The following is a 72089-nucleotide window of genomic DNA, read 5'->3' as shown; positions in this document are numbered from 1 at the left end:
ATCCATAGCTTTAATTCTTTTTCTTCGTTTTATATATATATATATAGCTTTTCTTAAAAGAAGACATTTTAATTTCGAAAACGATTTGGTGACCCCATGAGGAGCTCTACAATAAAAACAAAACAATTCTTCCCAACCACTTTATGGCTACATATGCACTAAAACAAATCAATCTTATCCACTAAAACAAATCAATCTTATCCTTGATTTTGAACGTTTTTATTGTGGTTAGGACCCATAACAACTTAGGGTTTGAAACTCATGATAAAGCCTAAGGATAGAATTTGATGCAACTGTGTTGAATAAAAGTCTTAGAATCCAATGTGTTGTCGTGTAAATGTCTTGTATTCTATTGCGTTTAGCAGAGCTGTGAGGTGTAAGGGGTAATTGTGTAATTTTTTTATTAAGGATTTTTTAGTTTTTGAGGAGTTTTATATGTTTTGGTAACTCTAAGTTATATAAATAGAGATCTCTAAGATTGTAAATCTTATGAGAAAATAGTGATTGTTCTTGATTTGTTCGGTGGACATAGGCACACTGTCAAACCACGTAAATCCATATGTTTTATTACGATTGTGTATCTTTGTTATTTCGTTCTTTCACATGCGTGTCACTTGAAATACGAATTGACTATTTCTATTGGCTCAAAAAAGTTGACGTTTTATTCTCGATAATGTCTCATGGCACATATTTTTGTACCCAACCACCCTCAAAACATGCATTTTCAAACTATCTCCGTGTAGGTTTATAAACAAAAATGTTTCAAATTGTTTAGTGTCCTCCTTTTTACGCCACCTTTCTAATCCCAACCCCAAATAAAGGAGTCGGTATGAAAATTTACTATTTTTATCATCAATCTTGATAAGATATTTCATTATATTTATGCTATGATGTGACTAGAAGAAATGCACGACAACAAAGGTTAACTAGGCATATCAGAAAATGACATGTTGCAATGACGACCAATTCCAATGAGAAATGGTAAGGGTTCTTACGTCTGGCATAAAGAATTTGAGTCAAAAATTTCATTCTAAAGGCATAGAATTCCTTTCGCGACTTGAAATGATACATATAAACTCTGGTGCACAAGAAAAGTTGGATGTAGAAATGATATAGCTGTAAGAGTAGATTTAGATATTGTTATAATAGTAGATGGAGATTTAAAGGATAAAATTATATTTTATGAAAATTATAAAATTAAAAATAAACACATTTAATAAAATTAGGAGAAGGTCCAATAGATGATAAATAATAAACTAATGAAATTGTAGACTAGGACGATTTAATTATATTCAACGAAGGCCGATCAAAATTTCACTTAAAAGAATTAGTTAGGTTGGAGGTCCTAAAAGAACAAGAGGAAGAACTAAAAGTAAGTATGTCAATGGGTATGTCTCATCGAGCGAAACTGGCTCAGAACTAAACTCGTTGGAACCAATAGAAATTGAAAACAAAAACCATTTAAAGAGAAATTTTTTGACGATTCCAATTCTGGTTTCATTGATTTGAGAATCGGAATCTAAATCAATAGGTATATGAATCGGAATCGAGAAAAATATAATGATGCTGATTTTGGTTCTCATAGTAATAGAATCAATCGATCCATTGATACCCCTACCTAACAGAAAGAAAGTGGATGGATGGTACCAAAAGAATAACAATAATAATAACTTATTTTCAATGTCATAAGAGAGATTATACTGACATACCAACTTTTACTTACAACACACCAATCATTATACAATTAAGGGTAAATTATACTTTGACTCCTTGTAATGTGGCATAATTCCATTTTGACCCCCTAACATTTTGATACTTGCACTTACCTACCTTGTAGTTATCTAAGGGTTCACTTTGCCCCTTCTATCAAATTGTGGTCAACCAAACAATTTTATAATGACCATTTTACCTTTTTTTAATTTTTTTTTAATTTTTAATTTTAAATGTTATTCTTTTTTATAAATAAAAATATGCCTATGAAAAAATGAGTTTAATAAATGCTTAGGGAGGGGCAGTTTAATAATTGTTTTGAAATTTATTTTTTCTAATAAAAAATAATATAAAATTAAAAGGGAAAATAACATCTAAATTTTAACCTTATCAATGAAGGGGGAGGTAAGTGAAATTATCAAAATATTAAGAGTCAAAATGAAATTATGCCAAACTATAGGGGTCAAATTTTAATTTACCCTACAATTAATGATTATTACATATAATGTGGTGTGTTATAAATAAAAATTGATGGGTTAATAGAAGCTCTTTAAGATAAATCTTTGCTTTAGGCATGGCAAAATAGAGGAATCAAAGTTGTTTAAACTCCAAATATTTTGGATGAGACTTTGTTGTCACCATGGTGGTGGTCGTTGATTTATCATATAAGATCAATAATATTTTAGAACAAAGAGAGAGGGAGAGAAAGAGAGAGTCAATATAGACTATTAACAAATAAAAATGTCAAATCAAATTTTAAAAGCTATTTGTGTGCTTCTTTTATCATAATTTTCTTATGCGAGACAATTCAGTTGCATCGAACATGTATTGTTAGTGTGTCAATTGGTTGGTAGAGAATTTGTCTTAATTTTAAGGTTGAAGTCATTGCAAATCCATTACAAGGAACTAATCTTAACAAGTGTAAACACATGAAAATTAGGAGGAAACATTGCAAATAATAATAAATAAATAAAATCCTGACAATATGACCCGCCAAGTAATATACTCAATCAATTCCCCGATGTGGAAAAGTTTTAGAGCCATAGATCTACATGTCTCAGGATACATGGGTCGCACGAGATACACTTTTTTTATCATGGAGAAGTGCAACTCTTTATTTCAAAGTGTATAAATCTATGCTTCTCGAATTTGTCACGTCAAAGAGTCGATTGAGTACATCACTTGGCGAGTCATATTATCATAACTCAAAGAAACAAATAGGAAGAAGAGAAGTCGTCCACCACCAACTCTATCCCACAAGAAAAAGTCACAAACCAACCAACCAACCAAGAAAAACCAGTCTTTACTGTAAGACCAATGCATCATATCTGATGTACAACTTAACCCAAGATAGTCCAATCCATCGATCTTAATCAACAATCAAATAAATGGTTGGAGATAAAGGATTAAATAGCAAACAGCCTTTCTATATCATTTGTAGATGTTAGCTTTTGATATCGAATATCTTTCACCTATTCTTTAACTACTCAAATTTATACAATAATTGAAATGTTGACTAAATATTCTGAAACACAACCGCATATTTCTCACTCATTTCCGCCTTTTCCGGCCCACCCACACGAGGTCTTTTAAAGCGTGTTTTATTAGACCAATACATAGTCTCCACGTGGCAATTCATGATGAGTTGACTAAGTAAAAGTCTCAAGGAAAGAGTAGCTTAGCTGGCAATCCTAAAGACGGCGATCTGATACAAGGTCAAGGGATTCCATTTTTTTTTTTAAATCTAAAAAAAAAATATGAGACCTTTATTGCAAGATAAACGTGTCCGTACATTAAAGAAACGTGGCCACGTAGTTTACTATTCCTATAAAGCTATATAGTTTGTAAGGAGTTAATGCGTTGTAAGTGAAACTTGGTGTGGTAATAGAATTTCTCTAAATAAATATTACCGGATAGCTCGGACCCACTTCCCAGTCCCAACTCCAAATAACAACCATCTCATGATTTTGCCCACCACCTCCCTACCTATTTTATAGGTAAGGGGTAGTTTGGTAATTATATTGAAACTATTGATTTTATATTTTAAAATAGGATAATGCTGAATGTACTCCGATTGGATATTCTGATGTGGTGGTGCACATGTTATCACAATGCTTTATGTACTTGTATCTCGATGAAAACCATCTATGGTTATGTGTGCACCACCACATCAAAATGTACGATTGATGTACATTTTAATGTTACTCCCACACGACTCTTTAAAATGAGATGAGGTTATATGGATTAAAAGACCATCTATTTCTATGGATCACATATTAACGTGACGCTCAAATACACCGTCGACTACCACATGTATGTAGAGCATAAAATTTTATGAATTTTCTAAAAAAAACATAACCTATTAGATTTAAAGTTTAAATCTAGGAAGTCAATGTCTATCCCTTTTTAAACTCAAGATTTGACGTCAAAAAATATTAGTTGGGGGGGAATTTTTTATTTTTTCAAACACAATCTAAACCACAAACAAGAGGCTGATTTGTCATTTGGACAGTGGGGCAGTTCATGTAGTCCAAATGTGAATCTCGTTCCATGCTCTACATGGTCCCTTTTTCTATATAGCCTTTTCCTTTTTAAATTTGACAATCTCAAAAGAAAATTGTGACAGAAGTATGTTCTGGAGAATGTTTACGAATAATCATATTTCATTTTACTAAGTATCACAAAACTTAACCTAATATTTTTTCATACTTATTATTATTATTAGGGTAAATTACTATTTCGAAATCAACTTTTGATGAATTTACGATTCCAACTCACTGTTCATTTTAACCTACAAAATCGCCACTTTAAACATGTAAAATAGTCACTTTAAAACTACCGAATTCATTGCATGTTTACGTTTTGGTAATTAAAAAGAATAGTGAGCTAGAATCATAAATTCGTCAAAAATAGATCACATTTCATAAATATCTCTTATTATTATTGTAGAGGGTAGAATTGGTATTCCATCAGGACCCCTATATGTGTTTTGATGAAGGCATGAGTTGGAGAGTAGAGAAGCAACCGTTGAAGGTGAGTGGTACTCGGAACAGGTCAATAATGCAGTCCTGCCCAGTAGAAGGGCAAAGCAGAGATTGAAGTTTCCCTGTTGGTAGGGTAGAGTAAATCAATATATTCATGCAATCCCATATCATGTGTATTAAGCCCCGAGACTTTAAGAGAGATCCCAACAATCCAGGGACATAATAACTGAGATTCTAATTCGATTTAAGATCCCTGTGATCATGGGGGAACCCATGATCAAATCATGAATTAAGGGGAAATCTTGATCCCTAGGAGGTCCTATATATTTGAGGAAGGATCAAGAGCTAGGGATCTTTTTGGGTTCCCCCTGGAATGGACTGAATATCTATTAATTCTTTTTGCAATTCTAATTGATCTTCAGAGGGTTATAATCATGTACCACACCAATGCAATCAAAGAGGAGATGGAGCCCCTTTTCAGAGCAGCAAAGTTGAGTAACTTGAGGTAATACTCAAATCTTCCTCTTCAATTATTATTATGGTAATTTAGTGTTCCCCCATTGTGAAATGGACGATGTTAGTGTCCCCCTGGAAAATGTAAGTATGATGTCTACCCCCATTGACTTTCATAAACTTGGTCAAACCGTTAACAAAAATAATAATCACTTAACAAAGATGGTAAATTGTCAAAAACACCCTTATGTGTTGAAATTACAAAAATGTTCTTCAATCAAAGCAACTCAAATATGTTCGATCTAATCATTCTAAAGACAATAACCTTGATAATCCTAATCGTTTTCAACCAATTTCCCATCAATCTAAACTTAAACTTTATTATTTTGAAGCCTAGTATCATTATTTCTAATTATTTCTCATCATTTTAAACTCAATTTCATATTTTTCAATCTAATATTAATGTGTTCATCCCAATCTCATCATTTTTATCTCATCCCAAAAGCATTCTTTGACCTAATGCTTAAAATGTCCACATAAAAAATACTGAAACAAAAAAAGTAGAGAAAATTTTAAAAAAATCAAGAGAAAATTGAAGTAGTAATACATCTTCCTGTGAATATATATGTTAATTCTACTCCACCTTCCCGCATAGTAAAAAAAATACAAACATGATTTTTTTCTTAATTTTTTTCACGGAAACTTATGCCTTGAGGACAAAATGGTTAAAAGAGTTCACATGAGAGTTGAAATCTTCACTCATTCCATAAAACATGACATCTTTAACTTGATTAACTAAAATCTATTTAAAAATCGAAATCGGATTCAAAGATGTTAAATGGCAGGGTTTCACTCTTTCAAAGATGAAGTTGAGTTTTATTTTAATCCAATGGTGTGAAATATTTAATCCAACGGGTTGGGATTTGATTTTTTATTTTTTCAATTAAAACAATGACATTTTCGTAATTTAAATGCTATAATGGTAGTTTGGGTATTCAAATCATAGATCATCAATAGAACAAACGTTGATAATTGTTAGACCAGGTCAACGAAAGTTCAAGGGGGTAGACCTCATCTTGCATTTCATGGGAGGTGGGCAAGGGTAACCCTCAATACCTTTCTTCATTTTTTTTAAAAGGTGATCTAATAATGTAGTTGCCAGTGCCTAAGAAAATATGGAACTTTTGGTCCGCCACTAATGGCTATCAAACTAAGGCTACGTTTGTTTATGATAACAGATAGTTTTTGACCATTTGATGTGAGAAATTTTGTTAGAGATCAGGTTGTCCATCAAAATCTTCTTTTCAAATCCATGATAAATTTGGGGATAAAAATTAATCAATGCAGCAAAATTTATTTTGTTTCTATCAAATATGAAAAACTATACGTAGTACCTTTGAAAATGCCATGTGGGACACTTTGGACTTGGTGGAACACTTCCAAACTATCTCTTGATAAACAAAATATTAGGTTGATTTATTATATAGGAGATAGATTTGACTATAAAAAGTGATTAAATCAATAACAATTGTAGATTCACATTTTGATTCAACTTAAAATTTTCTTGATCTCATTTTGAAAATGATTTTCTATTGATACTAATTATTTCCCATGATTGCATTTCGATATAATGAACTCAATATGGATTTTAATACATTAATGAAACTAGTTTGAAATAAATTCAAAACTTTTGCCTTCTTTTAATACCTTTGTGTGGTTCTCACATTGCCTTTACTACATTACATGTCCCTTTGTTTATATTGAGGCCCATCTACTCATCATGTCGTGCATTTTAGTGGGACATGTATTTGTGTTGTTTTGCACTTTAGATTTGAGATTTTAATTGTTGGATTTATCTCAATACTTCCCCACGATTGCTTTTCGATAATCAACTCAATATGGATTTTGAGACAATAATGAAGCTAGTTTGACATAAATTCTAAACTTTTGCCTTCTTTTGATACCTTTGTGTAGTTCGTACATTACTTTTACTATTTCACATGTCCCCTTGTTTATATCAAGGTCCATCTACTCATTATGTCGTGCATTTTATTGGGACATGCGTTTGTTGTTGTTTTGCACTTTGGATTTGAGATTTTAATTGTCGGATTTATCTCAATACTTCCAATTAAATCATCTTAAAATCAGGGTAAAAAGTTTATTCCACAAACCCGATGGTCAAATTGTAGAGATTCCTTGAGAGATTAAACCATCTCTTGGACTCATAGATTTTTCATGATTCCCTAATGATCAATCAATCCTTAAAAAAAAGTTCAAATCTAATGTAACATAGTCATTAATCAAGCTTTTTTTTTTTTTTTTTTCTTTCTATCTATAGGAATCACAAAATCATGAATTCTTGCTCTAGTTATGTGTAGCTTTCTATACGCTTTGCACACGCTTGCATCAAAGGCTTGCGACACAAAAATTGATAGGAGTGGAGGCTTGCAATAGAATGTTGTGTCAATTTGGGTTGATGTTACGTTAATTTCAATGTCTTCTAACTAATCTTTGTGTGTCTTTGGATGGTCATAAGAAGCATTAGTGATCACATACTAATTTAAGTAAGATAGTATTTAGCTAGAAAAAAAAAAGGATGACTTTTAGATTTTATACATACGTACTCTCCACGTTATGGTCAATATTAGAGATATGCCTTATGTTTTCAAACTTTTGAACTACCCCGTTAAAAAGCCTTTTTCTATCTATAGGAACAACAAAATCATGAATTTGTACCTTTCTGTGCATTTTGTACACATTTGCATTGAATATTAATATTGTTAATTAAGGACCGGATTTGGATTTTATATTGAGATTCATTTAAAATCCGATCCAACAAGGGTATGAAACTTACAAGATCGATTTTGGGACCGTTCTGACCTTAATCAGATTAGTCCTAAATCGACCTTGATCCGATCCAGACCCAATCCCTTGTCAGTTCTACTTCAAACCTCAAGATCAAGATAGAAATTTAGAAGAAGTATAAAAATGAATTTTTGGATAAAAAATCTAAGGTTTTACATGACATTGAAGACGAGAATGAATACATTAAAATAATTTATCCTGTCGATGATGGATTTTTAGGGTAAAATTTTCTTTAATCTAAAAGTCCACTCGTCTTCAACCATCAAATCTCAAGAACAAGATGGACATTTTAGAAGAAAAAAAAATTAAGTATTTTTTTTTATTTTATAAATTGTTGATAACGAGGGAATAAAGAAGAGATTGAGTCAATTTAAATGAGGTTACACTTGAAGATGACAAATTGTTTGAAAGAAAAATGGAGGGATTTTGACCTAAGAAAAATCAAGGTGTATCTCTAATGTTGATTAAAAATTAAGATGAAAAGTCACCTACTAAATCCCATTATTATATATACTTCTAGATTGACAAGGGTCTCTATTGTTCAGGGTGTGCATTACATCATTTGTTGATGTGGACTTCATGTATCAGGGATTTCCTCACAATGAACCAACAAAAGGTAGTTGTGGGGGTATTTTTGTCATATTAAAACAAAATATAATCCCACTTCGCCCTATGACTCCTGTCTGACTTCCAAATGCACAACCCACATCAACCAAATAATCAAAGTTCCTACCTCTGCACCACCGTAGTCCGTAGTGGGTTCACCCGCATCTTATACGCCAATAAAAAGTCTCCACGTGGTAAAGTTTCCGTAGTCGGTTCACCCTCACCAATAAAAGGTCTCCACGTGGTAAAGTTTTGGTGAGTTTGACCTAATTGGCATAGGCCCCACAAAACAGCTATAAGTTAGGCAGTCCATATTGCCTGGTAGTTGGTGAGACAGTGACCCTATGGTGTTGGTTCTTCAAGCATGGGATCTGTCTTCACTTTCTATGGCTTAGCTCGGTTTCGGCTTAGGCTAGGCTTTTAATTGACTGATTAGTTGCACCATTAGGCATAGGTTGCTTCGAACAAATAGTTTTTGGTAGCTGGAATATTCGATTGACTCACCAATACGTATAGATACAGATGTAAGGTATATTCCAAAAATGATTCATGAAAAAATATATGATCCAAGTCATGTAAACACGAAATCCAATTGTTGCAATATATATTTGGGACAAGGAAAATGCTAAAGTGACTTCTTACAATACTGTGTTCAATATTGTGTTGACGTGGAGGTGTGCACAAAATCATATGTGCTTTCTTGAAGATACGACTGAAAAGCATCTATGATTCCATGCACACCTCCACGCCAGTTCAGTGTAAAATATTGTGTCTTGAGCAATCACTCTAGCATTGTTCTTAGATTAAATATCCTCGTGTATGCGTGTATATATATATTAGGAATACCTCATGAAAACTCTCAAAAGTTGAGAAATCTTCAGATTTGGAGAGTTCATTTGCTACTGCTAAGTTGAATTTTTTTCCCCACCTTCCTTACTATGTTTTTTTATGATTTTAAAGGTGATTTTAATGCAAAAGGGGTTTTTCTACTGGAATCTTGTCAACCTAAAAGGGAAGGGTGTTTGAGTCCCAACAGTGACCCGTTTCAAAATTTGAAGGAACCCTCCTTGATTCAAGACACGTGACATTTTGAATTTATTTCACACCCTTACAATTCCATCAAATTTTGAAATGCCTCCTTAGAAATGCCATGTGTAATTCAATGGAGAGAAGTCCTTCAAAATTTTGAAGCGAGCTGTCCACTTCAAAGTTTTTTCCTGGGTGTTTTGGGTTAATAATGGGTAGAAACAAGTGATATTTCAAAGATAGTTTTTAGAGGTCCTACCAGTGGTGGATGGATTTTCAATGGGAAGAAGTGGTTTCTAAGAGTTTATGATCTACGATCTACTTCTAGGGTTACACATAGGAGGATGGGCTCCTAACTATAGTCACACAAAAAATGACATTTTTTCTCTCTTGAAATTTTTTAATTAAAAGAGTGTTGAATATCTGATTTAGGCATGTCGCAACTCACTCAACTTACCTGACATGACAGGCTTGGAAATCGTAGATGTGCTCTTCTTGGGATACAGAACCACGGTTCCCCATAAAAAAGTGCAGTTTTATATTCCAAGGAGAGCACATCTATGATTTATGAGCCTGTCATGTCAAGTAAGTCGATTGAGTATGCCACATGCCTAAGTAAGATTATCGCGACTCAAATTAAAAACACAATCCTTCTAGTGAATACAACTAGCCAAAGATGTGATTTTCAACAATCACAAAAATTCAAAGACGATTTTTTAAATCTTTTAGTAATATTTTTTAAATGAATTTTTTTGTGAGCTTATGATCAATTTTTGTGACAGCAAGTTTATTTGCGATGATTCAAGAATGATATTTAATGTCAGATAATAATGTATAATGCATGATCTCGTGATACATGAATATAGTTTAATGTGATATTCAATAATAAATGCTTATTATGGTGGTTAATTTTTTTTCAATAATGCGTTATTTTTTTCAAAAGATGTAAGATATGCTAATGATTAGACCTTTTTTAGCAGCATGGTGCGGACAATTATGTATGAAAACATGCTATATAGATATTCAATAATGCCTTTCTTTTTGGCTAAAAAATATAAGATATTTTTACTTTGGCCAAAAACCCAACCTCCAACATGTGTGTTATGAGAATAGGTATAAATCTCAACTGTTGGATTTTGTATTTAACTGGTGGGGATTATATGTTTTCTCATGAGTCATTCTTCATGAGTCTTTTAGGAACATTTCTATTATTTTTCTACAAATATGGTGGATGCGAAAAGTAAGTAAATTATTTTATGTGCTCATTATTAGTCTTTTAGTAGCATTTCAATGATTTTTATCTACAGAGTTTATCAAAATAGATAGAAAGATCTATTAACCACTATATTAAATAATAATAATAAAAAGGCAATGTCGCACTCTCTAAAGTCTAATCCATTAAAAATGAAGCACTGGTCGGGTAATTTGTGCCCATCTAAAGAATGGTCACTTTCTTTGGTCAATGTTATTAAATTATCAATTACTTGGTTGGATGATGTCTTCTTCTCTTCTTTAATTTATTTTTTTCCAACTTATTTTCATAGATAATGAGATACATTGATGTGCTTGCTAATTTAAAAGTAGTTGGGTTGCCTCCCGAAAATTTTGACCATGACCCAGTCAATGAAAAGTTGAATGAAGCATGAATGTTTGGCTCAGGACACTTCATAGACCTATAAACCAATAATAATAATAACAATAATCTGATTTGTGAATTATTGTCATTAGATGTAATTATTTTTTATTTCTATTACAAAAGGTGTGTCTAGTGGAAATAATGGAGAAATAATGTTTGTCTATATAAAATCTTTTGTGAAAAAGTTTGGAATTTGATAGCTAGAATGATTTTTGGGCTTAGATCTATATAGAAGTGGATCAAATATTAGTGGGTTAGACATGTAGTGTCTGGTGACATGTAAAAGGATGCGACTACAGTACAACTTTTATGAGTACTCAAGATCCAGCACTTTAATGGTGAACGTCAGAGATCTAATAGGCAACCCATTATTTTAAAAATTAAGGTGGGCTTATTTAAAATATATAAATAAAAATAAAAATAAAAATAAAAATAAAAAACAAAACTAAGGAGGTGTCTTGAGATAATATCGAGTTTTTTTTTTTAATTTTTTGACCTCAGCATTTCTAGACAATCCGAAATACTTAATGTTTCAAGATTAATTATTTCATTCCCATCTTGACCACAATAAAAAGATTTGGAGTGGTTAGGGTCCAATAAAATGGTGGCACTACCCACTCTACGTGCAACTTGTGTACAAAAGATTTTGTCCAAAAGAGACTTCTTCTTATGAGACTTTCTTGCATTCTTTCAGATTTTTTGGCTTAAATATTTCTTTTAAATGAGATTATAATCGCCCTTCATTATATATACCCAAACCATCTTAGCCAAGATTTTCTAATTTTTCCTCATCTTAAATCTTCATCATTTTTTTACACTAAATTTATTAATATGATGTTTTTGTGTTACGATCCACAAGTTTTCTCCACTTTTCATCATCTCTTTAGTATATTCAATTCGTTAAGTTAACTCCTTTATTTTTGGAGAGAATAAATTGTTGAGTCAGTTCCTGGTTTTCAGGAGAAGTTGTTGAGTTAGTAACTCACTATTTTTATTGAGGAGAAGAGTAGGAATCAATTGAGTCATTTACTCTATAAATGTTGAACCTCTTGCAGAGAAGAGGTAGAAAAGAATAACTTAGTTAATTGAATTTCTATTTAGTTAATTCAATTTCTGTTGAATTATTAATACAATAGCAGCAGTTCCTATCATTTTGGCATTAGAGCATTGATCTTGTGACCATGGCAACAACCACACCACCACCTAGGTGTGCAAATCCAATTCCCAATTAAACCATTGAGTTCAGAGAAGAAATTGAAACCAAGAAGAGAGAAATCGTCGATTTAAGCGCTAAAAATGGTAGAACTCACAAAAATTGCTATCTCAATCGAGACCAATTTTAACAAAATTTTCAACACCCCAAACCTCCTTCACAAGTTGATCATCCTCTTCAAATGCCCAAACAACCTCCACTCCAAAATCAACTTACCTTCAACGGCTTCCAATGACAACAAACCCCTACAGTTGGATTTCCCTACTTTCGATGGCACTAACCCGGAGGACTAGGTTTTCTGAGCACAATAATTCCAAAGTCTCAATGGTGTTCTTGAAGAACATATGGTGGACTTAGCAACAACTCATTTACTTGGTGATACCATTCTTTGGTACCAGTGGCTGTCGAAAACTAAGGGACGACCAACTTGGACAAAATTCAGCAGAACTTTGTCATTTCGGTTTGGTTAGATAGAAGATGATGATCCTGAAGGGTCGTTAGCTAAACCAAACCACTATTGTCAGAGACTACCAGGCCAAATTTGAACGACTTGCAAATCGAAGTCTCATTTTACCTGAGCCCTTTCTTATCTATTGTTTTATTTCTGACCTACATGAGGATATTCGAACTAGTATGAAGTTGATGAATCCTCCCACATTGATACATACATACACAATAGCCAAACAATAAGAAGAGGCCACCAAAACTATAGTTTGTGTTGTATCTAAATGATAACCCAATAGGATGCCCTTCAACCGAACATCATATCCTCAAACACCACCACCTCCCAAACCCACCATCTAAGTGGAAAAATCCTAATCTTTCCATTTTAGTCACCATTCCATCAGGAGTCCGACGCTTTAGTGTTGCCGAGCAACAAGAAAGAAGAGCCAAAAACCTTTATTTCAATTGGGACGAGCAGTACTGCCCTGGTCATCGATGTAAAATGTCCCAACTACTGCTTTTGGAGGCTGATGATAGTGTTGCCCCCATTGAAACATCTAAATGTGAGAATGAAAAAGAACCACCCATGAACATCTCTCTTCATGCCTTGTGTGGTACCAAAAGTCTAGACACGATTTGCCTCTTGGGATAAATCACACGACACTCATTAATGGTTTTGGTTGATTACGGTGCAACCCACAACTTCATCCATCCCAAGATTGCAAAATGTTGTGGATTGAAGATAATACACTCAGAACCCATATTTGTTACAGCGGCCAATGGTTCTCAGGAATAGAATCTTGGACGTTGCAATCATGAGATGTTAACATTGCAAGGACATACATTTTATCCATATTTTTTCTTACTACTAGTATGTGGTTATGATGCTGTGCTTTGAGCTGAATGGTTACGGTCACTTGAAATTATCTCTTGGGACTTCAACCAAATAAATATGATGTTCTATCAAAACAAGCAACAAATCCTTCTGACTTGACTAAACCCTTATGTTAGTACAGTTAAAGACTTAAGTGAGTTTCACCAACTTGTGTTACAATAAAGGTTGGGGTCTTATGTCCATCTCATGAACCTTCAACTTACCCCCACAACAAATTCATGATCCCAAGGTGTCTTCCTTGTTTCAACATTATGCAACTATATTTGAACAATAACGGGGGTTACCTCCAATTAGAAGGCAAAACCACCAAATACCATTATTATCGAGTAGTACACCACCAAATGTATGACTGTATCGATACCCACATTTTAAAAAAATGAAGTTGAAAAATTAGTTCAAGATATGTGTAACTTAGGTATTATTTGGCTTAGAACAAGTCCATTTTCATCTCTTGTTCTTTTAGTTAAAAAGAAATATGGAAATTGGCTGTGTATGAATTACCATGCTCTTAATAAAATCACAGTAAAAGATAAATATCCGATACCAATTATCGACAAACTATTAGATGAGTTGCATGGAGTTGTGGTGTTCTCAAAGCTTGATTGGTGATCTAGCTACCATCAGATAAGGGTGACTAAAGCTGATATCCCAAGAATTGTTTTTCGTACTAATGAAGGTCATTATGAGTTTCGTGTAATGCCTTTTAGACTATCCAATGCACCGACAACATTTCAAGGCTTTATGAATGAGATTTTTCCACCCTTTCTTCATTGATTTGTGTTGGTATTTTTTGATGACATCCTCATCTACAACAAAAATTTGAAGGAGCATTTAGATCATCTCAAACAAGTATTTCAATCATTACATAAGCATCAATTATTTGTGAAAAAAGAAAAATGAACTTTTGCACAATCGTCAGTGGAGTACCTTGGCCATATAGTCAAAGGAGTACAGGTGGACCCTTCAAGGTACTACGAGGATTTTTTGGGACTTACTGGGTACTATAGAAAGTTTGTCAAGGATTATGGCAAGATCGCTATACCCTTAACTCATGCTACGAGAAGATTCATTCAGTTGATCACTCGAGGCGAAAATAACTTTTGAAACTCTTAAAGAAGCTTTATCCACCACTCTAGCATTAGCATTGTCAACTTTCTCGAAGGAGTTTATCATTGAATGTGATGCGTCAGGTGCTAGTATTAGTGCGATATTCACACAAAAATGACAACCATTCACTACGTGAAAACTAGAAAATTCGACAAAAAAAATTGACGGGCCAAGACCCGTGAATTTTAGAAACTGAATTTTGACAGTCTAGGACTATCGAAATTTTAGATATTCCTAGATTTGACAGCTTAGAACTGTCGAATTTCTCCCATCCTTCATTAATTTGATAATTTCGGCCCGTAAAAAAAAAATGACAATGAAAAATTTGACGCCCATTCGACCCATTTGTCTATTGAATTATATGAAATTTGACGGCCTAGGACCGTCAAATTTGGGTTTTTTTTGCATTGTGATTGGCTTATCTTAGTAAAATTTTGACCGACAAACACATGAAGCTTTTGATCTATGGCAAGAAAATGCTTGCAATAGTATTTGCCAACTTAATTAAGGCATATAATTTATAGTCTTTGTTTAAAATTTAACCTAAACCTATGTATTTCAAGAGAACGTAACTTTGTAAATATGATTTTGAAACGAAAAAATGCAAAAATTACTGAACTAGCAATAATTTATTTGGTCATAGTTGACGAAGAATAAAACAATTAAAAGAAAGAAAAAAAGAGGAGTGCAACATTTTTTTAATTAATTTTGGAGTGTAATCATCCAAATGGAATGCAAAGGGGAATTTTTAAGAGATGGAGTGCAATAAGTAATGGTTGGTGTGCAACTAGTCAGCTCCTTATTATTATTACTAGTAAATAAGAAATTCCTTTTAAATATTGGGTAAAATTGAAATCCATTTTGATAATAGTAATGAGATTTTAAACCAGGATTGTCTCATTGGCAATTTCAGACCGATAAACCAGGGTTGTGAGTTCGATACCCAGTATGAGCATTAATTCCTTATGGGTCACTTCCAATGGTGTAACCTCACTTACCTGGTGCGTGTGATGTGAGCGTTGCATGTCCCTCGGGACTAGTCCCTGGACAAGACCATGGTATATAGACTGAGTAAAGCTCAAATATAGGTTCGGTCTACTGTCTATAGTGATACTTGGTTATCAAGAAAAAAAAATACTAATGAGATTTTAATGGTTATTTTTCCTTTAAGGCTTTTCTACTATTCAATGAGTGAGACAAAAAGAAAAATAATGATACCCTCGAGATTAATTTCTGCTTGGAAATCCCTAGGTCGTATATTTTCATCTGAACCGTTGGTCGAATGAAAAATTTTATATTTCATATTAGTAGAAGAAGCATTGTAAATCATATATAATCTTCATTATTATCAATGACGGCAGCTTCCCTACTTTATATGTTCCATCATTTTTTTCAATCATTTTATGAGTCATAGTAGCACCTTAGCCTAAACTTTATATATTAAAAATCTGAAGTAGATTTAATAAATTAAAAATAATAAATGTTATATGGCATCCACGACAGTTTAGTTATACTTAATTTCCCCTGAAGTGATGTTTCAACACAAGCAACTAAAAAATAATATATAATAAGTTATTAAAAAAAAAAACTTAATAAATACTATATTATTATTTTCACCTGAATCATAAACCATTACTTGGGGATCAATATATCATGAGTTTTCTAAACTCACCATGGAGGCGATGAAATTTGGGTACGTAAATTACTAAAAGAAACTCTGTATTATTTCAATTACTAAATCAATTATGTTTTTAATATCTATGAAAATAATAATACACATGACTTTGTAATTAACATTTTATAAAGCAATTAGTATAGATAACCAGATGAATTTTCCTTTATACCATTGAGTTGAATGTATGTTCCCCAGAAAGATAAATAAGTAACTGAGTACAGGTAACCATTTTTGTAAAAAATAATATACAGAACCATTTTAGTAAATATCAAAATACTTTTTTGATAATTTTTACAAAATAATTTCCCATTTTCATAATAACCACTCCAGAAATTCCTGATTTATATGACCTAAAACCACCCATTTATTTTTGTTGCTGAACTTGTGGTTTGGGAAACAAACCCAATACTTATTTTCAAACTATAAACCCATATTCCTTCATGTCTACCTCCTTATGCTTAATCTCATTCTTAGGACATTGTTGCATAATATTGCAAATATTTTGCTAAATCATAGAACTTTCCACATATTTAAACTACAGACAAAACAATCTACTACTATTGCCCTCACAATTTTTTTTTTCACTTTTAGTTGTCCTCACAAAAAAATTTCTACTCTTGATTGTCCCCACATGGGTAAAATCCTGGATCCGCCCTTGGCTCTTGAAGTCTAATCCTCTCCAAATTCTAGGGTATTCTTACACCACAAACTCCCTAATGCCCAAATAGATTCTAGTATAATCTCGAGGGTTTTTTTTTTTGAGGAGGAGGGGGGTGAGCCCATGCACACCTTTTTTGTCTGTTGAGCTTTATTTTTAAAGAATGACCTAAGATGATGTCATGTGTCATTTTGGGATCAAGATGTAGGCAGCTTGATCCATGGTTTTAAAACTCGATCGAAATCAAGAATCGCTCAAATCATCTCGATATCAGACATAGACGAGACGAATAGACAAATTAATTTTTCGAACGAGTTTTAAAATCTCACATTCATTTTTTTCATTTTTAAATGAGACGTCTCAAACATATTGGAAAACTCATCCGAGATGACTCGATATCTGACATAGATGAGACAAAACTTGAAATTGAGTTTTAAAATCATGGTGTGATCCCAATGATTCAAGAAAGTCTTACTGGGCGATACAGTACTCGAATACTCGACAGTCAAAATCTCCCACCATAGCTTTACTCGAGGACGAGTCCACTCGAGATTAGTGGATCAAGCCGAGTCTCGAAAAATCAAGGGACAATCAATTTCGTGGATTTGTTTCTATCCCGTGGAGGTAAATAAGGAAAGATGGATAACTTCAAACCAGGAAGGTTGCTAACACGGATAAAGGTCAAATCAGGGAACAAAATCAAACAAAGATTCCCGATCATGATTTTCCCACCACATATGCACTTTGCATCTTGTGGAACTTCAACTTAGATAAATAATAGACAATACTGTCACGAGGTTTGTTCCAATCCATTAATAGATTCGTCTTCGTACATAAAAATTAGATTTGTTTTTTCTCAAAAGTCAGCCGTTCTATTGCAATTTTAATTTCCATAAAAAAATAACTGTCTTCACGTCCAGCATTTTCTCTTTGTTTCTCAATTTCTTTTTAGTTGAAATTCCACTTTGTATCCACTTTTTATTGTGATTTGTGAAGCCGATAGTACTGGTCAACAAAAGTTAATGTAAATCAAGTCATACTTCTCAAAAATATTTTTATAATTTTATTAATATTATGTAAAATTCTAATTAGATTTTCTAAGATATTTATATTTCTCGCTTTTAGTGAAAAGGTGTTATTAGTAATTATGAATTTTTTTTCATAGTGGAATCGATGTGATTTGTGGACGTACCTCAATGTACAGGGAATCACGTAAAATCTTTATTTTTCTTTGTATGATTGCATCTTGTGTGTTTTTTTTTTCTTATTTTGATTGTACCTGTTATCTTACACTCTTTTCAATACTAGCGATGATTTAAACACTTGTACTATTGTCTATTCTATGGTCGATCTTCAAATTATTTTTCACTGCGTCCAATCACTTTTGATAATAGTTGCTTTCCATATCCTCAAAATAATCAAATAGACAATCAAACTATTAAGTCCCAATATTTTCCTTATACAAGAAATATTATAAGCATAAGAAATTTTTGGACTTCGATTTTGATTTGTTTGATCATCAATGCCACTGGTTTATCATAAGATCTTTCTCCATTTAATAACACTAGCTGTGAAGATATTTCTTTTAGTGTTAATAGAAAATAATAATATAGGATCTCCAGCATAAGCATGGCATCCGAAAATCCACAAATAAATAAATAAATAAATATTGGATAAGTATCTTAATTGATTTAGTAATTGGTAAAGTTTTTGGGTGATGGTACCTTCGACGTCGGTTCAACTCTCACTAGCATTCAATAATGATACGGATAATAAATTTTTAAACGAGATGATCCACTTTAAGCTCCAACTCTAATTAGGTACCCAGATGGAACCTATTGTTTTAGTTCGATTTTAGACCCAACTTTGATCGGGTATAGGGTGTTTTCATTTCAGTCGGGATTGGAAGAGGTGTCAAGGGGTACCCATTTAATCAAAATCGAATTGGAATTAGAACTAAAAACCCCGATTCCAATTCCCTTTTTATTGGAATTGACTAGAACCGAGTAAGAAATGGAATTGAACCGATAGAAAACGAAAAAAGGGGCCTTGTGGATCCAAAACTCAACCTATCCCCATTGAACTCTTGTATAAAATTTTTTATATAGCTAGGTGGGTAGCCTATTTAATGGGATAATGTTGAAGTAACATTAAAATGTATACCGATGGTACATTCTAATGTAGTGGTGGACACATAACCGTAGATGTTTTTCATTGAGATACGAGTAACAAGTGAAAATCATCTATGGTTATGTGTGCACCACCACATCAGGATGTCAAAATCGATCTATATTTCAATGTTATTCCAGCACGACTTTTTTTAGTGAGAGAATTATCGGGCAAACCTTGTAGACATAAGAATGTTCTAGTTTGAACATCAATGCTACGTGGTTTGGAGTCGCCACCACTCTTTTTTGGAGATGGGTGTGAATGGGCACCCGAATCGATTCTTTTGAAAATAATTTTTTCATGGCATTGTAGTGACTCTCAATCATGAAAAAGGTATGGTCTACCTAAGATCTAGATAAGGAGATTCGGTTATAGAATGGGGAAGGTTTTAAGCACCCCATTCTCTCCACCTAAGGTGGTTACCTTGAGATTTAGCCACTTTTTGAAAAGATTAACATAACAAAATTGCATGAAATGCATGGAGTGAGTGGGTGTACATGGTGTGTATGTACCTCTTTGAAAGAGGATTTGATATTAGTGTTGACATAAGAAGTATCTTATGGGAGAAGATATTATATGGAGTCAACACACCTTTGCATGAGTTGAGATGTTGGTTTATGATTTTAGAGGAGTTCCATAAATGAAGTTATCTTCGATCTATAATCTTAATGCATGCATGCTTAGCTAAAAATTTAGTGTTTTAACCCCATCAAGAGAGTTACACATTTCTTCATCATAGCCAAACATGTGTGATGTGTATGCATAGTGTACATTATGATGTATGATATGAGAATGGGTTAAAAAGGGCTTCAATCTTCATCTTTTCTACCAAATCGCCTCAAACATTCCATGTCCAAGGTTGATGTTCAATCTACTTGAAATGAAGGAGGGTTTTCCATCATATCCTAAAGGTTTCTAAAAAGAAAAAGAGAGGGATAGAAGAATAAGATGCAAGTTAAAAAATAAATAACAACTACTATACCCACCTTGTCCCTTTGGAGGTCTTGAATGAACTTGAACTTGAGCTTGAGAGTTGAAGCATGTAGTTGAGGGTTGAGTGATGAGAGATGAGTAGAAATTTTGGTAGAGTTTTAGGTTGAAAGATGGGGGCTTGAGAGCATAAATTGTTATTAGAAAATGAGAGTATTTATAGAGTTTTTGGAGAACTTTTGGAGATAAAGTGATCCAATCCTAAAAATAATGAGAATGGACATAAGATTTAGGTTATTTCTTTTTGGATTTTTCATTTGTATGGGGGTAAAGATGGCATTTGTGAAGAAACCCTAAAAGCATTCTTTGGTCCTTGATTTTTTGGTAAATAGAGGTGAGAGAACAAAAACACTTTTAGGGGGGTGAATAAGAGAGTGACATGTGTAAAGGTAGAGTGGTAGGTAAAAAGTAGACCTTGGTTCATTTGTAAATAACTCATAAAACAAGGGTGGAAGTGTATTTTTAAAATGGACTAATGGGAGAACAAAAGTACTTTTGGGAGGGTGAATGAGAGAATGACATGTGTAAAGGTGAAGTGGTAGGTGAAAAGTAGTCCTTAGTTCATTTGTAAATAACTCATAAAGCAAGGGTGGAAGTGTATTTTTGAAATGGACCAATGGGAGAACTCCATGTATGTACTTAAAGATTCTCACTTTTTGAAGGCATAATGGGAAGTTATCTCACCTTTTATGGATTATTACCAAAGACCAAATAATCTTTTTGGTTTGACTAAACTTTTTGAGAAGGGCATTCTTAAGTTTTCACAAAAGAAAAGTTGACCCTCCAATTAGATGATGCATTGAGTATTGGGGGCTTATGAGGTATCAACATGTGTCATCTTGTGAAGGGGTGAGAGAATGTACTTGGAGTGGGCTTGGTGTTGAGCTTGGATTTGGGTTAGGATATGGACTTGGATTTGGGCTTAGAATGGACTTGGCTTTGGATTTAGGATATGGATTTGGGTTTTGGACTTAGAATAAACTTGGCTTTGGATTTAGGATATGGACTTGGGTTAGGTTGGAAGAGGAAATGGACTTTGGTTATGGTATGGGTGATGGAGCGGTGAATGAAGAATGGTTACGGGTTAGGGACAAGGTTGAGCATGCAAACTATATGACATGATGTATGTATGCATGAATAATGATGCCAAATGGCAATGTGGGTCTGTCAAAGAGCTTGAGTTCTAAATCAGAATCAATTCGAGGAAATTTGGATCTTCTTAACGAGTTCGTGCAAATTGGGGTGTCTACAAACCCTACTCGATAAACTCCCCTAATTTATTTGTTAACGAACAAACCTTACTTTATGAATAAGGTTAGCATGCCTAACTTAGAAAGATTTGAAATCTTACTAAGGGTCTTTGGGTCCACATGGATCATCAAATTGGAAATCCAAAACTAAAGAATTCTAGATTTCATGGAAAAACTTGGAATTAGTAGAAAAAAATTAAAAAAGAATGCTTTTTGAGATTGATTGAAGGTGTTGAAAATGAATAGTTACCAAAATCCTAAATTTAAAACTAAAATACAATAGTGATGATTAACTTTTTATTTTTATTTTTTATTTTAAAGTTCTTAAAATTTTGTCCTATATAACCTTGTGTTAATAGATCATGATTTAAGGTTTTCCTAGATTTTAAAATTAGCATATATTGTAAAAAATTCTTCAATTTTTTACATATGGACTAAATGATGGAGCTTAAAATGAATAATTTATTCTTAAAGTTTATTACTAGTAAAGAAGATGAATTTTAATTTTTGAGCAAAAATCAATAAATATTATTTTTAGTGAAATTAATTATAGTGATACTTTGTACGTAATATGTTATATTTTAGAGGGAAGATAAATTTTATACTAATTTTGAAATATATTTTTCCATTTGATTCTTGAGAATCGAAAACGATGGATACCCATTATTCTTGGCGGGTCTACTTCTGGTTTTACGTATTTCAGAATCGCAATTGAAAAAAGTATAAAGATTATGGTTCTAATTTCCTTAGGAATTGAACTAGAACTGATCCATTGTCAGCAATACTTAACCCCTACTAACCAAAAATCTTGACTTTGCCCTTGGCCGGAACCATTAGGTTATATCAGATGGGTACCCGGATCGATTTGCTTTATCATTTCTTTTTTGTACTATAGATGATTTAATGTATTATTTATTTCAAAATTAATGTATCACTATGTGAAAACTGAAAATTTTGACGAGAAAATTTGTGGGCTTTGAAAATTCTATGGGCCAAAGCCCAGTAATTTTAGTAATCGAATTTTGATGGCCCATGGCCATTGAAAATTTTTATGTTCCCCAATTCGACAGCTTAGAGCCATCAAATATCTCCCATCATCCATTAATTTGATAGTTTTGATCCGTCGATAAAAAAAATTGATAATGAAAAATTCTCTAGCCTAAGACTGTCAAACGTAGGTTTTTTTCACGTTGTGCATGTCATATATTGTTCTTCGTTTTTTCATATAAACCATAGATTGGAGTTTAAAATGAGTTATCTTTTCTAAAAATTTATTATTTTTAAAGAAGATAACAATTTTTTTTTTTTTTGAAAATGATCATTAATTTATATTTTTAGTATAACAAATTATAACTAAGTCAATAATTTGTTAGATAATATTTTAAATTTTTGAAAGGAAATTTTTTTTATATAATAATTTCAGATACTATTTTTCTCATTTGATTCTTGAGGATCGAAACTAATGGGTACATGTGTTTTTTGACGATTTTGATTTCCATATATTTTTGAACCAGAACCATCAAAAGTTAGAAGTGGTTATGGTTCTAAGTGCCTTAGGAACCGAACCATTGACACTCCAAAGAGGGACTTCTTGTAAAATCTGAATTTTATTGATGATTCTTGTATGATTTTACATTCATTTTGATATAGTATATAACGAGTTTACATCATACCTAGATATGGAAAGAAAGAAAATATAAAGATCTTAAGCTCCAAATTAACCTAAATTGGTTGATATTATATAAATCTAAAAAATCATCGAACTTTCCTAATATAATAAATACTAATTGATATGTTTTAAACATGCAAAATGCTGAAATGACAAAAAGTATTTAATGCAATTCTCACAAGTCTGACGTGGGATTTGCACATAACTATAGATGTATTTCCTTGCGATACAAGTAAAAATCATCTACGGTTATGTATGCATATCCACGTCAGACTTGTGAGAATCACATTAAATCCTGTGTCACCCCAGCACAGGTCTTTAAATATATCAATCTCCCTCACAAACCTTCCACTTCTGATGAGATACACTATGAATGATACATTCTCTCTCCTACACCTTCATAAATACCTTAGATTTTAACGACTCTACCCATATTCAAAAACACCTTATTTCAAGCATTGTTTGATGCACTCCATCAAACAACAATTTGATGACAAGGAAAATATTTGACTAAGAGAGATTCTATTACCACAATAACTTTTTCCCAAATCACCGCAAGTCAAATGAAATCATAAAATAGTTAATACTCATGTTGAAGTTTGAACGAAGAGAGATTTACCTTGAAGACCTAGCTGTTGCATTCCTTGTGTTCCGACAATTCCAAGAGAATCTTATTTTATGAAATTTGTTACCCACCAAATCTTGAAGTGGCGATCCACCTCATAAATTCAAATTGACGAGGTTAATTTATTATTTAACAAATGTTGGTGTGGATTATAATTGTATCGGTTTTTTGAAATCCAAAAACATGATAAGATTATAAAGCACAAAATTTTAAGAAATTTGAAAAATAAAATTCAAAAAAATAAAATAAAATTAATTTCACTGATGAATTTTAATTTTAAATTTAAGAGTTCGGTATCTGACCATTTTCAACATCATGGATTAAGTTCAAAAAAGATTTTGTATTTCTTTTAAATCTGAGTTTTTCCACGAAATCTAGAAGACTATAGTGTTTAATTTCCAATTTGATATTCCATGTGGATCCAAGGATCCTTAGTAAAATTTGAAATCTTATTAAGTTAGTCATGCTAGCCTCATTCTCAATTCGCTAACAAACTTGATGAAGTAAGAGAGTGTTTTTTAATAAAATTGTAACAGAGGTGGCTGCCCGGTATATCTCTCTTCAATGAATGTCTGACTATAAAATCTTCACAGATCCCCATGAAATCTATTGTTTTTAACCCTCAGATCATAATTCATAGTAGGATTTTGACGTTGAATCTCTCAACTATTGTTTGGGGTTAGAAGAAAAGTCCTTAACTTAGCCGAGCCAAATCTCATCTCAAAGCAAAATGACGTCATTTGAACGTCATACCTGTCGTTAACGAAAAAAAAAAAAGCCGGTCATCCTTGTAGTAGGTAAACCTGACCGTATAAGGTAATGACTGGCACAACCGGTAATCAGTGTTAGGTAAGGCTACGTGGAGCATTCTAGTCAAACGTGACATCCATCACCAACACCAACAACACCAACACCAACCATTTCTACTCTGCAGAATAATTTTCCCATTCTTACCCCTCACAATTCCTATAATCCTAATTAACCCCTTTCACCAACCTTCCTAATCCCACCTGTATATTACCTTCTCTTCCTCTCAATCAAAACTCAAACCCACCCAAAATCCTCTCTCTCTCTCTCTCTCTCTCTCTCTCTCTCTCTCTTTCTCTCTCTGCAAATTGTGCCAATGGAGACCGAGAATTATACAAAAGACATCATATTTCGGTCGAAACTACCCGATATTTACATACCGAATCATCTCCCGTTACATTCGTATTGTTTCGAAAACATATCCCAATTCAGCGATCGCCCTTGTTTGATAAATGGCGCCACAGGTGAGATATACTCATACGCTGATGTCGAACGCACCTCGCGGAAGGTAGCATCAGGCCTTAACAAACTCGGTATCAAACAAGGTCAAGTCATCATGCTTTTGCTCCACAACTCGCCCGAGTTCGTTTTCGCTTTCTTTGGCGCATCATATATCGCTGCAGTCACCACTACAGCAAATCCATTCTACACTCCTCCCGAAATTTCAAAGCAAGCCAAAGCTTCAAACGCGAAAATCATAATCACCCATGCTTGTTACGTCGATAAACTTAAGGATTTAGTCCAAGAAAACGAGGTTAAAATCATCTGTATCGATTCTCCACCAGAGGGTTGTTTACATTTCTCCGAGTTGACTCAGTCGGACGACACCGAGTTACCCATTGTAGAGATCAATCCCGATGACGTGGTGGCTCTTCCTTACTCGTCTGGTACAACTGGGTTACCTAAAGGAGTCATGTTGACTCACAAGGGTTTGGTCACCAGTGTTGGTCAACAAGTTGATGGAGAGAATCCTAACTTGTATATGAGTAAAGACGACGTCTTGTTATGCGTGTTACCGCTGTTTCATATCTACTCACTCAACTCGGTCTTGCTTTGCGGGCTACGAGCTGGCGCGGCGATTCTAATCATGCACAAATTTGATATTATAGCTTTGATGGAGTTAGTACAGAAATATAAGGTGACCATCGGACCGTTCGTTCCACCAATCATGTTGGGGATCGCGAAGAGCCCAGTCGTTGATAATTATGATCTTTCTACGATACGTACGGTTATGTCTGGTGCGGCTCCAATGGGAAAAGAACTTGAAGATGCGGTGCGAGCTAAGCTTCCAAATGCCAAGCTTGGACAGGTTTGTAATTTTTGTTTTTCTCTTTTAAAATCTTCTAGATTGGCTTTAGTTGGTTACTTATCCATCTACATGGAGTATGCGATCTTCCTCCTTTTTTTAATTCTCTTAATGCGATACAATAAATGAGATATATTCGATTTTTCTTTCCAATCGTAAAATATACCTTTTTGGTCTTATGGAATAATATGGCTTAATCTTTGGCGTGATTTATTTATTTACTTGTTATTCTTGGATGATTTAGACCAGCAATGTTTAAGATACCACAAATTTTTAAAAATTGATGAAATACCCCTTGACTTTGGTCTTTTTATTATTTTTATCCTTATCTCATTCCAAAATAACTTTCTATGTTAGATTTAGAAGTAAACTTGTAGTAGAGAGGACAGAGGGCTAATATGGTAAATAAATATTATTACAGGGGTATGGGATGACAGAAGCGGGGCCAGTGTTGTCGATGTGTTTGGCTTTTGCGAAAGAGCCGTTCGATATAAAATCAGGGGCGTGTGGAACCGTTGTTAGAAACGCAGAGATGAAAATTGTTGATCCCGAGACTGGTGCATCTTTGCCTCGCAATCAGTCAGGAGAGATTTGCATTAGAGGAGCACAGATCATGAAAGGTACGGTTTTCTATTTGTGGTCTTATATTTTAATTACTCAAGATATTTTCGAATCTTAGTTCTCTACACAGGCAGTGGATAGAAGAGACCGACACACTAAAATAATTAACTATTAACCTAAAATTTTTATGGATTAGATCTCAACAAATATGGTAATTAGAGATTTTGAATATTATAAAAATATTCAAACATTAATTTATACATTTTTTGAAATTGTTTCAATCAATTTGATACTATCTTCTATCAGTGAAATAAAATTTGAATTTTCATTTTAATACAAATGATTAGAGATCTATGTAAAGAACTTGACAGGGTGTTGGATGTTACGTGTGGCCCCAGATAGATTAGTCTCATCAAAAGTGGGGATACTGCGTAGACTATTGAAAAAAAATATAATTATTTTATAATGTATATTAATTATTTTTATTATAAAATAATGTATCCAATCATACAAAATATAACTATGTATACATTATAGCAATCTTAATATGATTTAATTGGTTCAAAATTTTTAATCATACCTTTGCCAAGTCAAAATCAAGGCTCTAAACTTTGTATTCTATTCAAGCCGGACTTAAATAGTGGGCTAATGGGACCAATTGATTATTGATCCTATCATCTTTATTCTTGGATTGTATATCCCACTCCCAATCTTCTTTATTCTTTCTTTGTATATCCTATAGTCTAGTAATCTCTTGTTCTTGCTTATATTTATAAGATTTATAAATTGGCTGATCCCAAGGACGCAATAAAAAAATGTTTGAGCTAGATTTTGTTGGAGAAGGTTAAATGTGTGATGTTCCAATTAGTATATCTGTAGATTTGCCACGTGTCAAGCTAGAAAAAACATTCCGAAATTAAGATAAAGGCATTACAACTTTCTCTAGGGCCCATAAAATGTTTACTTGTAGTTGTGGCAGGTGAGGGGGTGGTTTTGTGGGAGTTAAAAAAATTCCAAGTTAGGTGTGGATGGCAACCACTAGATCAATTCCCTCCCCCCACCCCCACAAATTAAATTACCAAGGGGTTAAACATTCTGAACCCTATTGATCATGCCACGTGGCATGTTGGTTTTAAAATAAAATAAAAAATTCCTTTTTAAAAGGGTAAAAAAGTTATTGTCTATACAGTAACGATTGATCCCATCATAACTTAAATCAGATTAGAAGAGAGTATATTAAGAAAAGCAATTATGATAATAATGACTTTCTTTTTTGTATGCTCTTTATATAGAATCGTAAATTTTTTGCTTTGTGATCCTTTGTATATCTAATAGTAAATGGTCTATGATTCTGTGAACGGAACGTATAGAGAACATATAGAAAAATGAGTCAGAGTATAACGTTTGTTACGAAAAATGTTGAAATGACCTCAAGATTGTACCTTATATCTCACTTTTTTGACATGGAACCGTGTAGAATCATGATTTTCCTTGAATACTATTTTTTTTTCAAACATTAAAGGAATATTAGGAAAGTGTGCGCACGCTTCAAAAGTGTTTAAACCCGCCTTCACATTGACCACCATCTTTTATTTATTTGAAAAAAAAAAAAAAAAGTTATTTTAAACCAACTCAAAAAGACATTAAAAATGAATGGTTAGATAAGTGAGGGACTATTGATTTTTTTTAGAGTTGTGATGATTGCACGCAGTCATAGTACACTTGGTTACATGGCTGATGTGGCCAGGACACAAAATCATAAATCATTTTCATCGAGATTAGGGGCAGAGCTACTAAGGAGCTGTGAGGGTAATTGCAATCACAAAAGTTTGAATCACCCTATATTTTCAATAATAATAACATGCCCTATTTATCCCCACTCCCTCACTTCTCTCCCCATTTGCCCCCACACCCTTACCTCCCTCCAATTTTTTTCCTCCCCCCATTCAATTTTTGTTGTTGATGACATTGCCTTTTTATTGGGCCTTGTCGTATACTAATTAGAAATGACCTAAATATCATTTTCTTCGATTCTTATCTAAAAACCTATGAATTTCTCTCTAAAACTATTCATCTTCAAATTCTTCAACTATACAACTAACTATAATTTGCCCCCACTACAAGAAAATCCTGGCTCCACCATTGATCAGGATACATATGCCATAAAAGATATGTGGTTTTGAGCCCTTAGCACGTCAACCGTGTTTTGAAGATTATTTTGATTCGTAAATATCTATTTTTTTTGTATGTTATACAAAATGATATCAATTATTGTGTTAAAATTAATTTGTTAAGGAAAATTAATATATTAAATTAACTTAGAGATGTATATGTTCTTGCTAATTGATCAGGTTACCTCAATGATCCTGAGTCCACTAAAGCAACCATCGATAAAGAGGGATGGTTACACACAGGTGATATCGGCTACATCGACGATGATGATGAACTCTTCATCGTTGATCGACTCAAGGAACTGATCAAGTACAAAGGCTACCAGGTGGCCCCTGCTGAGCTCGAAGCTATGCTCATCAACCATCCTGATATCTCTGATGCCGCTGTTGTACCGTAAGTCTTAACCATTGTGCAACACTGAATAGTTTTTATTTATTTAAGTTTGGATTAAGTTATGAAAATCTAATTAATGTGCTTGTTTCCATACATTTCAGCATGAAAGACGATAGTGTAGGAGAGATTCCAGTGGCTTTCGTAGTGAGATCCAACGGTTCCCAGATTAGTGAGGATGAGATCAAGAAATACATCTCTAAGCAAGTGAGTTTCATCCATAATTTTAATTCTTTCAAGTCATATTGTACGACTCAATGGCGCTCTATCACCTACGTGGCAAGTGTATAGAACCATAGATCTTTTTCTATGGGATACACAAAGAAAAGATCTACGGTTCTATGCACTTGTCACGTCAATCACATATGTGTCAGAGCGTCATTTTATCATTAATCTTAATAATTTCACTCAATTTACAATTATTTATTAATACGCATTTATATACAAGTAATTATAATTTTCTTTTATAAATAAAACGGATTAGAAGATGTTTGGTAGCAAGATATCATATTTTTATTTAAATTGTAAAAAAAAAAAAAATATCGTCCAAACCATCTCGATTATCAAACGAGACAACATGCAAGATGATTCACATTGAATAAATTGGTTATAAAAATTAACTTTTTCACTAGAAAGTAAACTTGATTAATGATTTTAGCCATTATATTTTGTGCATTCGGTTCATCAAAATCTTAAATCTCTTAAAAATTTTACATGCTATAGTTGAGAAAGAAAGAAAAAAAAAACTTAAATCCAATGGTTAAAAGAATCAATTTAGGCTGATTTTTAATTGAACAATAATCACGATGTGGGCCAAAAGGTCATGGGTTACAAGATTATGGAATTCCAACCATTAAAATATAAAATCCAACAATAGAAATTTATTCTAAAAGACTATTTGACATATTCTCGGGAAATGTGTGTTAGCTTGATTGTTAAATTTTGTATTTTAATGGTCAGGATTGTGTGTTTTTGTCAATTTTTCATAGATTGGGAAGACAAAAGTCTTATTCGACATCGATATCTCATTTTAGAATTTTTGAAAATCTAAAAATTCATTAACTCTTTTCTTTCTCATCATGGAAGAAGACAAATATTGAAGTAATCATTCATCAAATATTAATAGAGTTTTAACTGTGTTGTGTCGGTGCAGGTTGTGTTTTATAAGAGGATTGGTCGGGTTTTCTTCATCGAAGCCATTCCCAAAGCGCCATCTGGCAAGATCTTGAGGAAGGATTTAAGAGCAAAGCTAGCAGCTGGTTTCCCAAATAGTCCTTAAAATCCTTTATTTTTATTTTTATTTTTTTTACTTTTACTTCAACCTTTTCGTACCCTACCTATATTGAAAGAAGGCCCGAGGCAAATTATGTAATTTTATTCTCCCAATTACCCTTGAACATGGCCCTACATAAAAGGCAATCGACTCTAAAATATCTTTAAATCCGAATTGAATTTGTTGTTTTTTTCTAGATCCAACCCAAAAATGAACTTAAGCTACTTATTGTGCGTTTGGATATGTTTTATGTAACAAGATTGTATAAATGGCAAAAGAGATTTACAAAGTAAATTCTTGTATTTATTTAATTATATTTGCCATTTCACACACGCTACTTACATGATTCAAAAAATGATGACTAGTCATCTTTGCTATTTCACAACAACCGTTCTTCTTGTTGTTGTTGTTATTTTGATGACTTGTGACAATGGTCAAAAAAAGGAACAAAACAAAGAAGTTTGCGACCAGGAATAGAAGAGTTTGAAATTTTATTTTTTCGTTAACCCTTAAGAATTCATTAAACATTAGTATAGTCACAGTTTTTTTTTCTCAATTTTTTAAAAATCACATTAGTTCTTCGATGCTGATAAAAATTTAATTCAGATCAATGATATCATAATCTATAGACTTTATCAATTATGCTAATTTGCACCTTTTAATATAATTATATTACTCTTCAATTATAATTATTGACTCAGATCTCAAATAATTACACGAAAAACAACAATACTTGAATGTCAAATGGTGTAAGGCCCAGACAATGACAGTACCTACATATGTCCATTAATGTAGTCAATCAACCCAATAATGTTAGCCAGACTGGCCTCAAGGATACATTGGTAATGAAATGTGGGGGACAAAAGAGTCTTGCAATACGGCCAAATGCTTTAAAGGGGGTCACGATCCTACTATTTTATGAAAATTACATCAAAGAATAAGTTCTAATATCTATCACTTCATTTAATTTACTTGTTGTAAAAGTAGTCACTTTAGTGAAAATGGTGTGCTTTTACCAACTTTTCAATAGTAATCCCATTATTAGAACAACACATGCACCAGACCTCGTACCCCACTAATAGTATAAAAAAAGTTTTGAAGGCACACCTAACTTTTAGCTATCTTTCATTAGAAAGATTTATGGTATAAATGTTTTTTGATTGATAAGTTAGTGTTAAAAAGCCCCACCCTTTACAAATTCATCGAGAATAATTACCGCATAAATCTTTAACAATAATTCTCGATATCTCTTGAGGAAGAGAAGTTACAAAAATTCAGCTCCATACAAGTCAAAAAGTCTACAACTCTATTAAAATTGACTAGTTATTAAATGCTAGAACGACTTTAGCAACTTGTACCATGGAATTGAAAGTATAAATTGACTACTCACATAAGTTGTTATATTCACATGTTCAAAATGTGTAACTATTACAATTATTATTGAGAGTTGTGAATGGAATCCACATAGACACCGTACTTATTCTATAGGGACACGACACCTTATCTGTTCCTGATATTTTTATTTTTAATCAGGATCAGGTATGGTATCTCATTTTGGTTGAGTTTAGAAAGCACTAACACTACATGAAAATTGGAAAATTAGACAAAAAAAATTGACGGATCAAGGCCTACGAATTTTACAAATTGAATTTTGATGGTCTAGGACAGTCGAAATTCTTGATGTTCCTAGGTTTGACAGTTTAGAGCTGTCGAATTTCTCCCATCCTTCATTAATTTGATTGTTTTGGTCCGTTGAAAATAAAAAAATTGATAATGAAAAATTCGACGCCAATTCTACCTCTTGATCCATCAAATTTTATGAAATTTGATGACCCAAGACTGTCAAATTTAGGCTTTTTTCACATTGTGTAGCTCCTAACCATGCTGTTTTCTACATGGCACATAGTTTGATATGGTTAAACCCCAATGAAAATGTGTCATGTAGACACCGTATGATGCTACATGAACGAGACACCATTTTGGATTGCAAGTTTTTTTATTTTATTTTTATTTTTTATAATTTAGGAACTTCCATGTTTAGCACTGTATGTCAAACTTTTGCAAACTCTTTGACTATGGTCTTCTTTGAGAGACGAATACAAATTATAGAAATACCTTCATCTTCAATCTCTTGCCAAAAACCCTTCCTCTTCAAAGCTTGGTAACTGGAGCAACGTAAGTAAGCCTGTTTAATTTTTGGGCTGACCCAGGCTAGGCCTATTTCTTTATAGGGTTGGGATTTTTCCTTATCAGACTGTCAGACATGACCCGGCCCATTGATTTCTCTCTCTCTCTCTCTCTCTCCAATCAGATTGTTTGACTATTTTTCCCATCTTGATCATTGTACCAATCAGTGTGATATTTCGGTTCATGTCTACCAAGTGACGGGTCAAATGTCCAAAGAATGTGCTACATGAATTGCAAAACGAAACAAAAGTAAAGTAACAAGCGAACTCCAAGATGTACAGGATCTAGACTCCATTGTTGACTTTTCAACATGTTTACCCAGCTCTGCCACTGTTGACTAGTTTTGGCAGGTTAGCCATCGCATTTTTATTACAAAAACTCTCTTGGACTTCAGACAATTCCAAGGGAATTTACTTTCGCTATGTGAAAATTGGAAAATTTGACAGAAAAGTTAGATGACTAAGGCCTTAAAATTTTAAAAATCAAATTTCAACGTTCTAGGGCTGTTGAAATTTTTGATGTTCCCCTATTCTCCATTAATTTAACGGTTTCAGTACGTCGAAAAAAATATCTGATAATGAAAAATTCGACGGTTGATTTGTCGAATATGAAAAATTTTCACATTGTGTTTCTCAAGTTTCTTATTTAACAAAACTTGAAGTGGGATCCCCATCATCTTTAAAAGATTAAATATCGATAATACCTCGCTTTTTAAAATTAAATATCTATTATATCCTCTCACATGTCAATACTGATTCTCTTCTAAAATCAATGATCAAGCTCATTTTTTTTTTTAAATCTTAAGGGTTATAGTGATGGAGTGCAATGTGTCCATATGGTTGCAATGATGGTTTTGAGAGAGAGAATTAATGTTGTGAAGATAGAGGATATTATAAGTATTTGATTTAAAGATAGAAGGATAATATAAGTATTTAATTTTTTAAAGATGATGTGGGCCCTATCCCAAGGTTTGTTGAGTAACAAACTATTCCAATGAAGCTTTTGTGATAAAAATGCAACAATGAGGTTTGCTCGATAAATCTCTCATAGTTTTAGTTGGATTCCACACTCAAGAATATGGGTGTAAAACTTCCTCAAACTTTTAAGAGTTGTGATAATATGACTCCCCTCTCTGACATACACCCCCATCACAAAACCTTAGATCATTTGCCTCGGGATACATAAGAATAACATTCATGATTATGCATATCTCGAGGCAAATGATCTACACTTTTGTGATGGGGGTGTATGTCAAAGAGGGGTGTGTCAGAAAATCATTACACAACTTTTAAAGTTAAAATAGAAATATAACCCACTATGATCAAGTGCATATTTTTAGAAAATTAATATTATTCTAAGGTTATAAATACGAAACCCAAGATCTTTAGAGGGCATCTGATAAATCGTCTTTTATAAGCCTTAAGATTCTCTCTAGAGAAGAACAACACAAAAATCCCTCTCCAAAACTTTTTAGTAACACTTGGATACCCTTTTTGGAAAAGATTGAACATCACAATCCCTTCTCCAAATCAAAAGTCTCATCCTCAACCAAAGAAATTCAAAGAGAAGAAATATACATGTATAGATATAGGGTGGCGTTCAGAGGACCTAAAGAAAGCCAAACATTTTTTCAATGTATGGGTTAGAAGTTTTGGAATGAACTAATTTTTTTTTAGGATGATCTCTATGATGGGAAGATCATCCTCACCAAAAATCAGCCCCACCAAAAATCAGCCTATTCCAAAACTTTTAAACCCATCAAAAGTTGTTTACAAAAATCAGATAGTCCACAATTCTTCAACTTGTAAACTAGGGTTAGAAATTTACAAAAATAGGGGTTACAAGTGTCACATTGGGCTGATTTTTTGTGAGGATGTCCTCACAAAAAATCAGCCCGTTCTGAAACTTCTAACCCATATATTGAAAAAATGTTTAGAGAAAAGCTATTGTCTAATTGAAAAGTTCTACTTGAAATGACAGGAGAAATGTACCAGAGAACCAGCATAAATCGAGAGTGTTTTATCATCAAAATTGGTTGTTGACAAATTTTTGCACACAAGTTGGAACCTCTCATCTATGAGCTGCACCACCACAAATAACAACACTAGCATCAAAAGCACGTGAAACGCAAATGTTATTGCACCACACCCCTCCTTGCCCATCAATGTGACAGTCCATGACAAAGTTTGGCTTATGCCTGATTGAGCCCCTAAGCCAACACTTCAAGAATTGCATGTCCAAACAGATGCAGGAGTCTAACATTGCACAAGTCAAGATCGATCAAGGGGGATCATTCCTCTAGTGCTCCTTCCAATATGTCTTCCAACACCGAGTTAGTGTCTGGATTGCTACCTGTGACCACCTATCATGTATGATGTCTTGTATTTTTGTTTGGGCTAGGGTTCAAGAGGCAAAATCAAAGGGGACCTTTTTCAAAGCAGAGTGGGCTCAGCCCAAAGGATTTTCTATTTTGGGTAGAGAAACGTTTTTCTCTATCATGGCTATTCTAGATATCTCTAGGGTTGTAAACTTGAAAAGAATATAGTGCAACTGGATTTTCATCTGATCTGTGGACGTAGGCACATTTCTAAACGTAAATATATCCTTATGTTCTGTGTGTGATTTTTTGGCTCTTTGTTACTTCGTTTTTCACAACCCCCCTAACCCAAGATCAAGGGTCATGTGGGTTCCAAAATCGGAGCTAATCATGCTTCTAACCTTCGCTCAAATCAAATTAATGAGGATGAGCAGTGTTGACACTTGAAGAGCAGTTTGTGGGTTCCAAAATCGGAGCTAATCATGCTTCTAAGTTGATGAAGATGGTCTAAAACAACTGCATCTAGATCATCCTCCACAAAAGTCCGTGTATCTTACTAGATTCAATCACAAGACATGGCTTAATAGCTATCTAGAAAAGAAAAATGCTAGCTTCCTTTCTAATAACTACCGAGGTTGATTGCCAATACATATCCCCTACATCTAGTATAGAAATTTGCCACAATCAACAATAACCTATACTAAGTCGCAGGGATCCTAATGAATTTTGGATTGGTGCTACATTCGTATTGATCCGATAAGAACTTTTCTTTATTCAGACCCGATCAAATCTAGCATTTAAGTCATTCAACATAATATTTGGAATTCTTATAAATCCAATAGATTGAACCTGGTCCAATATTATGCACTTATAAAATTTTAATTTATATATTTTCAGTATTATTAGATCGCATATGATTGGTCCAAAACCAGTCTGAATATCAAATGGGATCCTTCTAGACCGGGTAATTTTTCGAAACTCAAATCGTCGATTCAGACCCATCGCTTTTGGACTAAAACGGATCGATATTGAGCCTATGATCTGATCTTTTCAGTCTTACCAATTTGTAGATTTAAGAGTATGAATTGTTTGAAGTTCCAATAGTAATTGAAAAGGCAAAACCTCAGTTGTAGCTCAGGAACACCTATTAGATGATTCATCAGCAACTCTTGTCTCCTACTATGCACATATTCTAAAAACATCTCTATGGGAATTGGGAACTCCACAACAATACATCACTATATTTTATCCTCCCCACCCACACACACACAAAAGAAAAAAAAAAGAGGAAATATGTACATCACATAAATCCTTAATGTGTTTCACATGCTGAAGGTGACAGATCATTGCCTTGCCGAGTAGACTGGAAAACATGTTCTTATGAGTGTCTGTGTGTGGATGTGAGAGGGAGAGAGAGTGGTGACACTTCAGCTTCCAATAGCCGACGTGTCGATATCGTATGGTCAACTTGTGTTGCTCTTTTGTCTTCCACCTACAACTCCATAACCTTCCCTTTCCAACATAAGGGACCTTCCACCATTTCATTCTCTTCAAACAAAACAAAAAAACTACACCCACAAAGTACTACTCACATAATATGAACAGAACCTCAATTTATAGTGGTAGAAAAACTCCCTCATCCCTTGAAAAAAGGAAAAGAAAAAGGAAATTCTGATAGACTAATGGCCAAATTGAAAAAGGAAATTAGAGGACCAACAGGAGTAATCAGTACCACTACTACACATGAAGAGACTTAGATAGTGATTGGATTTAATTAAGACTAAGAATGACGTTTGAACTATAGTTATGTTCCATCTTAACAAATGCAATGTTTTTCTAAGTCAAGTTTGACAGAGTAACTCAAAAAGTTAGTGACGTGCATCCCTCGAGATACACAACTGCACATCGTCATAAACATTTGCAGGTGTGTATCGAGAGGAAAATATTTACAGTTTTTTGCACATGCCACGTAAGAGTTTTTGAGTTATTCTGTCAGATAATACTAATTACAAATGAAAGGAGACAGATGGTGATGGTCCAATATTCTGAGATGTTGACTTAACAAGGTTTAATTATTGTCTCCTCCCAATTTGATTCCATCCTATCTATAAGTTTTTTATTTTTAGTTTTGTTATTAATAATAATATTATTTTTTGACATAGAAGTAAATATCATTGAGAGGATAAAGGATCGAAAAGACAGACACCCCCATCCAATACTTCCATCATTATGGATAGATGATTTGGATTCCCATAAGGATCTGATTTGATAACTCATTTGAGTGATTTTGGATCAATCATTCCCCATTCATGAATAGGTCGTGGAGTAAGTATATATATATATATATATATATAAAATAAAAATATAATTGAGTTGTTACAGTTTAATATTTTGAGGTGGGATAAAGACTCTCTCAATTACAATTTTGTGGATGGATAAATGTCCCATCGATATACACTACACTCTTTGTTTTTTCTGTTAATTCCCTCTAACTTTATAATATCATCTTTTAACTCACTTTATTATTTTTCATTTTTTTTTAACCTTCTAACATCAATTTTTTTTTTTTTTTAAAGAATGTATCTCTATTTTTTTTTTTCTTATTTTTACCTCTTTAACCCCCAAAGAGATTCCTAGTCAGGTCATTGGTTGAACCAATTGAATCGGACGGATCAAATTGGCAATCCAACGCCACAGTCTTTTCAAATTCATGGAAAAATTCAAATAAAAAATAATAAAATTAAAAAAAAAATCATTTTTTAACTTAATCGAAGTTCTTGAAAAATGATTACTTGGAGATCACACTCTTCCACATCACTATTACTTCCCACCTATTTATTAGCCATCTTACCATCCACCTCATTACTTCATTTTCTCTATTTAAACGGTTGATCCCTATCACTTTCCATATTTTGACTTTGTCTCATTTATTGTTGGAGCTTAGAGTTTGGTAGTTTTTCTTTTTCTTCTATTTCATTTTCATTGCATTTTTTTTCATGTCTTGTCTTGGTTTTACCACGCTAATTAAGACATTGTTAGAGCTAAGAGTGAAGGTCATTCCCTTTCTCATTTGGGACTTATAAAGTGTTTGTCTATGTTACAGATGTAAACATGAGTTTTTTGAGTCCGAAGATTTTTACTACTTGGGTTTCGAATCACCACCATTCTTTTTTTAGAAAATGATGTGAATGGTCATTCGAGAAGTATTTTTCGAAAAATTATTTTTTTAATGACTCTCGTACGGATAAGATTCATTGGTCCACTTTAGGTCTAAGTAAGATGGTTCATATTAAGGAATAAGGAAGGTGTTAGGCACCCTACTTCCTTTACCATTGGTGGTAAATTCGGATTCGATCAATTTTAAAAAATAAAAAAAATTGAAAAAATCCAATTTGTGCCCTTAAGTACGAGGGATTTTGATTTCGATTTGAACCATTGAGGACTTCTTTATTGAGGAAAGGACCCTCCTATGGTCCATACCTTTGGCAAATTTGAAAAATGTAGACATTTTTGTCAATGGCTCATTTCCATAAGGAAAGGGCCCAAGGCATCAGTCTTAAAATCGTTTTATAGTGTGTGCACTAGTGTAAGAATTTTTTTTTATAAATATTTTAAAAAGGGTCTTTCAACTCCTACCTTTTCGACCAAACTAGAGCCCAATCTACCAGAGGTAGGGGAGGGTATCCATTACATCTTAGGGTTGTTCTTGAAAAAATACAAAAATAAAAATAAAAAGAAAATATGAGAGAATTAGAAGATGGGAATGTTGGAGGGGAGAAAAAGGGGAATTTTTTTTTGTCCTTACTCTACCTTTCTCGACATGATTTATTTTGGGTATTTTTCTTAATCTTCAAAGTGAGCTTTTTGATCTTAGTCTTGATATACTTATAAATAGATTGAGATTTTATGGTTGATGGATATGAATGAAAAGGTCATGAGAAGGGGAGAGAATTAAGAAAATTGAGGAAGAGTTAAGAAAATATTGAGACTTGGTAGGAGGTTCAAGTCTTAGGAGGATTATGTTAAGAAAGAGAAGGATTATATAGGATTTTGGAGGTAACTTTTAGGGGTAAAATGGGATGAAATGATGAAAATAGGTAAAATGGTGTAAGGTTTATAAGAGAGAGTGTGTATAAATTAATGGTGCTGGAAGGGAATTTATGAAAATGGTGTAAGTGGGTTGTTTATGATCCAGATGAGTTAGATCTTTAAATCCATTTGGGTTGAGTGTTAAATAAATTGAATGGAGGGAATTTTGATTAGAAGAATATGGTGTAAGGGAGTGATTGTAGATTGAATGTTAGGTAAGTTAAATGAAGTAGATTTTGATTAGAAGAATAAGGGTGTAAGGGAGTGGTTGTAGATTTTTTTTAAAAAGTGATGAATGTGGTGACAAGTGTCCAACAAATGTTGGGGTATATATTAGGTGAGTTGATTAGGGAGAAAGGGTGTGGGGGTGGCTTGTGGTAGGAGGTTTGGAGAGAATGATGGGGGTAAGTTATGACATAGGTATGAATGAGATGTGGGTAGGTTGGTTTTATAAAGAAAAATGATGGGGTTGATAGATAAATTAGGAAGATGGGTTGAAGTGATGACATGTGTCCCCTTTTGATGATCTTGAGTTATTGTAGTGATTGGTTGTGATTATTGGGTTGAGACTTAGGCTTGAGATATTGGTTGAGTTTTAAATCTAATGGACTTAGGTGGTGGGTTTGAGTATGTATTTGAATTAGGGTTGGGTTGAGCTGCATTTGGTTAGGGTAGGGTTAAAGGATGTGTAATGATGATTTATGAGAGGGTGAGTTTCTAGTCCATGGGTCAAACAAGAGGCCCTAGATTATTTATTGGAAAGATAAGTGAATTTTTAGAGTATTTGGGCTTTAGAGTCCATTCTAATTTTTGTGGACTTTTTGTACTTTGCACGGAGGGCCTGTCTAAATTTGCGTGTCTACAACTAAATTTATTTCTCATGGTTTCTCCTATATCTTCTTTTTGTTTGTTTTTCTTTCACACATTATGTAATATTTATTTTGTTATTGAACTTAAATTAATAAAAGTTTCTTAGGTATTTTACACTTTTTTCTTCTATGAGCCTTTGTGTCATTGAATGTCAAGCATTCAGAGTGCTTAAGTTTTAGACTAGGTTCTCATAAATTTCTAGAATACAAGTTGATTCTAGTTTGAGCTTCAATGCTTAAAAATATCTTTTGTGGGACAAATTACATCTAACTTATATTTGATCTTTATTGTTATATCTTAGAAGGGGAGAACACTCATTAGTAGATCATCCTTATGTGATTGATCTCCATAATGAGCAAAGAGAAAGGGATAAATCAAATCTTGATACTCTAGCTCTTCATTTCTCAATTTCTTCCTAAGATTTTCTAAGACGTTCTTTCTATATTTTTAACGCGCACTACTTGATTTTGGATACATTGCATTCACCACTCCATACTCATCATTTAATTATTTTATTTACTCTCTTTCTTTCTACCTTAGGTCTTAGACCCCTCTCCCAATCCTTATGTTTGACATTGGGCTAACCCCAGTTTATTACTTGATACTACACTTCATAGCCCTAGTTTCATACTTTCTTTGTTACATATGGACTTCAATGTATAGGGTTTGAGTTTGTTACATTTTTTTTATAGCATTGAAAGGGATATATTATTGTATTCCCTATCTATATTTAAGTTTGCACATTGAAGTTGGTAACACTCTTTCTGATTTTATTATATTTTCTATTTTACCCCTTTAAGCCACTTTGTTATTTTTCATCGTTTACCTCTTTAATCTAATTTTTTTAAATAATACCCTTCCAAACCTACTTTATTATTTTCCTCCCCCCTTCGACTTTATTATCTTTCCTCTCTTCTTCCCCTACCCTATTTCCATTTTTCAATAATTCCCTGAACTTTACCTTCTTTCTTCTTTTACCCCCTCCAACCCTATTTTTTTTAGTAATAGCAATCTAATTTTATTTTTAACCTTTTAACCACCAAAGTGGATGGATGTGTCATAAGTACGGGTGAACTCTAGTATATCTATATAATAAAACATAACTATAGGGCCCACCTTACTATAATTTTTTTTTTTTTTTTTTGAGGGGGGGGGGGGGGGATAAACCTTCCCTCAACTATAGTTTTTGAGGAAACAGACCTCTCATCAATCTTCAATTGTGTAAGGCCACTTTATTTTGTTTCCACTTCACCCTTTTAACTTAACTATATTTTCTTTTTTTACCCCTTTAACCAATTTTATTATTTTTCATCTTATACCCTTTAACTTACCAAAATATTAAAAAAAAAAAAAAAAAAACTCCTCCAACATTTTTTTTTCCATTTTACCCCTTAATCCTAAAGAGGATGCCCATGTTGTAAGCATGAGTAAACACTTTAGTATATAATAAAAAATAATTGTAAGCCCTTACAGTAACTAGAGTTTATGGGGGATAAACCTCTTACCAACTACAATTTTATGGGATAAATCTCCTATCAAGTTATAGTTTTGTAAGGTCTACTTTATTTTCTTTACACTGCACCCTCTCCAACTTTACTATTTGTACTCTTTTACCTATCTAACTTAGTTTATAGTTCTTCATCTTTTACCTATTTAACCTCAAATTTTTTCAATAGTACCCCTCTAACTATTTTTTTCACTTTTAGCCTCTTAAGCCGAAAGAGTATGCTCATGTCATAGGTATGACCAAACTCTAGTATGTATATAATAAAACACAATTGTAGGACCCACAGTTACTAAAGTTTTTCACAATATAGTCTTTCCTCTCCTCCCCCATCCCTTCTTCCATTTTTTCAATGATACCCCTTTAAGTACCACTTTTGATCTTTTACACATTTAGCCTTAATTTTTTTTACTTATACCCATCCAATTTTATTATTTTTTCTTACATATATATATATATATATACACAAGATCAATAGACTTCTAAAACACATGTTTTTTGTTCTATATGGGTTAGAAGTTTCAGAATGGATTGATGTTTAGTGAGGATAATCTCTAAGATGAGGAGATCAACCTCACCAAAAATCAGCACATTCTGAAATATCTAACCCCAATTTACAAGTTGAAGAATCGTGGTCTATCCATTTTTTTATAAATCCCTTTTGACGAGGTTAGAAGTTTCAGAATGCATTGATTTTTTGTGAGGATCATTCCTATGGTGATAAAATTGTCTTCACAAAAAATCAGCCTAATCCAAAACTTCTAATCCATATAAGACAAAAAAACATGGGCTTTTGTGGGTTTTTTTTTTGCTAACGATGCTTTTCTATATATATATGGGAATTTTAATGACCAAAACCTTATAGAAATGTTAGTATTCTCCACCACATTCATTTTTCAATAATACTCCTACCAATTTTATTTTTTTTCTTACATATATATATATACACAAGATCAATAGACTTCTAAAACACATGTTTTTTGTTCTATATGGGTTAGAAGTTTCAGAATGGATTGATGTTTAGTGAGGATAATCTCTAAGATGAGGAGATCAACCTCACCAAAAATCAGCACATTCTGAAATATCTAACCCCAATTTACAAGTTGAAGAATCGTGGTCTATCCGTTTTTTTATAAATCCCTTTTGACGAGGTTAGAAGTTTCAGAATGCATTGATTTTTTGTGAGGATGATTCCTATGGTGATAAAATTGTCTTCACAAAAAATCAGCCTAATCCAAAACTTCTAATCCATATAAGACAAAAAAACATGGGCTTTTGTGGGTTTTTTTTTTGCTAACGATGCTTTTCTATATATATATGGGAATTTTAATGACTAAGACCTTATAGAAATGTTAGTATTCTCCACCACATTCACTTTTCAATAATACTCCTACCAATTCTATTTTTTAGTGAAAAAGACAATTGTATGTTGGTATTTTACATAATATATGCTAAGGGTAGTTTAGTTTTTTTAATTTAAATGGTTTGTTTGTAGAACATGTTTTAACAGTAAATTCCAATTAATATTTATTATGTAAAACACCAACATAGCTTTAAAATGGGCAAATATATCATTGGAAAGTGGTTGTGATGGAGAATGAGAATGTCCCCTTGAGGTCTTGGATGTTAGCATTCCCCACATTTATTTATGCATGTTGAAGATTCTTTATTTTTAAGCCAAATTCATTTGTTTATATCCTTTTATCAACAAACTTATCTTTTTAGGGATGTTTCCATTTTCATAATAACTTTAATTATAGAAGTCAAAGTCATGCACCATCGATTATATATATTTCTAGGGTTTAGTATTACTTATATTCATGCTTAATTAAGTTTTGTTATATTTAGTAATTTTTGTTGTTTTTTCTAATCTCGTATTTTCTTATGAAAATAACAATATATATATTTTTTTACATTAAAGAGGGTTGTAACTACAATGTAGAATCATGTTTCATTTAATACATTTACTTTATGAGAGTTTTCTTTTTTGGTGAATTTCAAATTTTTTTGGAATATAGACGTTGGTCTTACTCATATATTATTGCACGCTGTGTTATTTTGGATAGATCCAAACAAAACCAACGTTGATATTGCAAGCTACATTTTAGTGGGTTAAACCTCTCATCAAGCTATAGTTAATGGGACCCACTTTAGTACTTGTCATCTTTTACCCCATTAATCCATTTTATTTTATTTTTCTTCTTTTACCCCGTCAATCTAATTTTTTTAATAATACCTCTCCAAATTTATTATTTTTCACTTTAACCTTTAAACCTGAATGAGGATGCCCCTCCTCTAATTTTATTATATTTCCTCTTTTGCCCTACTTTATTATTTTTCATCTTTTATCCCCTTAATATTAATTTTTTAATAATACCCTTCCATCAAGCTTTAGTCTCAAATTTTATAATAATACTCCCTTTATCAAGCTTTAATCTCAAATTTTATAATAATACCCTTCCAACTTTATTTATTTATATATATATATATATATATATATAGGGCTAGGATCTGTGTACACATATATTTACTCATATATCTACAATGTGTTTTGTCCTATGTGGGCTAAAAGTTTCAAATTGAGCTGATTTTTGGTGAAGATGATCTTCATGATTCTTCAACTCATAAATATGGGATTAGAAGTTTTAGAATTAACTGATTTTTGGTGATGACGATCTCCTCATTATAGAGATCATCCTTACAAAAAATAAATTCAATCTGAAACTTTTAGCCCACATAAGGAAAAACAAGTTATAGATATATGAGTAGATATATGTGCACATATATATATATATAGGTAAATGTAGCATGAACCAAGGGACCAAGTAAAACATAGACCGAGGTCCACATTTTGGCCACATGGACTATCCCATTGGTCCAAATGACAACTTAGCCTGTTGTTTGTGGTCTAGATTATTAGACTTGAAAAAAAATCGCCCCCAAAAATGCATTTTTTGGTGTCTGATCTTGAGTTGAAAAGTGTACGGTCATTTTTTTATCGATAAACTAGGGTTGAAAGGACCCCTTTTTTTTTAGATTAACGAGAATAGTTACAATATAAATAATCATAAAAAATTGTCAACAACTCTTAAGGAATGGAAACAATATCCTCAATCAAAATAAAATCTTTACCTATCGCTCCCAAGCGGGTTAAGAAATTTGCAGCATGGTTTGTCTCTCTTCAATAGAATTCAAAGATGCAAGAAAAGAAAGAAGAAGAAAGATCTTGAATTTCTCTGACAAGGTCCCAATATTTAATGCAATCAATCGTGTATAGTGAGTCAGAATTCACTAGAATACGAAGAAAACCTTTTAAACTCATACATTTCAAGGCTTCAAAAATGGCCGTCATTTCTAAGGAAATGATGCCTGATATATTTGCCTTAGATACACCAACAAAAATAAGATTGCCATCATGATTTCTCCCAATGAATCCAAATCCACCACCAATGGAAGATAGAGAGCTGTCTGTATTTAGTTTCAGTATGTGAGTATAAAGTAGATGATCATTGAACACCTAGATTTAAAATTTAAATCAAATAGTGAAAAAAAAATCTCTTTTTCAATCCTATTTTTTTGAGAGTTCATAAAATTTAATGCTCTACACATATGTGGCACCCGATGGTGTATTTTAGGCGCCACTTAAAAATGTAGTCCATAGAGATAGATGTCCATGTAACCCCGTTTGTCTGTCTGCCTATCTTTCTCTCTCTCTCTCTCTTTCTATATATATTATATATATATAACACAACTAAATTGGTACAGTTGTTTGACATAAATCTTTGTCTGGGACCCACTTTACTATTTTTTATCTTTACCTTCAACTTTATTTTCACTCCTTTAACTTTATTATATTTCCTATTTTATTATCTTTCATCTTTTATCCATTTAACCTCAAAATTCTTTAATAATATCATTCCATTTTTTTATTTTATACTTTTATGCCATTTACCCTCCAATCAAGCTATAGTTTTGTGGGAATCATTTTACTTGATTTACACTTCACCTCTTATAACTTTACTATAATTCATTTTTTTTATCTTTTTATTATTATTATTTTTTATCTTTTATCATTTTAACCTTAAATTTTTTTCAATAATACCCAAAATCCAATTAGGCTTGACCCAAACTCATTAATTTTGTGTCGTGTTTGCAAGTCATGTTAAAATTGCCACCACATACTCTAAATTTTTTTTCGCTTTTACCCTTTTAACCTGAGAAAGGATGCTTGTGCCGTAAGCACAAGTGAACTCTAGTATATATATAATGTATACCTTTTTACAATACATCCTATAATATTCCAATAGAGATATTATAATCAACACAAGAATAAAGCAAGCAAATCAAGAGGGAGATTACAATATCCTTATAAACCAGCTCCTAGCTCAAGAAAAAAAATACTCAAATAAGTGTGGAATACGAATTTCTTTGGAAAATGATTTTGAAAAAAAAAATGAATTTTATGTAAAAATAAAATTTGCCATTTGAAGGCATCTAGGAAAATGTCAAAAAGAGAGTGGATTTTTAATTTTGAGCATGGTCGTGAAAAAATAACATTAAGAGGTCAGAAAATCATTTTTTTTGTTTTTGGAGGGAAAATGAATTTCAAATAAAATGTGAAATCTTACATTTAAAAGTTGTAGTTTAAAAAAAAAATCAAATTTTCTCTTATTCGATGAATTGTAGTTGATGATTGTAGAAATAAAATTGAACTAGTACTAAAAGAAACTTTGGTAAGTAAGATTCGTTCCACAAGGACAATCGTGATTCAACTTTTCCTTTGAATTGAAATCAAAATAAAATTTGAAAACATATTCTTTAAAACAAAATAAAAAATTGCAGTTAAGAAATAAAATGAAATTGAAGGAAGAATAGAGATTGAAAACAATGTAAAAGAGCTTAGAAAGATCAAATCAACCTTTGTAAGTCATCTTATTACTAAATAATTCTAAGTCTAACTTAATCCACGTAACAAATCATTGTTCGTGGGTTGGAAGATAAATAGATTAACTCTTGAAGGTAACTAGAAAATATCAATGTGAATCCTGAACTTAGAGGAGATTATCCAACTTATACCTCAAATTCATCACAAAACATGATTAAGTTTGAAATCATCTAAGCATAAATCATCAAAATTAGAATAAGATGTACAAATTGGATGATCTCATTTTAAAAGACTTTACAAGAACATAATTAAAGTAGAAATGAATAAAATTAAAACAACAATATTAAGATGAGCTCGCTCTGGCGTCATTGACCTCTCTAAGGAGAGTCTAGTCAATCATCGCAAGGAGCAAGTTGCAACAAAATGAAATAAAGCAAATGTGATGGAGATGAAAGTGAGGTAATCTATGTTGCACTTCGATTCCAAGCTTGATAATCTTACAATAGAGTTACAAATAGAAATCAAAAAAGAAATATGAAAGAAACACTCTTGATGCTCTTACTACTACAAGAATTCTCTCTTAAAAAAAAAATGCAGAGAAATTAATAAGAAGAAGAGGGACCCCTTCCTTTGGGATAACCCCTCAATTTATAATTTTTCTAATCAGGTTATTAGGTTTGATTTTTTTGCTTGAGTTGATTCAAGAAGGACCTTTAATTACAATGGTCGAAGAGTCTAGAATTTGTAGCTCAAATCTCGAGGCATAATTCTTCGAGATTATTGCGGCGTACTAGACCATGGGATGGTGACGTCGTAGCTTTTGCTGCTAAGTTTTGATTGGCTGCTCTCTCACAACTTGTATATTGTAACAAAAATTATTACACAAATATTTGCCTCCGAATTTGCTCTTTAACCTTGCAAATAGTTAATAGTTAGAAAAATTATTAGTTTCAATATTTTGACAAATTAATACAATTTATGTTTATTTAGAACAAATAGCAATTAGGTGTCGATAATCCTTATGTAATTACTATCCTAAAAAGCAGTTTTATGGGACCTTATCGTCTCTCATTTTCCATGGACAATCATACGTACTTGAGGAGAGTTAGAGGTACACTTAATGCAACATGAAACATTAAAAGAATAATAAAATCTAGAATCCACTAGAAAAAAACACCAAAGAGAAATTTTATTACATTGAAGATGATTTATGCATTGTAGTTACAACCTTTTTATAAAAATATTTTAATCCTAATAAAATATGAAAATAGGTATTAAAAAAAATTAAAAACTAAAAATTAAAAATAGTAAAAATGACTTAAACATGAAAATAAATATTACTTAACCCTATAAGTAAGGTAGAATCGATGGTGCATGATTCTAACCTCTATAAATAAAGTTATCTACAATATTTTGCTTTCCTAAAATAACAAAATTGTTTAAAAATTATAGTAATAAAACTCAAAGCTTGGGTCGACTAGAAAATCTATCTAGTCGAGTTCACTTGAAGATTCTTGTGTCAATTTAGTGACTCGTTTAATATTATAAATACAAAATAAATATAGAGCTTCTATTGGTATACTAGCATTCTAAGATTTCTTAGAAATAATTTCTTAAAAACCCTAAGAGAAGATAACTTAAAAAGAGAAAGGGAGGAAACATTAGAAATTAAAGAGGAGCTGTATAGGGGAGAGGGGAAGGATAAATTTTGAGAGATTCTATTGCCACACCAATTTTTAGTAATGCCACCCCAATTCATATGTAAATAACCAAAGAATCAACACACATCTTGGGGTGGCATTAGCAAAAGTTAGTATGTCAATGGAAGCTCTCTAAATTTGATTTAAAAAAATCTACACCAAAGTTTACATTTTAAAAGTTTATTTTTTTAAATGAAATGAGAAACTTATAAAAAATAGCCCCTAGATTTCGAAGATCCTCCATGAATGAAACTTTCAAAAAATTCATCTCTCTCTCTCTCTCTCATTTGGTTAATAAACCAAAGTCTATGAATAAATCTAAGTCATGATACACTGATGAAAACACAACATATATGGCATGCATATATGGCATGTGCACATAACCATATATTTTTTTCCTCAAGATACAAGAGGAAAAAATTCAATGGTTCTGTGCACATTCCATGTGAAGTGAATAATTTTTGAGTCAATTAATCGTTATTGTAAACCTCATGTCATTGCCACTTTCCATTGCCTATACCATTTCTTAATTCCATTGCCTAAGTATTTACTTAATGCAAATGTCTTATCCCATAAGCCATTGCCTATATCTTTTCCTAATTCAATTGCCAAATCTAACACTTTCTAAAAGTTAATCATCTTGAAGCTTTTCATATATTATTTTTAATGTTTTAGTTATATCTTTAATCCATTGTTTTCAACGTTATCCTAGTCTTATTACCCTTTTACAAAAACCCTTGAATATTCTACCAAAAAATCAGTCATTTTAATCCATTGTTAGAAGGGAAAAAAAAACACCTTAGATTTTTTTTCGTCATTTCGTGTGCATGCATATATAATGAAGAAGAATAGAACAAGAACAAGTAAACTAGATATAGTAAGAATGATTCCGAAGTGGCAAGGACAATGGTGAAGTCCCTAAATTAGGCCTATGACATGAAATTGAAGGCAAAATTGAAGGGCTCTTTCAAGAACGAAGGCAAGGTTTAGAGTTTGCATAGAAGTTCTGTTTTGTGGGAGAATTCACATGAATGGAGAATTTCGGATGGCGGTTTTTTAAAAGGGGATGTCTGAAAGTCAAATGTTGATTTTTTCAAAATTTAATATCTTAATTTTCTGCTAAAATCAATAAAAATTGAGACATTGTGTTTTCCAAAAACCGACATCAATTTTGTATCTTTTAGATGTTAGGCTTTGAAAAATCAACGTCTTAAATTAGCATAAAATAATTCCATCAAATTTCGCAGGTAAAATAAACTTCACATGATGGTTTTGTTAAAAACCAACTTTTACTTAGTTCTATTATTTTGCTTATTGTAGGTATCCCCACCCTTCAGGTGAGACTAATCCCACAGTCACACGCATCGTCTCCTTGTAAAGTCCTACGTGCAACTAGTTGAATCGAGGGTTAATTGGACCCTGGAGGGTAGCCCCAAGGAAATCATTGCTTCGCGCAGTTCCGAACACTTGACTTGCCATTTCCGAGGAGCTTATCAAAGCTCGACTTGCCACTAAGGCAAACCCTTGGGGTTCTAATTAGTTCTCATTAGCAAGGTTGATTGACTATTTTATAGTAGTGGATCATCCTACTTTTTTACTACCTCTTGAAAGGAAATTGGGGATGCTTTTAAGTATGGTGAACTAGGCTAATCCTTTCAATCAAAATGGAGATTGGATCCTTATTTTGGATGAAATGTGGTATTAAACAACTCTAAATAATTAAAAAAAAAAGGTTTTAGTTCAATTTATTTTTAGTAAGTTCAAAAATCCCTTGAACTTGGCACAAACCTGTTTGGTCAGGCTAGGCATAGTCGAGTTAGGTTCAATAGGGGTTTAGGGTTGGTTTAAGGTACATCCACTAGGCAGTGCACCTTGGCCCATTCAAATAAAAAACTTATAGTTTTGGGCTGTTTTAGTTCGATTTGGAACAAGCTGCAGTTCCATTCTTGGTTAAGAACATCGTGAATAAAACAATTTAGTTCGATTCTTAGTTCAAGGTGGCTTGTATAGAACCGAACTATAATATAAGTCATAATATATATATGACTTATTTAATTAGTCAGGAAATAGATTAGTAATTATCTTTTTTTATTAAAAAATGTTGCTTCTATGCAAGTTTATAGGATACGGGCTTCCCAGAATTGAGCCAAACCAAACAAACCATGGTTCGATTTAGTTTCATTCAATTATATTGATATTTCAGTTGGGTTTTATTTAATGGAACCGAGCTATATCTTTTTGGTAGTCCCAAACTCAATCAAACTGAAGTAAGTTGCACCCGTGCTGCCTCTATAATTCTGTGTAAGCCTATCAAATTTGAAACTGGATCAGGCCTGTCCAATGGACTGTCTGATGAACCGGGGCCCGGTCCGCTACCAACGGGGATACCATGTCCTAAAAAAATAAAATAATACATCCTTGAGAAATGCAATAATTAATGATTTCCATTACAAATCTAGATCGTGTGCATTGAGGGTGGAGGAGTAAAACTCTTCTCCCACACCCAATACATGCCACGGTAGTCGTATTTCAAGAACTTAAAATTTAAAATATTTCCTTTTCAAAATTTCCTTGAAATATGGCTAATGTGTCATGTATTAAAGTGTGGGAGGATGGTCGGTTTCAATCATCCACCATGGGTGCATAGGATTTGGACTCTTTCCAATACTTGAGCACCTACAACCATACAACCATACTTACATGCTTTGGATATATATTATTTATGAAAAAAATTGTATGAATCCGTCGATAAATGTCAATAATGATTGCTATTTTGGAGGTAGGGGGGCCGGAGAGTCTTCCACCTGACATTAGGAAGATATCTTTATCCAAAAACTATTTTATTGTAGTTTGTCCTTTATTGGTGACCAAAGAACAGTGAAACTCATGTCCATGTGTAACAAAACTAGAAAATGATAAAGAAAAACTAAGCACTCGTCACTTGTTAGTTCTTCCTCAGTCACCCATAAATGTTTATAAAGTCCGACAAAAACATAAAAACATGTCACTGCTCCCCATTTCCTTTCCTCCCCTTTGGAAATCCCAAACCCTATCTCCAAACAAACCCTTCAAAATTGGGATCCCACTTTGAGACTCTCTCTCTCTCTCTCTCTCTCTCTCTCATACTTCATGTTTCATTTAATTAACAAAGGCAAATAGTCATCCTTCGATAGAATAGGGTTGTCGGCTTTTGAGGTACAAAGAGAGACATCTCATTGAGTTTTTGGTACTTGGGATCATATTTATATTTGTTTGATACTTTAATCTCTCTCTCTCTCTCTCTCTTATACAAAAATACATGACATGTTACATTTATTTATTTGGCAATATAAAAGGATTATAAAATATAAGAAGGATCTTTGATTAAATTTTGTGTATGATTTAAAGGTATAAAAAGAGACATCCCATTGAATGTTAGGTTGTTATATTGGTTTACAATTACAAAGGAATTAATGTTCAAGTTTTGGAATCTTGTGACCACCTACACTGTAACAGTCGCAGTTTCCCCGTCTCTGCAGTGTCTTTGTTGGGTGAGACAGATATATCCGCCTTGGAATCTTGTAAGTCCATCATCTCTCTATAATCTCTATCTATTATTTGTTTAATAGAAAACTTAATTAATTATTTCCTTGATTGGGTTCATTTTGTCTTTTTTTCTTCAAATTTTTAGTTTTAATTATTTTATTTGCATTCATGAACCCTAACTATTTGAATACTACATTTTTTCATTATGGGCTAAAAAGCCTATCAGTAGGCCTGAAAATTTATTGGATTGGATCCATAAAAATGTGCCAAGTGGCAAACAATAAAGCGGTGTTAGATAAGGTTATTTAATATCTGGAGTAGGGAGTCGATCTGGCCCCAGAGATATATGGGTGTAGTATTGTCATGTTGTAATTAAGTGGCAAACATGCAAGGGAGGGCTTGGTCTCCCTACTCCATTTGTTCTGACCATCAATATTCTCCCCATCTCATTCTCGGTACACTGAGGATGATGTAGTGCTTTAATCTACACCCTTAGACTGTATTCATTAGTTCCAATCCATTGATATAGACCATTGATTGAGTAGACTAAGCGCTCTCACCTGGTTGATCTTATGATTATAAGCTTCAAAAGTCAAATGTTATAACATGACTTGATTTGATAAAAATATATATAAAACATAATATACATTATATAATCCAAATAAATATGCTTTGCATACAATTTTTTAGAGCCGCTATTGGCACCCCAACTTTTACTTACCCCCAATTATAAACATGGAAAATAAGTAAATAATTGAAAATAAGTAAAAGTTGAGGTGCTAATAGAGGCTCTTTCTCATGTTTTTTGTTTTTTGAAATTTTTTTTTTCTGACTTCTATTATTTTGTTTTAAGATTTTATATGAAAAACAACTACTAAAATTGTTTGAATCATTTTTATAATGTTATGTAATGTTGAGATAATAATTTAAGCCAAACCTTTTATAACATCTTAGATGGTATGTTTTAATCATTAATTGGGGTGTAATAAGTAAAAGTTGGGATACGAATAGTTGCTCTATCATTCATCGTCATCAAACTTCAAAGCCCAAATAAGTGTTTGTTATTTTACTTAAGAAAATAGCACTGTCAAACGTGGTCTGAGGCTCTCTTATATCCAATAATTTAACGAATGAGAGAGTTAAATATTTCCTAGGAATTTCCAGAAGAAAATGATCTTAAAGGAAGCCTACACTAATTCTATTAAAATTTAAGCTCAAACGTCTTTGACATTCGAAAAGTCTTTTTCTTAATATCCAATCAAGCAAAATCATCTTCTATTATTTCCAAGTAAGTGAAGAAAAAGAGAAGAAAGACAGGTCTAAATCTGATTGATTGGACGCAACAATGCCCTTCCTATTGATGTTCACTAAGATAAGTTTCGTCAATCTGTTTTTTTTCTTAGGAAATTCTTCCATCTTATCCCTTGATAAAATTGCATCAAACGTGGTATGAAGGTGGAGTTTTTCTTTTTCTTTTTCTTTTCTTAAATTCATTTTAAAAATAGAGTCTCGATGAATGCACATAGTCTTGGTGACTTGACAAGGGCACATAATCATTGATCGTTTTCATTGGGACACACCAAACAAAGATGTGTAGTTCTGTGCCCTTGCCATGTCAATCGTGTACCAAGGCCGTGTGCATTCATCATTATTATTAAAAATAATTAGGATCTTGTTTTGGTTGTCATTGGATTATTTCAATGAGAGAGTAGAAATTGAAATAATATTAACAAAGTTTAGAAGGGTGAAGGGTACAATTGGGTGTTTGACAATTTTACTTTGAAGTACTGTTGGATGAATAGAAGTTGAAATTATTATTTTGTAAAAATAAATTTTCAAATATTGAATTCTATTAGTTTGAGTAGTTTGATAATCTGACTCACTTTTTCGTACACTCCCTTCATAGAATCATGCAAAATCATAAAGATTTGTTTTTATACGAATATCCCAAAATAAAGGATTTACAATTCTGTGAAGGGAGGGTACAAAAAAGTGAGTTAGATTATCATGACTCATTTGACTGAATTTGAAAGTTAGAATCTTAAAAGCAAACCTGTCCATCTCGCCTGACACTTTTCTAATACGTAATTTCATTTTCTATTAGTAGCAGAAAACAAAGCAGAAACTACAATCAATTATCGAATTTTCTTCAAAGGTGCTTTTAGCTTGATGGTGTGAAGCAAAAACTAGAAACGTTCCCAAACATTATCTTAACAAATTCAAATCTCAAACTATGTTGGACACATGCTATGTGATGGGATGAAAAGAAAAACACATGTTTCCTTTAAAAAAAAGTCCATATTTATTTAAGAAAACCCTAGTGTCCAACGAAAAAACTTAGATGGAAAACAAATATACTATGATTCCCTTGCCAAACGAATCCCTAGTATTCTCATATAATCTCAGCCGTCCAGTCAACTTTAGAAAAGTCCACCATATTTTGTTGACAAATTACATAAAAGCCAATGTGAACTATAGATTAGACCAAGAAGAGGGACTCAAATTAACCATAAATGTAGGGGACATTAAGCTTTGATTCCTTACTGATTATTGCGAGTCTCCCTCTCTTTCACTCACTAACACTCCATCATTTCTTTCTCTTTCATTTGTTGTTGCGGGAACAGTATCTATATAATTCCATCTTATATAATCTAACACAACCCTTCCCTTTATCTCATTAAACCCCCCATCTCTCTCTCTCTATCTCTCTCACACACATACACACACAATGGAATTGCAACCAGATTCTTCTCTTGATCTCAGACTATCAAACCCAGATCTCAACCTTGATCTAGTCCTCGAGCCATCATCATCATCGTGGTCTTCGACATCTCTAGAGCGAATTTTTTCCTGCAACTTCTGCAATAGAAAATTCTACAGCTCACAAGCTCTAGGTGGTCACCAAAACGCTCACAAGCTTGAACGAAGTTTGGCGAAGAAAAGCCGAAATTTGGGTTCAGCCGTCCGGCCGCATGCTTCATCGAACCATGGGTCAGGCTCTAGAATCGGTGGCTCGAACCATAGTGGACAAGATCAACCTCCAATTGGCAGGTTTGAGTATGAAAGGAGAGAGATAGGTTCTTGGTCCACCGGTTATAGGACAGAGAACATAGAGAAGGAGGACTTCAATCAGCTCGATTTGTCTCTAAAGCTCTAAATTCTAAATTACTGTTTTTCGTTTGTAATTCTGTCTGACTTTCTTGGCTAATTTTGATATTTCTTCATTTTTAGATTTGTGGTCTTGAAAATAATTAAAATAAACTCACATGGAGATGGGTTTTTTCATATATGTACGTGATGGAGATGGGCATTATAAATTACACCTTGGACATTGCATATTTAGTTACATTTTATTGTTAATGATTTTTCAAGATCCTGTACTCGATGAAGTTTGTTAGCTATCCAACTCCAACAATTTTTTTAGTTCCACTTGGCATCTTCCCTGACTTACTTGCAAATCTTTACTGTTATAATAAGAGAAGGTGAATATAGTTTAGTTGATACCTATCTTACCTGGTTCGAAGAGGTAATTAGTGGAGGATATCTAAGTCATTTTTGTAATTCTCATATAGAAGACCTAGGTCAAGGGCATCTCGTTAGTTAGAAAATAAAAGGGTATATCTTTAATATTCACATAATCTTGGGATTTCCAAAATGTGGGTTATCTCTAATATTCACCAAATTTTGGGGCATCTATGAAATTCACAAAAACATGGGGGCTGGTTAGGTTTGTTGTTGTTGAACCAACCGAACCTCAAACTGGTTCGGTTTGTATCGATTCGTGGTTTGGTATTACATCAGCGAACCTGGTAACAAAGGTTGATACAATTTTATATTAATTAATCATTTTTAAATTATACAAATACTCTTAATAAATTCATTATTGCATTTGAAATAATTTATCGGCGAAACAATGTTTCTAGTTTTTAAAATTTTATTACAAATAACAAAATATACAAAGACAAGAACCCATGAGTTTTTGAGGAGAAAATGAATTTTGATTAACAATTGAATATATATATATATATATATTTCCAAATTTTACCTCGTATAATAAAAACTTTTAAATTGGGTTGGGATACATTGACTCCTAAGAATGACTCGTGAAAAAAACACATGATACCAAGTCTTTAAACACAAAATCCAATGGTTGAGATTTAAGATTATCTTAATAACACAAATCTCGGAGATACTAATCCTGAGAATAAATCTCAACAATTGATTTTGCATTTAAAGGATTGGGATCATGTGTTTTTTTCAAGAGTCACCCTTAGGAGTCAAGGGATCCTGACCCTTTAAATTTATCATCTACCTTTAAAAAGAATCAAGCAAATAGAATTCTGTCTAAAAGAGACATTTTTATTTGAGTTTCTTATTTTATTATATGGGAAACATTAAAGTTATGTCTTGTTTTTAGTTAATCACTATTTCGACTACTATTGATATAATCTGACAATAATGACTGGTTCACTGGTTTGGGTCTGGTTTGTGAATAATAATTGATATCTGATTTGTTCTCAATCCACAATTACATGATTTAAAAGTGATTTCATTAAAGATTTTCTATTTCTCAATTATATTGTTTTTCTAGATCAGACATTTCATTCTTATACGGGGTTGAACATTAATGCATGATCAAGAAGAGTAATGTTAACAAATTGAGGTCAAACATGATAATTGAGTATGGGTTAGTGGAAAGATTGGACAATATAAGATTAGAAATGAACACATTCGTGAAAATATTTGAGTGCTCTTAGCATTTGAAACCCTTTTCAATGTCGTGCAACCCCTATGCAATGCTTTATTACTCGTGTTTGAACATGAACCATAACTTGAAAGTCCTTTATATACAATCGAGATTTTCAAACTCGGATGAATTTGAGCGTCTCAGAATGAACTGAGAGGCCAAGTGGGGTTTTCACTGCAAACTGATCTTCACATTGGCTTGTCAAAAAACTGAGTTGATCCATCTATTCTTCTTTCCGCCCTTTTGAAAAGATTAAAAAAAAATCTTAAGTTGGTAATACTTGTGATTAATTGAAAGAAAAAGAAGAACAGAGATTTGTAATTGCAGCATCCATTCTTTGATTCATCTGAATCCAATCAAATGGGTGAACTCAACCTGGATTCATTGAGTACCAATACAATCCTAAAAAAGGGTAATTAAAACCACTTGGTTAACTATTTTTCTTTAAATTTTTAACAAAAAATTACCATCATAATTTCATTATCATTTAAAGTACTCTCAGAATGATTTGGAGAAAATACCGCGTGTTGAATTTAGTCCCACATCGAACACAAATTGCCTTATCTCTCTCTTAAAAGATTTTGGGCCTTTCTACTCAAAACCCATTGGCAACGAGTAGAGAGGCCCAGGATCTTATAAGAAAGAGACCAGGCATGCAATTTGTGATCGATGTGGGATTAAATTCAACAGGGATCACTAAAGAGTTTTGATCAATATATTTTTATTAATAATAAAATATTTAGTGTATGCTTTTAATAATTGAAAATTTTCTACTTTGAAGGTTCTTTGTGATTTTTGCAATTATAAGGACATTTTAATTTTTTTTTAACTATTACCTATTGTTGTATTTTAGTTGTAACAACTACTAAATACTAATATTTAGTTACAATCATCATTTTTAAGGAAAAATAATTAAGTAATTAACATGGTAGATGGAGTGAAATTCTTCTCCTAATATTTGTTGAGTGGATTCTATTATTTTATTTAAGAGTGGGGATGAGAGAAGAACCAACTCCTAGAATGGGAACAATAACGCTTAGGGTGAATTACTTTCTGGTGAGCTGAAAATGAGTTATTTACCATTCTGACCACTATTCATTTTAATTATCAAAATGTCCACAATCATGTTTTCGTTAAAAAAAAGAAAAAAATCAGAACAAAGTGATTATTTCGCAGGTTTAAACCTCTTAAATAATCACTTTAAAAATCTCTGAATTCGTTATCATTCACATTTTGGTAATTAAAATAAATAGTAAGTCGGAATCGTAAATTCGTCAAAAGTTGATCACTTTGTCGTAAAATATCTCATACGCCTAATAATAGAAGGATCTGATCACTAAACACGCAATCAAATCTCTTCTCACACAAAAATCTAACCATTCAATTCGTGGGCCGAAATAAGAAAATTTGCTAAAAGTAAATCGATGATATTCGCCTACTTGATATCATAAGCATGGAAGTACCATGATTTTATTGTTTATCCATTGAGTATTGACCAAAAAATTAAATATAGAAAACCCTTTTCTCCGAATCTTGTACTTCAGGAGTTGGGTAACTATTCAACTCCATGTCTCATCATGTTCCACATGGCATATTATTTGGATCAGTAGTTATAAATGATTGGCCAACTTATGGTGGACTTACAATAAAAAAGTCAAACTGATGGATGATATCTAACCATTGAATTCAAGATTTTTTATCCATGGCCTTGGTACTCGTCAATAACCCAAGATATAGTGCTGATTTTCTAATTAGAAAGTCTTCACTTGGGTCACAAAATCATTAATCTTTTTTCCTCGGGATACACAGATCTTTGTGACCGTGCCACGTCAGCAGAGTATTGATCGAGTGAAGACTTTCTAGTTAGAAAATCATTATTCTAAAAATATATTTATTTCTAATGAATAAAAATATCCATTACAGATATTTCTGTGAAGATTCACCCTTATATTCTCGGGTGTTGGATAGTTAATCAACTTTTCGAGTACATGATCCTTATTCAATGAATTTTTCCTAATAAGTTTTCTAATTTAATTACAAAATAGAGAAAACCTACTATTATAGATTTAATAATTAGAGTATCTATATCAGGAAAAGCATTGGCACCACCTAACCTAGATAATGTCTCTCTACTTCCCCCAAACCTTACTTTACTTGCTTTTCTCTTGATTGATGCTTTAAATAAAGCTGATGAAAATTTAATCCAATGCTAATGACAAGTCGATTAAGTGAATCCCAGAGGTAAGAAACTTCGAAGGGCCCAACACTGTGACTTATAATTTTGTCTAAGCCAAATTATGTGTTGATGTATACCTTAACCTCAACATCGTCGCTAGCTGTGTGCAACACTGGATTGGAAGCTAGAGAGTTCTGATGGATCTACAATTTTTAGAAAAATATTGAATGATATTCTTCAAAAGCATTGGCACCACCTTATAAGGATCCTTGTTTTTTTTTTAAATGGATAAACTGGACAGTATGGACTTGCAACCAAGACCTCAAAGTAGTTTTGCAATTTTTCAAACCAACTGAACTATGGGTATGAGCCCTTTCCTTGTTTTCCTCTTGATTAAGCAAATTCTGCACTTAAGAATCACGTGTTCAAGGGCCCAGCACACAACTCTCGCGTGTCTATGCTAAATTGCTAATAATGTGTTTGATGCAAACCTCATGCAAGTTGGTGCATATTCCAAGGGCATATTGCACCTTGCCAGCTGTGAATCCCCTCAAGTTATACTCAAAAAATGCAGTTCAGTGACATGTCTTATATATGGCGCTACATGAAACTTTTCCATTCATCAATTAGCATGGAAAGTTATATACAGTTGGAAGGACACATAAAACTCTTGAATTTGATAGAAAAATGTACAATATAATAATGTTCCACCATAGGTCTAGGATAATATTTCTAGTTAGATGTCTTAGAAAGTTTAGGAAAATATAATTAATGATAATTTAAGTTTTTTGAAAAATCCTCTCCAACTGTATATAAAAGGGAGAAGTTCCTATTTGTAATCATCTTCTTTGGGATAAGTAATGGGTATGAAGACCTTTACACTGTGTTTGGATTGAGGGAAGGGAAGGGAAGGGAAGAGAAAATATCCTATTTTCTCTTCATTTCTCCTGTTTGGATTGTTAAGTTAGGAGGGAAGAGAAGAAAAATGGAGGGAAGAGAAGGTAAAATATCAAAAAATTTGTTCCCCCCAAAAGTGGAGAGACGAGGAGGGAAGGGAAGAGAACACATTTTATATCCCAAAATTGCCCTCACTCTTTTGTAAAATTTCTAAAAGAAATAGATATTGACAGGCCGTTTATTACTACTTACACCCCAAGTAGTAAAACAGATTTCAGAAACCCTAGAGGTGTACAGATTACAGAACGAAGAAGCCGACCTCTCTCTCTCATTCTTTTGATTTTCTAAAATGTCTACCACCATATGGAAAGCAGGAATCTTATTAAGTATGAACCAGGCTTTCACAGCTTTGTTCCGCACCATGAAACATGCTTTGTTCACACCATGAAGCTTCAGATGCAAGAGCATTCGAGTATCGCCGTAAATAATGGCAAAGTGTTAGAGAAGGAGTGGCGAACTGAAATACCTATTCCCCGTAGGGGACCTCACAGGTTTTCTGCTGTCTTCTCTGCTTAATAATTATGCTAATCATGAAAATGAACTTATAATTCTTTTATCCAACTTTTACCCATGCATTTTACCTATTAATCATATTCAATGTTTGGTTGTGAAATGTAGCTATGAGTGTTACAACACTTTGGTTTTTAATAGTTGGTTATATAGTAGTGTTGAGAGAACTCTTGGAACTCAATGTGATAATATTAACTTTGTTAAAGATATAATTTCTATTCAATTAATTGGTTGATCATTATATAAGCCCTATTAGTGTTTAGTTGTCCTCCAAATTGCTTATAAATTTTACACACCTCCCACAATTTCCCTTAATGCTGCGTTTGAATTGAGAGAAATTTAGAGAAAAGAAGAGAAAATAAATGTGTTTCTCTCCATTTCCCTTGTTTGGATGGTTAGGTGGGGAGAGAAGAGAAAAGAATTAGAGAGAAGAGGAGGAAAAAAAAATGTGAATTTTCTTTCTCTCCAAAATGGAGGGAGGAAGATGAGAGAAATGGACAAAAACTCTTTTAAAATATTTTATAATTCCAATTCTACCTTTAGATCCCTTTTTAAGATATTTTAAAATTTCAAAGTTGTCCCAAATTCTCTCTTGTCAATCCAAACATGGTGGAGAGAAATTGAGTTTCCCTTCTCTTCTCTCCACGTCTCTTAATCTAAACATAGCCTAAAAGTTGGTGTAAAATTTTATCGTCCTATAAACAAATTTTTGTACAAAACATTGCAAATCTATGGCGTTTTGCAGATGTATTAAGGTACAAACTTTTGCAAATTAAGCGATTTTTGGATTGATTATTTGGATGATAAATCTTTGAAGATATCAATCTAATGCCAACTATAAATCAAGGAACTAAGTTCCAACAACCTATGTGACATATCACATGTTTCTTGGGAAACTAGTTAAGATTCTTTTGTTTAGATGAGTATAATGGAGCCACTTTACATCATCATCATCATCTTATCTTAACATCATCTATCTTTCTTTCATCAGCTCAACTATGTTTAAACATTTTAAGTATCATTTTCTATTTCTTTGAGGAGAATGATTCACTGAAATTCATGCTCTCTAGCCCCAAAAGTTGACACTTGATGCTCTATTCTGGCCCTACTGACCTCATTAATGGTTTATCTGCCCATTGAAGAGTTGGCAAACAAAAAACTAAATTACTTTTCCATATGAATCTCCAAGCTCATATATAGGTGAGATCACTGTCACAAAACTTGGTGATTTTTTCCAAAAAAATGGCGAAAGGGACCATCCAATAAAATCAACGAATTGATTTTATTATGGAGATGTGAAGTAAGATTACAACAAAAGATAAGAAGACTCATTGCATCATATATATATATATGGGTCCCGTTCAGCACCCTAAGCTTTACCACACACTTTAACAAACGTGTTTTGTCTTACATGGGTTAGAAGTTTTGGAATGAGCTGATTTTTGGTGAGGATGATCTCTATGGTGAGGAGATCATCCTCACCAAAAATAAGCTCATTCCAAAACTTCTAACCCCATCAAAAATGGTTTACAAAAAATGGACGGTCCACGATTTTTCAACGTGTAAACATGGGGCTAAACATTTCGGAATAGGCTGATTTTTGGGGAGAATGATCTTCTAATCATAGAGATCATCCTAACCAAAAATCAGCCCATTCCAAAACTTCTAACCCATGTAGGACAAAAAACGTTTGTTAAAGTGTGTGGTAAAACTTAGGGTGCTGAACATTTCCCTATATATATATATATATATATATATATATATATATATATATAGGGTCGCGTTCCCAAGACTCATATAGCGACTCACATCGCGACTCACGGTAGAGACCGTCCGATTAACGTTAGATCTGCGGTTGAGATCATTGTAACTTTACAAACAAATGTAAACAATAGAAATGTTTGAATTTGCAACTACCTCCCCGTAAACAAACAAAAACAAATCGATCTGAACTTCATCTTCTTCCTTCCTCTTCCTCTTCGACAGAAACAAAAACAAACGAACTCTTCTTCCTCGTTCCTCTGCAAAATCAAATGAACTCATCTTCCTCTCCTCTCTTATCTCTGTAGAAAACGAAGATGAAGACGACAGCGACGACGACTTCCACAAATCTGCTCCTCTTCGACAAGTCTTCCTCATCGACGATTTGCGACGGCGATCTGGTCCATTTCGATGATTTGGGCGATTCATTTCTAAACGGCTTCTTCCTGACTCTCTCTCTCTCTCTCCCTCTCCCTAACTTGTTCCAAATAAACCCTAAATTCGATCTCTCTCAAAGGTAACCTTAATTAGTTTTTAAAATTTTTTATTTTTTAATTTCATGTTCTGCTGAGTTTTATGTATGGATTATGTACATGTTGGTGACACTCTCTGTTTTACAACCCGAATGCCACTTTTATTTGTTTAATCTGAAAATATCGTTCGAATGACAGCCGCCTTGTTTGTGTTTTTATTATAAATGCCTGAAGATATTGATTGTGACGAATCATCGAAAACCCCATACGGTGGTGTTTCTGCGTCACTATTCTGTTGGTAAATAGTTGATTAGATTACACCATTGGGTGCTTCATATCCCTTCATTGGCTCAACAATTTGTGTCCCTTTCCAGGTTTTATTGACAAAAAATGTTGATGGGTTGAAGTTTGTGAAGGTAACCTTGCAAGTTTCTTATGCTACTGAGTGTCTGCATGCTAGTGATTCCCTCTATGACATTTAAGTTTAGATAACAGTAGGGAGAAAGAGATACTCTTCTCATGTTTGGGGTTTTTGTAGATAATGATAGAATAATGTAAGTCACTGTGAATGGAATTCCTAGTGTATCTTTTGCCTCCTTTCACCAAGTTATGTTCCCTAACTTGCATTATTTTTATTATTTCAGCGATTGCTACAGTTTTCACAATTTCTGAGATTCTAAAGATTAGTGGACTGGCTATTGAGAAGAGTAAGAAGTCCATTTCTCCTCATTCTAACCTTCATCATTTATAAGATATCCACTGCTAATTTAGGAATTGTATTAACTGATGTTTCCTGGGTTGGAACAGAGTTTTTGACATCCATAGTGGAGCCTTGACTTAGCATACATGTTATGTTCAATTGTGATAGTGATATGTTGAAACTTCTAAGTGAAGAATTAGGCCATGATGAAACATGAAAAACTGAAAAAGATAAAGAAGTACGTGGAACAGGATGAGGAAGAAAGAAAAATTCGTATGGCTTTACTGGCTGTGAGTAACATCACTTATAAATTTGCTTTTGATTTCATCGTCTGGACCACTGTAGACATTGTTTCATGCATCATTTTTTATATAATACCACTTCTTGTTACATTAGTATGCTTACTAGTCCATATAGGTCCCACAATATATGCATATATCACTTAATTACTGATAGCATATGAAAATTCAGTCTGCAGGAAAGTTAGTCAAAGATGAGAGTCTCAAGATGGAAATGCAGCGGTTAGCAAAGGAACAAAATCAGTTGCTGGTATGTTTTTTTAGTTTTTCTAAGTTGGAAGAACTTATTATGGTCATTTGTGTTTGATTTGGTATTTCTTATGGTCTACTCTACAACTAGAACACATCATACAACTTTACAATAACTCCCATTTTACTTCATATTCAATGGCTAGTGAAGGACCTTCTAATTATGTAAATAGCACAATTATCAGGTGGAGATTGCTTTTGCATTTCCAAGTTCCCATATTCATGAACGAGTGATGATATTTTCTTTTAAACTAATTTATTATGTTTGATGCAGCTACTAAGACGGCGATGAATCTCTTTAGTCACATGCCAGAAGCAACAAACAGGGAGAAGGAACTGATGAAATCGTGTACGGACCCAAAGTTGGTGGCTGTAATTATTTGCAATGTGAAGATCATTACTGCTGGCCTTACCCAATTGAACCTCTTATCTTTTGGGGCTCCTTATTACATGGGAATGTGGCATTTCATATGTAGTCTTATCATTTTAATGTCGTATGGTAGCATTAAAAAGTATGTGATGTGAGAAAAACTAAGAACTTGTAAAAAGGATAATATCCTTCTTTTTGTCGTTAAATGGAGCTTGAATTGGTATATAATTTTGATCGATTTAGGCAACGAATGTGAGTACTTTTTTATTAATGTCTGTATGAAGTAGGAACGATTAGGTGGTAACAAATGTGTGCACTTGCCTCTTTCTCTTTCTCTCTCTCTCCTCTCTCCTCTCCCTCTCTCTTTTAAGAGTTGTGATAGAGTTTCAGAATGACCATGATCTACCTTTGAGCAAATGTAGTTTGATCCATTCGATTGTGAAGGGTTTATAATTTTAAACTCAAAAGAGAAGAGATCCAACTGATGGGCTCATAAAAACTGATGTTCAATCCCAAAAACCTCAAATAGCATTCTAAATTTTCTAATAATAAACACCTCCCCGTCAAAACTGGGAAATATAAGACACTTTTGTTTGATTATGGTATTGGTAGAATGGACTCATTATTTTTTTCTTTTTGAGTTTTATTTTGTCATGGATAGGATAGAGAAGGGAACACTGATGTCCTGTTGATTTTTGAATTTAACAAATGATACAAGACTTTGTGGATTTTGGCATGAATGCATTCGCTAGCACAATTTGTTGAAACTTATTTTTGGTGGAATCTTGGATGTTATAACTTTCTAGGGGAAAGATAGTGCAAATGTACCATATCAGTTCTCACTATTTCAATCTAACATTCTTACTTTGAAGCTACAATCACTGACTTGTTTAATTGCCTGCAAAAATGAGTTATTTCCTTTCGGACAGCGACGAAATCTGTTCAAGTGGAATTTCAGTTGTTCCCAATGCACTAGCTACTCAACAAAGTTGTGCAAAAACAAGTTTAGCTTTCCAACAATCATTATCTGTTTTAAATTTAGGAATTTAACTGCATAATTGTTCCCAAAACTTTCACAATAGTAGCTGAAATAGGGGGAAAAAACTGCTTCCTTTCATTAAGTAAATGCATCTATCAGAACTAACAAGCTTAGAAAACAAGTTCTCATTATGAAAAAATAAGACTTATAAGGGAAGGCAATTCGTTGTTTAGTTTAAAAGCTAATCTTGACGCATATGAATTCATCAGCCTGCCATTCCCCTTCCTTCCGGTTTGTTTGCTCCCACTTCATTGTTGCCTTAAGGGAATACATAACAAATAAATAACACGGCTTGTCTCTCGAACCTCAACTGCAATGACATCTGTATCTATGTTCCTACTTACTTCTGGGTTCCCCTTAACCCCAATAAGGCAATGTTCCTTGCTATGATTGAGCCAATGGCCTGTGCGTCCCGTTATGATAATTTTTTGTAGTTGATTAGTCTTCACCCAAATGAGCTCCTCGATGTTCTAAACTGAGGAACATAATCAAATGTATGTCAGATTATATGCACTTTACAAACATAAAAGATCCTCCAGGATTGAAGTAAGATCTGAGAGTTTCATCTACGACAGCAAAATCAGAACAAGCATGTATGACAAGATTTTGGTCAAAATTTTCACATTTTACTATGCATATATCTCCATTATCTACAAAAACTTAGATGAAAAGTATACCTGAAGAATCAGACATGTTAGAGAACAACTTACGCGACCTGCCATTCCAGTCAAACAACTGAAGGAAACCCCCAACATAACCTCCACCACCCTTTAAACCTCGTTTGTCAATCCCCATGTCTCATGTAGAGATCAAGACCATCCAACACTCAAATGAGGGGAAAATCATGTTTCTATAAACATGTTTCTCAAGAATCTGGAAATTTACAAATATAAGAAGAATAATTAACTTCACCAAGCTAAAAATTTATCCCAACAACACATAAAACAGAAATTTCAATCAAATCCACATTTCAAAGACACTCCAATTTCAATCAAAATGGATTTTGATGTATAAGACATTACGTACCACATTCACCCCAATTATCTGTAAACTAGAATTTCAAACATGAATTTTAAATTGATGAATTGGACAATAAACCAGACAGAATTGAATGGGACACATAGCCATTTTTTAGGCCAAGGTTTAACCAACAGAACTCACTATGGATGTCAAAAACTCTGTTCCAACCCAGGAAACATCAGTTAATACAATTCCTAAATTAGCAGTGGATATCTTATAAATGATGAAGGTTAGAATGAGGAGAAATGGACTTCTTACTCTTCTCAATAGCCAGTCCACTAATCTTTAGAATCTCAGAAATTGTGAAAACTGTAGCAATCGCTGAAATAATAAAAATAATGCAAGTTCGGGAACATAACTTGGTGAAAGGAGGCAAAAGATACACTAGGAATTCCATTCACAGTGACTTACATTATTCTATCATTATCTACAAAAACCCCAAACATGAGAAGAGTATCTCTCTCTCTCCCTACTGTTATCTAAACTTAAATGTCATAGAGGGAATCACTAGCATGCAGACACTCAGTAGCATAAGAAACTTGCAAGGTTACCTTCACAAACTTCAACCCATCAACATTTTTTGTCAATAAAACCTGGAAAGGGACACAAATTGTTGAGCCAATGAAGGGATATGAAGCACCCAATGGTGTAATCTAATCAACTATTTACCAACAGAATAGTGACGCAGAAACCACACCGTATGGGGTTTTCGATGATTCGTCACAATCAATATCTTCAGGCATTTATAATAAAAACACAAACAAGGCGGCTGCCATTCGAACGATATTTTCAGATTAAACAAATAAAAGTGGCATTCGGGTTGTAAAACAGAGAGTGTCACCAACATGTACATAATCCATACATAAAACTCAGCAGAACATGAAATTAAAAAATAAAAAATTTTAAAACTAATTAAGGTTACCTTTGAGAGAGATCGAATTTAGGGTTTATTTGGAACAAGTTAGGGAGAGGGAGAGAGAGAGAGAGAGTCAGGAAGAAGCCGTTTAGAAATGAATCGCCCAAATCATCGAAATGGACCAGATCGCCGTCGCAAATCGTCGATGAGGAAGACTTGTCGAAGAGGAGCAGATTTGTGGAAGTCGTCGTCGCTGTCGTCTTCATCTTCGTTTTCTACAGAGATAAGAGAGGATAGGAAGATGAGTTCATTTGATTTTGCAGAGGAACGAGGAAGAAGAGTTCGTTTGTTTTTGTTTCTGTCGAAGAGGAAGAGGAAGGAAGAAGATGAAGTTCAGATCTGATTTCAGATCGATTTGTTTTTGTTTGTTTACGGGGAGGTAGTTGCAAATTCAAAAATTTCTATTGTTTACATTTGTTTGTAAAGTTACAATGATCTCAACCGCAGATCTAACGTTAATCGGACGGTCTCTACCATGAGTCGCGATGTGAGTCGCTATATGAGTCTTGGGAACGCGACCCATATATATATATATATTATATATATATATATATTATATATATATATATATATATATATATTATATATTATATTATAGGGTCAGGTTCAAACGACAACCATTTCAACACACATATAGACAATGTGTTTTGTCTTATATGGGCAAAAATGTTTGGAATGGGCTGATTTTTTGTGAGGATGATCTCTGTGGTGAGGAGATCATCCTTGCGAAAAATCAGCTCATTATGAAACTTCTAGACCGTCCAATTTTTGTTGAAAAATTATAGACCGTCCAATTTTTGTAAATCAATTTTGATGGGGTTACAAGTTTTGGAATGGGATGATTTTTTGCCAGGATGATCCCCTCATCACAGAGATCATCCTCACAAAAAATCAGCCCATTCCAAACATTTTTGCCCATATAAGACAAACACGTTGTCGCAATGTGTGTTGCAATGTGTGTCGCAGGAACCCGACTCATATATATATATATAAAGGCTGGGGAGCGTTTGGAAGCCCTAAATAGTGCCAATTTTTTTTTTTTCTAAATATGGGCTAGAAGTTTTAGAATGGGCTGGGCTAATTTTTTGTGATGATGTTTATGGTGTAGAGATCATCCTCACAAAAAATCAGCTCATTCTGAAATTTCTAACCACATCAAAAGTGGTTTAAAAATAAATGATGGCTCACGATTCTTCAACTTGTAAATTGGGGTTAAAAGTTTTGGAATGGACTGGTTTTTTGTGATGATGATCTCTATGATGAGGGAGATCATCCTCACAAAAAATCAGACAATTCCAAAACTTCTAACCTATATATTGAAAAATATTTGGCACAATGTTTAGCTCTCTTTATAGGGCCTCCGGACGCTCCCCATATATAAAATCTGAACAAAATTGAAGATATGGATTGAGATAATAGCAGCAGATAAAAGACCGATCTATTAATACAAATATAGAAGTTCTACCTAAAATTGAATGGCCAAATAGAATTCGTCTGGCATTGAGACAAATGAGATTCAGGCCGGAATCGTTGTTGTGTTGTTAAAACAAAGAGAAAGTACAAAATTGGGCATATATAAATTCAAAGTTACTTGCTCAAACATATTTTCATTGTCCATTTTGATATTTATTTTTATCAAAAATGACTAAGCTAAATATTTGCCCATTTTAGTAAAAACACCTTGAAAGAATCCCAAAAGAGTCGTGTTGGAGTAACATTAAAATTGACATTGATTCTCACATTGCTGATGTGGAGGTGCACACATAATCATCAATGCTTTTCACTCGTATCTCAATGACAAGTATCTATCATTCCCTATATACATCCATGGCAGAAATGTGAGAATTGATGTCAATTTTAATGGTGGCTCAATGGCAATTTCGGACCGATGGTGAGTTTATTTGTAATGTATGTCTTTTCTTTTCTTTTTTTTTTGGGTGTGTGTCCAATGTTGTTAGACACTAAAATTATATAACTCATACCTAGTAAATTCATGAATTATACATGCATCAAACAAATAATTTAAAAAAATATTCAATTCAATAATTCACAGAAGAAAAAAAAAAAAAAATCATGAGCATATACCATCAAGAAAATTATTAAAGAAGTCTTATTAAGTGATGCAACCTGGCAACCATAATCAACTGAAGCAAACCAACAAACAATCACATCTAATGAGAATCCAGAAAAAAAATAATATTATATTAAAATAATTAATCGAAAGCAGATGTTTCATCTTACTGGTTATACTCCGTTACTTTAAAAATCACTTGCACTCCATAGGTATGATTGTAGAACAAAAAAAGTTGTAAAGCTTTTTTTTTCTTCTTATTCTTATAAAACATAGTCGAACTATGACATCAAAACTTCACAAACTCTAGATTCAACTTTCGAAGTTTCATGGTCTACAAGTACGGTACTATAATTTGTAAGAGTTCCTACTAATTATGTGTTTGAGGAAAAAAATTTAGGGACTCCTACCAATGATGATTTTTTTTAAAAAAACATCTTACGTAATGTTGTATTGATGTAAAATTCTTTCATGATGGGGGTGGATCAAGTAGGGATAGGTTAGGGATTTAGGGGGGGTAAAAAATGTACTTTTTAGGTTGGAGTGCAATCGATAAAAAGGAGATGTGCAATTTGTCAGTCCCTTATAATTCCCACTTTAGAACATAAATATTGGAAAGTACTAATTCATGTAGTTTCAATGATATAGGGAATTAAAATCCTAAAAATCTTTTAGATAAACTACTTTTCCTTAGATAAAGTAATAATTAAAGAAGGGAAGTCTTCAGAGGCCCTAAAAAGAGCCAAATATTGTGTTAAACATTTTTAATATATTGGTTAGAAGTTTCGGAATGAGTTGATTTTTTGTGATGATGATTTCTCTGATGAGGAGATCATCCTCACTAAAAATAAGTCCATTTTGAAACTTCTAACCCTATCAAAAGTGGTATTATAAAAATTAGATTATCCACGATTCTTCAATGTGTAAATTAGGGTTAGAAGTTTTGGAGTGGGCTGATTTTTGGTAAGAGTGATATCTCCATTGTAGAGATCACCCTAAAAAATAAAAAAGCAGCTCATTCCGAAACTTCTAACCTGTAAATCAAAAAATGTTTGGCTTTGTTTAGGGTGTCCGAGCACTTCCCATTAAAAAAATTATCAAAAGAAATAAACGTACACTGAATAATGATATCCTTTCCCTCAATTAAGAACTTGATCAAAACCCTCAATGTTGACCATGATTTTACCTAGTTGGAATGTTTCAACTTGCTTCAATGTTGATCATGGTTTTTGAGAAAATTTCCACCTTTTTATTCTTGCTAAAAAACAAGTCTTCTTTGGAGACAAAGTAGGGACGTTTCCAATTATTTGGGGTCTCATCTTTCTCATGCGTGCCTAGTGAACCTATCTCACGGGCTTTCGTTGGCTCATCATCACACATTTAATGGGGTGAATTAAATATATGTGGACTTGACTCATGTAATGTTCAAATCATGGACATTTTCATATTGATTTAGCGGACTTAAATGCTTAGGCCCAACTTAACGTACTAATTGTCGGCCAAATTGTGCTGTATCATTAGGTCATCCAAAAAATATTTCTATGACAAATGAAAAAAAAAAGTAAAACATAAATTATAGAAGGAAAATGTTGGAATGACACATATGGAAACACAAAGGTGACAAAAATGATGTAGTGGCGCGCACATAACTCTGGATGTTTTTTACTCGTATCTCGCAGAAAAGCATTTACGATAATGTGCACGACACCACATCATTTTGTCCACTTTGTGTCTCCATTTGTATCACCCCAGCACGACTCATTATAAAAGAAGGGACCAGAGTTAGCTAAGTTAGTTAAGGCATCTAGTGAACTCATTTTCACATTCACAATTAACCACTTTGATTGCTTAGTCAAAAATAAATAAAATTATATATGAATGTATATCTTTTAATTAATTTGTTGGTTTTGAATCCCATTTGTTGCCAAACTGTCAAATTTTGTTATTTTCTCATTTTCTTTTTACCAAATTTTAATATCTAACTAAGATTGAAATCTATCACGAAACTCAATTTTTTTTCTAATGAAATTTAAAAAATAATAATAATTGGAAATCATAATACCGCGGACCATCAAAGAGAACACAAAATTTACAGGGTTCAACAAGATTGCTTATATTGACTAATGATTGTGAGACCCTTTATTATTTCCATGAGAACCTCGATTAAGATCTCTCAATCTTGCTTCCTCATAGTAAAACTAAAATTCTTTTCATACAAAAGTCGTGATAGTTGAGAAGATTGATTCACAAAATCTCCAATACTACCAATAGAATACAAGGCATAAACAAAGCACTAAAACTTTTAGAAAGAGAAAAAATTAATAATTTCAACCTTTTGTATTAAGGGATGCATTTCGATCAACTAATTAATTTTGCATAAAATATTTTTGAGTGATTTTGAACATTTTAACCAAAGAAGAACCAAATGTGTTGCATGAATTTTTTTAATTCTACCCAGGGTTGCTGTTAATTTGTGCCGTAAGGGCATGCGTCTAGTCTTAAATGATCATAAACATGGTAGTTGAACCAAAAAAGAAAAGAAAATCTAAATGTCCATTCATCTACCTTTTTTACAACATTATCCTTAAAACGACTTGAGATATTATTTAAGAAAATACTTATAAATACCATTTAAACTAAAAGAGTTTGAAACATTATGTCCTCTTAATCTGAAAATAATTAGAATTAAAACCTTAAATTTTTAAAAATCATGTCCTTTATATGAAAAATGGTCCCCTTTATATGGTTCAAACTAATTAATTAAAGATAATTTCAATGCCCTCATCATCAACATCAATCATCATCGTCATTATCATTGTCATTGTTATTGTCATCTTCATTATAATCGTTGTTGACCTCATCCAAGAGGTTGAATATCATTGATTTTGAGAAGAAAAATCAAGGATTATTAGAATTTTATTTTAAAGAGATCCAATTGCCCACCGACACGCATGGTATGATATTAAAGAAGAATTACAACACATCTTGGGGTGCTCTTAGTAAGAATCTACATGACAATAGAAGCTCTTTTATTTTTATTAGTCTACAAGGGAACATGGAGGTCAAAGGGCATATTAGTAGTTTTAAAACAAGGATGGATCACCTATAATGTAAATGAGGGTTTCTTTAAAAAGCTTTGAATTATACTTTATTTTTGGTTTTTTTAGTGTCACACACAACACCCTCTTCTTAGGCCAAAACCTTGTCGCTAATTTTACCACTGACCCAATTTCTTGGGTG

General features: G+C 33.0%; 2 protein-coding genes and 2 long non-coding RNA genes across 7 annotated transcripts; 3 read left to right on the top strand and 1 right to left on the bottom strand.

Moving 5' to 3' along the window:
• The first annotated feature begins 24956 nt into the window (after positions 1-24956).
• On the top strand, positions 24957-30795 carry LOC147392896 (4-coumarate--CoA ligase 2-like). Its single transcript, XM_086456061.1, has 5 exons — positions 24957-26091; positions 26510-26708; positions 29001-29214; positions 29316-29418; positions 30365-30795. The coding sequence occupies exons 1-5, from the start codon at positions 25099-25101 to the stop codon at positions 30488-30490; spliced, it is 1635 nt and encodes a 544-aa protein (XP_086312187.1). The 5' UTR covers positions 24957-25098; the 3' UTR covers positions 30491-30795.
• Positions 30796-54289: 23494 nt separating this feature from the next.
• Positions 54290-54718, top strand: ZFP2 (zinc finger protein 2). The gene has a single exon (XM_086456434.1). It carries the CDS (start codon positions 54290-54292, stop codon positions 54716-54718), a length of 429 nt encoding a protein of 142 aa, XP_086312560.1.
• Positions 54719-61712: 6994 nt separating this feature from the next.
• Positions 61713-64050, top strand: LOC147392894 (uncharacterized). 2 transcript variants are annotated; one of them, XR_015181913.1, is made up of 6 exons: positions 61713-62229; positions 62560-62601; positions 62830-62892; positions 62993-63175; positions 63357-63434; positions 63708-64050. It is a non-coding gene; the product is annotated as an uncharacterized LOC147392894 (long non-coding RNA). The 2 variants fall into 2 exon arrangements; XR_015181914.1 differs by lacking the exon at positions 62560-62601 and having other exon boundaries at positions 61714-62229.
• An 844-nt stretch (positions 64051-64894) lies between these two features.
• On the bottom strand, positions 64895-67265 carry LOC147392893 (uncharacterized). Of its 3 annotated transcripts, XR_015181910.1 has the most exons (5): positions 66785-67265; positions 66414-66455; positions 66121-66183; positions 65520-65715; positions 64895-65317 (listed from the first exon to the last, which is right to left on the bottom strand). It is a non-coding gene; the product is annotated as an uncharacterized LOC147392893 (long non-coding RNA). The 3 variants fall into 3 exon arrangements; XR_015181911.1 differs by lacking the exon at positions 66414-66455 and having other exon boundaries at positions 66785-67264; XR_015181909.1 differs by lacking the exon at positions 66785-67265 and having other exon boundaries at positions 66414-66764.
• Positions 67266-72089: the final 4824 nt, after the last annotated feature.

The sequence above is a fragment of the Akebia trifoliata genome, chromosome 10 (genome assembly GCF_017979445.1).
Source record: "Akebia trifoliata isolate Shusen 1 chromosome 10, ASM1797944v1, whole genome shotgun sequence".
Classification (NCBI taxonomy): Eukaryota; Viridiplantae; Streptophyta; class Magnoliopsida; order Ranunculales; family Lardizabalaceae; genus Akebia; species Akebia trifoliata.
This window is presented reverse-complemented; position numbering and strand designations above follow the sequence as displayed.

What these genes read in the sequence shown, in the direction of transcription:
- ZFP2 (XM_086456434.1), top strand. Translation starts at nt 54,290, where the DNA reads ATGGAATTGCAACCAGATTCTTCTCTTGATCTCAGACTATCAAACCCA.
- LOC147392896 (XM_086456061.1), top strand. Translation starts at nt 25,099, where the DNA reads ATGGAGACCGAGAATTATACAAAAGACATCATATTTCGGTCGAAACTA. An exon ending in AGGAGCACAGATCATGAAAG is followed by an intron (nt 26,709 to 29,000) that starts GTACGGTTTTCT and finishes CTAATTGATCAG; the next exon opens with GTTACCTCAATGATCCTGAG. An exon ending in AGAAATACATCTCTAAGCAA is followed by an intron (nt 29,419 to 30,364) that starts GTGAGTTTCATC and finishes GTGTCGGTGCAG; the next exon opens with GTTGTGTTTTATAAGAGGAT.